The sequence below is a fragment of the Zingiber officinale genome, chromosome 6A, assembly GCF_018446385.1.
Source record: "Zingiber officinale cultivar Zhangliang chromosome 6A, Zo_v1.1, whole genome shotgun sequence".
NCBI classification, from domain to species: Eukaryota; Viridiplantae; Streptophyta; class Magnoliopsida; order Zingiberales; family Zingiberaceae; genus Zingiber; species Zingiber officinale.
The window spans coordinates 46,931,248-47,003,336 of record NC_055997.1 but is presented as its reverse complement, the minus strand read 5'-3'; the positions used below and the strand labels follow the sequence as shown (position 1 = coordinate 47,003,336).

The 72,089-nt window shown below is 38.7% G+C and overlaps 1 protein-coding gene, 1 long non-coding RNA gene and 1 other non-coding gene across 3 annotated transcripts; 2 read left to right on the top strand and 1 right to left on the bottom strand.

Moving 5' to 3' along the window:
- Nucleotides 1–3,596: 3,596 nt before the first annotated feature.
- On the top strand, nucleotides 3,597–3,702 carry LOC121998864. The gene has a single exon (XR_006116654.1). It is a non-coding gene; the product is annotated as a small nucleolar RNA R71 (small nucleolar RNA).
- A 17,152-nt stretch (nucleotides 3,703–20,854) lies between these two features.
- LOC121994784 (F-box/LRR-repeat protein At3g48880-like) lies at nucleotides 20,855–40,717 on the top strand. The gene is made up of 3 exons (XM_042548705.1): nucleotides 20,855–20,945; nucleotides 39,859–40,132; nucleotides 40,216–40,717. The coding sequence occupies exons 1-3, from the start codon at nucleotides 20,855–20,857 to the stop codon at nucleotides 40,715–40,717; spliced, it is 867 nt and encodes a 288-aa protein (XP_042404639.1).
- A 13,741-nt stretch (nucleotides 40,718–54,458) lies between these two features.
- On the bottom strand, nucleotides 54,459–56,944 carry LOC121993916. Its single transcript, XR_006115486.1, has 2 exons — nucleotides 56,351–56,944; nucleotides 54,459–54,849 (listed from the first exon to the last, which is right to left on the bottom strand). It is a non-coding gene; the product is annotated as an uncharacterized LOC121993916 (long non-coding RNA).
- Between the last annotated feature and the right edge of the window lie 15,145 nt (nucleotides 56,945–72,089).

Below are 72,089 nucleotides of genomic sequence, written 5' to 3'. Positions count from 1 at the left end.
CACGTGTAATCACAACAGAGTAGATATCAAGAGTGGACACTGTATATGAATTAAATAGATCATCACAAGGGTCAAGCATAAGTATCATGCAGGAAAAACAACAACCGATTATGATATAAGATAAAGCTGCCTATTTCATCTAATAATAACCATGCACTAAGTACAAGAAAATCTACATAGAGGCCAAGGAAGAAATACCCCCCTTTATCTGTAGATCGAGTCAAACCATCCCATGTCGAGATGCTCGTCCCGAATCCAAGTCCTGCGATCACATAATATATTTAGCTAATTACATAGGTAGCAAATAGCCAAATAAACTCTCCAACCTAATTAGGTAAAACCCTAATCGAAATAGTTTACCTAATTCCTTAATCCAGCTCCTTCTAGATCCAAACATAATCCATAATCTAATAATCCATCCAAAACTCACTAATCAACACATCTTAAATCCAACTCACATAACTCATTATCATCAAACACCAATCTAAACTCATCATAAATCCTTTTAAATCCACTAATCAGTCCAAGATTCAATCCAGATCAATATATCACAGCCGAATTCCAATTCCCTAACCATGAGTCAACCTCACATAATTCTTCCATTTCAACTAATCAAATCCATAATCAATGCAACCAACATCACCCTAATATCCTCAAACATAGACATGTAATTAATCTTCAAAAACTCACCTAAATCTAGATGAATTGCTGTTGACCCACAATTGAAGAGCTGAAGTGGTATCCTGCTGGAAACTCATGGACGAAACCCTAGTAAACCCGCTGCCCCCTTCATTTCAACCTCCTAATCCATGGAGAACACTCCACATTAGAAACCAAGGTTAATTATTGATCAATAATCTTCTTAATCCAGAGATCATACCTTAAATCAAACTCTTGATCTTACTGGAATAGTAGAGGTTCGCACTGTGATACCTGGCTACCGTCGAGCTATACTAGCAAAGAGGCGACGAAATCAGGTGGAGGAATGAGAGATCAGATGGCCGTCGGGTAATACTCACAGTAGGATCAAACCAAGAAGAAGAAAACAACATCGAATTGAAGCTAGGGTTGGTTTCCCTTCTTGACCAAAGCCACCCGCAATGCCCTAGATGCCGAGCAGATGCCGATCATGCATAAGAACGTCCAAGGAGACGACCACTCAACTAGAGACGACCGATTCCCATTGAGATCCGATGACATTTACCCTCCGATGAAGCGACGAAGTCGGGATCGCAGGTGGAGTAGGCTCCCCCGTCGACGATCTAGAGCAGAGACACAAGCGAGAGGAAAGAAGAGGGTGTCGGTAAAGCACGCAGAGGGAAGGACGAGGGGAGGACTGCTGCTGCCGACAATGAGCCCATGTCGATCGGCGTCGGGGAATCTCAAGAAGAAATCGCCGGAGAGGGAAAAAGCGTTTTTGGGGAGAAAGAATAAGAATCGGGAAAGAAATTAGGGAAATCGGATTTAAACCTAGGTTAGACTAATTAAAGTCTAAGTTTATTCCCAAATCAATTCCTACTTATATGGGTATTCCAAACAGGCTGTATCCGAACCCGTCAATTCGTCCCCTCAAAATTCGTTGTAAGAGCTCCGAAAAATTCCCAGAAAATTTCTAAAAATTCCGAAAAATTCCGTTAAGCTTTTTCATCCAATAACATTTATTATTTAATTTTTGCGGTATCTTACATAGGATTTCTGGTTGGAAATCCGAAGTCAGACTCGGGCAGTCCGATGATTGTCGGTCACTTATATTATTATGTTTTATGTGCTAACTTTGTACTGCAGGGTATATTTGGGATTAATGTATCTTACAGGGACCAAACTGCAAAGAATAACCTCGGATGAACAGTACCGAGGCGCCTCCATGGAGCTTGGAGGCGCCTCGAGTGCGAGCCGAAGCCAACTGTCCAGAAGGGTTGGAGGAGCCTTGAAGGAAGCTCAAGGCGCCTTGAACAGGTGGCTTAAGGCGCCTTGGACAGTGATGAAGGCGCCTTGAGATGGATAAAAGGCAGCGGTCAAAGCTTCATCGCAGAGTCATTTCTGGGATAAAACTTAGGGATTCAAGGCGCCTTGGAGCCTGATGGAGGTGCCTTGAACACCTTTTATAAGAGGGTCTCGACCAGCAGCTCTAATCAACGAATTCCAAGCGATCCCTTTGCAACTAGCTACTAACCAGACAACCTAGAAGTGCTGCGACTTGACACCGACAACCTGGAGCTCCAAATCTTCTGATAACTATACTGTTGTCAGTATAACTATCTTTTTTAATTGCACTTATTGTAATACTTGTAAAACCTTATCGAGCTTATAGTTGTTGCCCACGGAAAGCGATCAAGGATCGCGGGCCTTCGAGTAGGAGTCGTCACAGGCTCTGAACGAAGTAATTCCTCGTGTCTCTGTGTTTGTTTGTTCTCTTTATTCTGCTGCGTTTCTACTCGTAGTTTTAAATTGGTGAAAAAGCCATGAGCGCTATTCCCCCCCCCCCCCCCCCCCCCCCGCCTCTAGCGCGTCTCGATCCAACAACTTCAACACAAATTTCTTTGACTTTATCCAAAAATATGCCAAACTCTTCATCCTTCTTTAACATTACTAATCTCTAAGGAAAAGGGATTACTTGACTCTATCGGTTTAGTGGAAGAGTCTCTTCAACCTTAATGGTACTCTCCTCATTTTCTTGAATCTGATTTGGTTCAAGTGCTGGAGGAGAGAGCTCTTCTTCAGCTTTCATCCCTTTTGGAGCAATCACTTGAGGATCCCCCAAGGTTCATCCACTCCAAAGCTCATTCAGATTGCAATGCTCTATTAGATTAACATAAGATTTTCCAGGAAATTGCCCTGGTGCTCTTGAAGATGATGAGGCTAGCTAGGCAATTTGGATATCTTGAATCTTTTGATGCTTTTCAGAATTATCTATTCTCTGAGTTAGCTTCAAAATGTCTTGCTTCATTTCATTTTGATTGGAGATAATTTCCTCAAGCATCTTCTCAATTTTAGAAAATTGATAGCCTTGAGAAGATTGTTGTTGTTGCTGAAAATTCTGTTGCCCGGACTGGAAAATTTGTTTGCCTCCCATGGATGGTCCTTGTTCTTGATTGTTTCTATAAGAGAAATTAGGATGATTCTTCCACCCAGGGTTGTATGTGTTGGAATATGGATTGTTCTGCCTTTGATTAAAACCCATGATAGCGTCACATTGCTCTAATTGATTTATTTGTGTAGAGATAGCTCCCAAAGGACATGAGTCTTGAGAATGATCAGAACTTCCACATGTTTCACAACAGCAAACTATAGCATTTACTGTGTTAGTGCTAATCCCCATATTTTCTAGTTTCTTTGTAAGAGCATCCAGCTTTGCAGTCATTAGAATGACTGCATCTACATCAAATTTTCCTGATACTTTTATTGGGTTTCAATAAGAATAGCCTCCACTTCTCTCTGTTGCCCATTGATGATGATTCTATGCTACACTCTCAATGATTTCTTTGGCTTCATCTAAACTTTTGTTCATAAGTGCCCCTCCAACTGCTAAATCTAGGGACACTTTAGTATGATAGTAAATGCCATTATAAAAAGTGTGCAACACCAACCATTTCTCTAAACCATGATGTGGGCATTGTCTGAGCATATTATTGTATCTATCTCATGCTTCAAATAAAGATTCTGAATCGGATTGTATGAAGCTTGTGATAAGATTTCTCATATGAGCTGTCTTGCTAGGAGGATAAAATTTATCTAAGAATTACTGCTCACATTATTCCCAAGTGGAAATACTATTTGGGGGTAAGGAATTCAACCATTGTTTAGCTTTATCCCTTAAAGAAAACCCAAATAATAATAGTCTAACTACTACTGAAGGAACACCGTTCATTTTCATGGTACCGCAAATTTCATAGAAGACCTCCAAATGCTGATTAGGATCTTCATGCGGTCCACCTCTAAACTAATTTTGCTACACCATATTGATTATTGAAGGCTTGATCTCAAAGTTATTTGCTTCAACAAAGGGTCTTGTAATGCTTGAGCAAAACCCTCTAGCATAAGGCGCTGCATAATTCTTAAGTGGTCTATTAGCCATTGTTGATTGTTCTTGTTCTTCTTGATGTCTTTGCAAGATTTTCCTTCTATGGAATGTTCTATCAATTTCGGGATCAAGAGGAAGTAATTCTCCTGCAAAGTTAGATCTTCACATACAAGAACAAGATCAAAGAATTTGATACAAAGAAAGGAAAAGAATACAAGAATAGAAAGAATGTAGTTTACAAAAAGAATTAAAGAACAATGTAATGAATGAATGAAAGAATGGAATGAATGGAAACAAAGAACGAATGCAAATGGAGGAATACAAAACAAAATTAGAAAACTAATTACAAATCAGATGTAAGAAAAGAAAAGAAACGTTTAGTCTAACTCAATTGATAATCCCTAATGTTATAAGTGTATTCCCCGACAACGGTGCCAAAAACTTGTTACGAACCACAAGTGTACGGTTACGTCGTTAGTGATAATAAAAGATATCGTACCCACAGGAACTGGTTATAATCACTAAAGGTGACTCAAAAGCAAATTATCTAAACAAATTATTAAAAGATCATTTACAACTAAAGATTAAAAGTAAGAGTTAAATGCAGAAATCTAGTTTTATAAAGGTTCTAGGAGTTTTGGTTTCTTTGTGAAATTCATCAATGTAATGCAATCTACCAAACCTTGTCCTTAATTGTAATGTATTCGTAAGAAGTCACCGGTTATCTTCTGCAGAAAACACCGATCAAGGACTCAAATCTAAACCTTAAGTAATAAAAAAGTTATGATCCCTATGAAGTCCGTTAGCGGGGCAGCCCTGTCACGATGCCCCTCGGTCATACGATATAGAAACGCATCACTAATTAATTCACCTTAAGATATAGAATTAAGCATATCAATCCATCCTACTTCTTTGTATGTTATTGCTTTACCCCTAAAGGTGATCCCCTAAAAAGTCTGTTAGCGGGGCAACCCTGTCACGATGCCCCTCAGTCATACAATTCAGCGAATTCCTCAACAAGATTCCACAAGAAATACAAACAACCAATCAAGAATGGTAATTAGGCACAAAACACAACAATCCATACAAGATTGGTTGATACAAAACATAACAATATCCTTGAATCAAGAAGATAAAAAATCCATGAATCTTACATAAAATTACATCACAAATACTCCCTCCTTCCTAGAACGAAGGATCTACTCCATAGAGAATGAAGAAAGAATCAAAGACAAGAAGATCCAGGATATTCCGATCCAAATTAAGAAGAATAGAAAGGAATGTTTATCTCAATACGACAAGTGATCTTCGGAACCAATCCTCCGCTCTTGGAGTAGAATCTTGGACAGAAATCTCCTTTTGAATGTTGGGAATTTGCCCAAGAACAGATCTCCCCAAAGGGAGAGCTTCCCCCTTTCAAAGAGGAAGAAGCTCTATATATAGAGGAGGAAATTTGGGTGCCACACAGCTCAGGACATGGTCGTGTCAGATCCACACGGCCAGGGCATTCCTCCTCTTGGTCAAGGTTATACGACCGTGTGATGCTCACATGGTCGTGCCATGTTCCATTCCTGCCTGCTTGCACGGCCGTGTGAAACCACACGGCCTGGTTAATTCTTGTCTCTGGAAGGGTTGCACAGTCGTGTGGCACACACGACCATGCCATTCTTCGGCTTTGGAAAGGCTACACGGCCATGTAATCATACACGGCTAGGGCAATCTCTGTCACTGGAAAGGCTACATGGCCGTGTAACCATACACGGTCGTGTACTAGCTAGCTGAAGAAGGTGGCACGACCGTGTAACTTCACACGACCAAGGCATTCTCCCTTGTTGTTGATGCTACATGGCGCTGTCATGACCACACGGCCAGGGTCATTCCCCTTTGCAATGTCGTGTGGCACTCATTGCCAAAGTTGTTTCTCCTCCATTTGGTTGTAGAATCAACCACTGACATCAATTCTTCTCCAAATTCGACTCCTGAAAGCATAAAACACACAAAAGCATATCTCCGGACAAAGAAAAGTATTTATGCTAAAGGCAAAGCAAGGAACATGAAAGTGCATAGATAAAGCATGTATAAAACATAAGAATGTGCGTCAAAACATGCTAAACAAGTGTATAAAATCTATGCACATCACTAGCCACGTCTTCCGCTCAACTTCTTATGCTCCTAACCTCCTGCACACATAGACACAAGGGTTAAACCAAACAAGACCTAACTTAACTTGTTTGATCACATCAAAACACCTTGGGGTTCCAACAATCTCCCCTTTTTGATGTGAGCAACCCAAGTTAAGCTAGGGTAAAACAAACATAATGTAAAGATAAATAATTTTGAAATAAGTGCAAATAAGATTTTTCAATGCAAAAATTTTGACAATACCTCCCCCTAGACTTAACATTCTTCTCCCCCTTTGATCACATAAAAATATGGGGTTCTTAACACGTCTAAGGTTTACTTTAAATGTAATAAATTAGAATATTTTATGTGTAAAAAATTCTAGGTGATAAAATTTTCAGGCAGAAAAATTTCTAAGTAAGAAATTTCTAAAAAAAAATTAATTTTCTAAGTTAAAAATTTTAACAAATTTTCAAACTTTTTGTAAACATGAATATTTTTGAAAATTTTCTAAATCAAATTGAATAACCCTTAAAAGCATTAAGTAATTTCAATTCAACACTTTTTCAGTTAGTCAATTAAACCTTTTATTTCAATACTTGGCTTCCAGGCAGTGGCAAGCCACTAGGCCTTCTTGGTTATTGGAGCAACAACCACTTTCTAGATAAAGCCTTATAAAGAAATTGAATGTTTAATTACCTCACTGAAAGTGCTAAGTCTAATTTTACTTTTAAATTAAACAAGTCTTTGGAATCCAATAGAGGTTCTTTCCTACAGGATTAATCAGATATTTTCTAGGTATATAGGCTTTTGATATTTTTCTGAACTGACTTTTATGAAACCTATAGTACTAGTTTAATCCTCTATAATTTCTAAAAGAAGAAATATTTGTACAAGTAGAATTTTTCAAGTTTTCTATTTCTTCTTTTAATATATCATTTTCAAATCTTACTTTATAAAGATCTTCTAACAAACATGATTTTGCTAAAATTATTTTTATTTCTAAGTTTTTATTTTTTTAATTTATTATTTTTACTTTTTAATTTGTACATGGATTTTGCCATAGACTTAATACCATAATAAAGTTGATCAGGAGGTAAGAGGCATACCTCACTTACTATATCAGACTTGAAGCCTGACTCTCCCCTTGCTTCGTTGCTTTCATCTGAAGTCACTCCCCCTTCATCGATGCTGGCTTCTGATCTACTTTTCCCTTCATAGCTCGCCATCAGTGCTAGTCCAGCATATTCTTGTATTTCAGACTGAGATGATGAACTGTCGTCCCAAGTTGCTTTTAGGTTCTTGTGCTTCTTGGGTATCTTGACTTTATCCTTCTTGAGTTCTGGGAAATCTTCTTTTAAGTGTCTTTCCTTTTGACACTAGTAGCAACAAAGCCTTGTTCTATTTCTTGGATTTTTCTTATTCTGCATTTCTTTAAATTTATTAGATCTAAAGAACTTTTTGAAATTTCTTACCATATAAGCTTCTTGATCTTCTTTTGAATCTAACTCGGGTTCATCCTTCTTCGTTGCATTTAGCACCATAATCTGGCTTGACTCTTTTGATGTCCCTACACATCTGGTTGCATGTAATTCAAGGGTAGAAAATAATTCCTCTAAGGTACTGACCTCCAGGTCCTTTGAGATGTAGTAGGCATCGAAGATAGAGGTCCATTCTGAAGTTCTGGGAAATGCGTTGAGTGCGTAGCGTTTCATGTCCCGGTTGGTTATCGTTTCATTGAGGTTCTTGAGTCCGGTAATTAGTTCTTTTACCTTTGTGTGTAGATCAGTTACCTTCTCACCTTTTTCCTGATGGATATTAGTCATCTTATTCCAAAGTATATCTCTTCTAGCGAGCTTGGCTTCAGACGTGCCTTCATGAAGTTCCAAGAATTTTTCCCAGAGTTCTTTGGTCGACGAGTAGCTTGCGATGCGGTTGACTTCTTGAGGTGGTAGCACTCTCAACAAGTGATACTCCGCTCGGTTATTCACTACAGAATCAATTTGCTCCTTCTTCATCCAAAGACTCTCTTCTTTTTCTTCTCCATTTTGATTTGTAGGAGCTATAAAACCATATTTTATTATTAAATGAAGTTCAAAATCGGTTTTCAGAAATACCTCCATATGACATTTCTAGTGTGTGAAGTCTCCCTCGAATTTTGGTGGAACGATGTTTGGTCCGACCATTGGTTGCTTTGCTTCGGTCAGCGGTTAGTCCTTCTGAAGCCTCCTCACTTTGATACCACTTGTTGGTCCTTTAGGAGGCCGGCAAGAGGAGAGGGGTGGATTACCCTGGAAAAAAATAAATCTACCCTTTCTCGGACTATCAACTAAATAAAGAATACTTGTAATTAAAAAGACTGAGACTAAACAAAAGAAAGTAGACACAAATGAGTTACTTGGTTTGCAATCAGAAGATTGCTAATCCAAGGAGAATGTAGCGCACTATCTGAAGATCTCCTTCGAGTAGAGTAGCCTCTTACAATGTTTGTAACAATCCAAAATTCCTCATCACGAGTCCTAATAGTAAGTAAAAATATTTAGAAATGCTTTAGAAATATTCTAGAGATTTTTAGAAATTTTTAGAGTATTTTTATGTAATTTTTGGAGGTCGTTTCATATTTTTACTAAACGAAAGAAATTTCGACAAAAATAATATCCAAGCGGAGATTCAAACCGGAGACCTCCGGCCGAGCCAACTCTTAAGCGAATCCGGCTGACCAAGTTCCCAAGCGGGCGTTGCTGATTAAAGAAGGAGTAAAATCAATTTAAGCAGTAGTTGAGGAATAGGAAATAAATTGAAATAAAAAGGGGCGGCTGAGGAATCGAACCCGCGACCTATGACCCGGTCAAGATTTAGCAAAACGTGGTTAACTAAGTGTCCCAACAATCGTTGCCGATTAAAAAGGGGAATGAAATATATTTAAGTAATAGTTAATAGGGAACAGAAAATAAATGGGAATAAAAGGGGCGGCTGAGGAATCGAACCCGCGACCTCTGACCCCATCAAGATTTAGCAAAGCACGGCTGACCAAGTGTCCCAGCGAGCGTTGCCGATTAAAAAGGGGAATGAAATTTATTTAAGTAATAGTTAATAGGAAAACAGAAAATAAATAGGAATAAAAGGGATGCAGCCGAGATTCGAACCCGCAACCTCCAACCCTACCCGAACCTTAAGCGGATCCGGCTGACCAAGTGTCAAAGCAGGCGATTCTGTTTAGTAAAGATAGAAAAATTTATTTAAGGAGTTAACAGAAATATTGAGTTATAAAAAGGGATGTTCTTCTCCGTCCTAATCCTCTCTTCGAGGGAATCCGAGGCACGAAAAAAAGGGGAGTTGCATGCTCTCCGAAAACCCTAGAAGCTTCTTGTTCGGTTGTGAGTCCAAGAACACCAAGGTAAGTGCTACTCACCTGCGGTAAGGGTAGTTTCGAGCTTTGATTTAGTGTTTATTTTAGTTTTTGGAATATGCTGTAAAGGATTGTGGTTGCTTGGGAATTTAAAGTAGATCCAAGATTTGTTTTCCCCTTGTAATTAGAAATTCGGATTTTTATGTGAGCTTATAGTGTAGATTTTTAATTAAGCCTATTGTGCAGATTTTAATTAAGTTTATAGTGCAGATTTTTATGTAGGCTTATAGTGCAGATTTTAATTAAGCTTATAGTGCAGATTTTAATTAAGCTTATAATGCAGATTTTTATGTAAGCTTATAGTGCAGATTCTAATTAATCTTGTAGTACAGATTTTAATTAAGCATATAATGCAGATTTTTATGTAAGCTTATAGTGCAGATTTTAATTAAGCCTATAGTGCAGATTTTAATTAAACTTATAGTGCAGATTTTTATGTAAGCTTATAGTGCAGATTTTAATTAAGCTTATAGCGTAGATTTTGATTAAGTTTATAGTGCAGATTTTTGGTGGAACTTGTAGTGCAGATTTTTGGTGGAATTTATAGTGCAGATTTTAATTAATCCTATAGTGTAGATTTTAATTAAGCTTATAGTGCAGATTTTTATGTAAGCTTATAGTGCAGATTTTAATTAAGCTTATAGTGCATATTTTAATTAAGTTTATAGTGCAGATTTTTGGTGGAATTTATAGTGTAGGTTTTAATTAAGCTAATAGTGCAGATTTTAATTAAGTTTATAGTACAGATTTTTATGTAAGCTTATAGTGCAGATTTTAATTAAGCTTATAGTGCATATTTTAATTAAGTTTATAGTGCAGATTTTTGGTGGAACTTATAGTGCAGATTTTTGGTGGAATTTATAGTACAGATTTTTGGTGGAACTTGTAGTGCAGATTTTTGGTGGAACTTATAGTGCAGTTTTTTTTTTAAAAAAAAAGATTATAGTGCAGTTTGGTTAAGTATTATAGTGTAGAATTTATGTTTGCATAATATGCAGAAATAGTGTAGCATAGAATGCAGAATCTTGATAAGTATAGTATGCAGAATTTTGATTAGCATAGAATGCAGATTTTTGTTTATGCATTTCAAAGTTAGAATTTGTTTAAACATTTCAGTTTTTAAAGAAGCATTCTTTTATTAGAGGTATTAACAATTATAAGAAGGATAAAGAAAAGAAACAAAAAGGTCAAGGCCTTAAGTAGATCCCAAAGTGAAGACTTTAGGGATTTTGACACACATGGTGCTTATTAAAATGTCAAGACATTTAAAGAAAAAGTAATTAAGATATTTTACTTTGAAGAGGCTAGTACCCGACTTCCGAGGTTGTCGTTAAACAAATCTAGGTGTCCAATTCCGAGGTCTTGGCCCTGGTAGACTGAGGTCTGCTCTTTTAGGTTTGGTGGCTCGCTACCCCAACCTCTTAGGGAACGCGCATAAGATGGTATTACGCCTGGACCCAAGAGAAGTTGATTATTATTTTGAAGTATTAAAGTATAAGTTTTTTTTAAACACAAGAAACAAGCTTCACATAAGTTTAGAATTCAGCAAGTTTAGTTTTCCTATATGCTGACATGTTGTTTAGTATTTCTGTCACGCCCCAGGTAGTCCCTGTCCAAAGAAATTTCGGCAGCATCCCCCCTGTACGGGTGACAATATGAATCCAGAAAACATATTTCTATACATCGGCCCACATGGCCGGAACAATACAATACAAATAAGAAACAAACCACGCAGTTTATATCGACATTCCACACAGTTCAACATATAATCAATCCATGTAGTTTAATAAGGAAGGACGATGTAGAATCATTGAAGATATATGTAAACATCCTACTCCACTACAACGAAGAAAACAAATCCACGAAGTAATGAGAAAATCCACAGCGGAAAACAAAAGTAGCAAACCCGAACGTTCAATGTCCACAATACAAACCCACATCATCAGTATATGCATATAAACAATAACAGAAATCTAAAATAAGAAATCCTCATAACAAAGGGGCTATCGACTGGAATCTCTCCTGACGGCCTCAACCTGAAAAATAGTAACAACGGGGTGAGTTCAAAGAACTCAGAAGGTAATCCAATAGATATGTACAGCAACATATTACTACCAGCGACGATCCTACGGTACAGTATCCTAATAGTATAACATATAGTACAGTCTTCTAAGTATAACAGGTATGCATAACTGAATAAACTGCAGTAACCAATAATAAGCATGTAATACAGTCTACTGCAAGAATAATAAGAAGTGCATAACTGAAATAAACTGTACTCACCTGTGAGGCTTGTGCAACTGACTGTGAACATACACAAATAAAAATAGTCAGAGCAAAAGCATATAACTTGTATGCATGCCAATCATATGCAATCACCAAAATGCATCAATCATAAATAATGCAATCTGTGCATATGATGCAAATGACATGTCCTGGTCACCCCACCCCTACTGCCAGTCAGCCATCTCACACACAATGGTGAGACCGAGTGGGTAGGGCTGTGACAACCGTGCACTCTGCCGTCACTACCCCAGATGAGTGACTGAGTGGACGGGATGCTGTCGGAGTACACCTATCCTCCTACCTCAAACATAGAGAGGGAGCATAACGCTCTCATCTCCCGGTACGCAATGACGGGGAGGGACCTTGGCGTGCTACCACGCTCCTGTCACGCTACCCATGAGCATCCTAGCGGAGCACCACCGGGCAACCTACCATACACACCCTAAGTGTTGTGCCACTACCCATGCAGTGGTCACATGTGCAGAGGTCCATGTAGCCGGCTGACGAGCTCAACAATAATGGAGTCGTCAATCGCCCAGCATGCAATCATGCAATATGGTGCATGCGGCTACAGTATGTCATACCTGAACATATCCTCCTCCATATGGGTAGGTGTCAAAAAGATAAACACATATATAACAACGATAATAAATAACATGAATCCAATATCACATATCCAACATATCTATCAACTAATCCAGTATAGAGGGAAACACAATAAATACCTCTATCTCTATTAACACATATACACATGGCAAAAGATAAAGGCATCCAGTTCTAAAGTAAAGCAACTAACAGAAGAAGCATGTGATAGGTATCAACTAAGACAAGATCAGGGAAGAGATAATCTACCATCTACCACTAGTAATTATATATAAACTACACATATCTTAAGACATTATCAAAAAGATAAGTCAAAGGGTACCCGCCTCAAAAAGAAGATAGACTCAAGCAATCTAAGGTCGAGACGCCCATCTCGAATCAAAGTCCTGCGCCAACAACATATATATATTTTATTTAGCTAAATCCAAATGAATAGTTAAATAAAATCCCTAAAAATAAATTAGGGCAAAACCCTAATCACACAACCTTATCCTATCTAATTAATCTAATGGTTAATTAGGATTAGTTTCCAAATCCCTAATCACCAATTAGATTAGAAATCCAAACTTAGATTAAATCCAATAGTTGACTAGGGTTAATTGTCTTAACCCTAATCATTCCATTAGTTTAATCTAAGCAAACAAATCTAATCACAATCACTCATGTATCAACTCATAATCTATAATTAACATGTATCATCTAATGATATACTAACCATCTAGTAATCCAATTCAACCCTAATATAATACATGAATCTAATTCATCAATACATCCTGTACTAAATTACTCCTACAAATACCTTAATTAAGCTACTGGAAAGATTTCACAATCCCAATTCTTGCTAACACTTTAACAATTTTAGCTCATAGAATATAGAACTCACCTCACTGAAATCAACCGGATCAAGAAGGAGGAAGTGGTGATCGACAACAGCAACTTCCCACAGCAAACAACCTACTATTGAGGCTGGAACCAAGCAAATTTATAGATCCCAACAGAATGGAACAGAATCTCCTCTTTGCTGGATTTCTTCCCTACCATTTGGATCAAGGTGAGATCAAGAACACCATAGAACAACAACCTACTGGCTCAAAGAACACCACAACACCAGAACATCATAGTAACCAAAACTCACCTCACTGATCGGATCAAGAGAAGAGATCAACCAGTGTAGATCACAAATCAAGCAACAATCCTTCTAGCCCCTGTCCGACACCTCAATGATCCCAACATCTCCAATCCGTGACCTAAATTAACCTCAAAGAAAAGGAGGTGCGTCGGTAATCTAGGGCAGAGACAAGAAAGTAAAGAAGAACGGATCGGTCGAGGTTTCTTACCCTCAGAGCCCTAAAGACCCTTCCACGCCGACGATCGGGTGGATCTAGATCGATCCAGTGGCGTCGGATCGGGCAAGAGAGGTCGGCTAGAGGAGATGTGACGCCATGTCTGCGATCCGAAGAGGAACAACGCCACCCGGATCTGTGCTCAACGACCGCCGATGCCGGTAAAGGAAGATCGTCGGAGCTGGAGCCTTGCTCCCATCGCCGTCGCTTGTCCGCGAGAGAGAATAGAGGAGGAGAGGGGAAAAAGAAGAGAGATCGGGAAGGAGGCTCGGGTTTGGGGGGGGGGGGGACGGCGCTTTGGGAAGGGAATAAAAGAAAAAGGTAAAAAAACAATTTATATAATAAACATTTTCTCTCTTAAACAGATATCCTAAACATGCTTTATCCACGCTTGAAATTGATCCCCTCAAAACCCGTCTTACAATATCCGAAAAATTCCCAGAAAATTTCTAACAACTCCGGAAAAATTTTATAAGGCTATTCCTCAAATAACCCTATTTATTTAAATTTTCCGATATCTCATATTCTCCCATACTAATAAAAATTTGGTCCCCAAATTTTGCTATAACCAACAGCAAACACTATAATATAACTAAACAGTATAAATGCTGAAAGAAACTCTAACCCACATACCTCAAGTAAACAGATGAGGGTATCGAGCTCGGATCGTATCCTCTAACTCCCAAGTAGCCTCCTCGTTGGAATGATGCTGCCATCCGACTTTAACCTGTCGGACTGTCTTGTTCCGCAACTAACGCTCTCTATGGAACCTCCTCGTAAGTAACGTCAGGTTGACTGAGAACTGAAATATCTGACAGAACATGTGCCGGATCAGATACGTATCTCCTCAGCATAGATACATGGAATACATCGTGAATGCCAGCTAGAGATGGTGGTAGCGCCAGCCGATAAGCTACTGCTCCAATCCTCTCCAAGATCTGGAATGACCCAATATATCGGGGGAGCTAGCTTACCTCGGAGACCAAATCTCTTCACCCCTTTCGTGGGAGAAACTTTAAGAAATATATGATCACCAATGGAGAACTCCAGGGGTCTCCGTCTCTGATCAGCATAACTCTTCTGACGGTCCTGAGCCTCAGACATCCTCCGTCTAATAGTACGAACCAACTCTGCCTCCTACTGAGCTCTCTGAGGTCCTAACAGTTGGGCCTCCCCAACCTCCTCCCAGAGGATGGGTGTCCGACACGGTCTACCATACAACGCATTAAATGGTGCCATCTGGATAGCCGAATGATAACTGTTGTTGTAGGCGAACTCCACCAAGGGCAGGTGGTCCTCCCAACTGCCTCCGAAATCCATAACACAAGACCTCAGCAAGTCCTCCAAAGTCTGAATGCTCTGCTCTGACTGTCCATCTGTCTGCGGATGGAATGCCGTACTGAAACAAAGCTCTGTGCCCAAGGTCTGCTGCAGACTCTGCCAAAACCGAGACATGAATCGTGGGTCTCTATCTGATATAATACTCAAAGGAACACCATGCAACCTGATAATCTCATGATAGTATAGCTCTGCTAATCGATCCAGAGAATCAGTCTTCCGGATCGCTATAAAATGTGCGGATTTGGTTAATCGGTCAACGATTACCCAAATCGCATCATGGCCTCGTCGAGTCCTAGGCAATCGTACCACAAAATCCATAGTAATATGCTCCCACTTCCACTCTGGAATAGGGATCCTCTTAAGTAAACCAGCAGGTCTCTGATGATCAGCCTTCACCTGCTGACAAACAAGACATCTAGCTACAAAATCTGCAATGTCTTTCTTCATACCGTTCCACCAATAGGAACGCCTCAAATCACGATACATGCGGGTCCCACCTGGGTGGATAACAAATCTAGAATGATGAGCCTCTTGAAGTAACTCCTCCATGACCGGGTGAGACTGAGGTACACATAATCTGCCTCGGAAATAAACAATCCCCTCATCATCTCGTGTAAACTCGGTCTGCTGTCCGGAAGCTATCTAGTTGCCAATGAACTGTAAATGTTGATCTCTGGCCTGGGCCTCTCGAATCCTCATCCTAATCGACGACTGAGCAACCATGGTAACAAGAATACCCTGCTCTGTCCGTCCCTGCTCCTCAAGGCCCAACTCGGAGAATCCCTGAATCAAGTCCGTGACTAAAACTCGGTGACAAGATAAAGTCCGTCTGGACCTCCTGCTAAGTGCATCAACAACCACATTAGCTTTACCCGGATGGTAGCTAATAGTACAATCATAGTCCTTCAGGAACTCCATCCATCTCCTCTATCGGAGATTGAGTTCCTTCTGTGTGAAAATATATTTGGGACTCTTATGATCAGTAAGAATTTCAAAAGTAATACCATAAAGATGATGTCGCCAAATCTTCAAAGCAAAGATAATAGCTGCTAGCTCTAAATCATGTACTAGGTAGTTCTTCTCATGCTCCTTCAACTGACGAGAAGCATAGGAGACTACCCTACCGTGCTGCATCAAAATAGTGCCCAAGCCCTGAAGAGATGCGTCTGTGTAAAGTACGAATCCGTCATCACCAGAAGGTAAAACCAAAACTAGTGCTGATACTAATCTCCGCTTCAGCTCCTAGAAGCTGGTCTCGCAAGCCTCTGACCACGTGAACTTCACGCCTTTCCTAGTCAGACGTGTCAACGACATAGCAATAGTGGAGAAACCCTCAACAAATCGTCTATAATATCCAGCCAATCCCAAGAAACTACAGATCTCCTGGACTGACTTAGGCTGCTCCCAACTAGGGATAGCCTCTATCTTCTGAGGATCTACTGAAATACCTCGGCTTGACACCACGTGTCCCAGAAAACCAACTGAAGATAGCCAAAATGCACACTTGCTGAACTTCGCATACAGATGATATCATCGAGGAGTCTCCAAGAATATGCGAAGATGCTGTGCATGTTCCTCTTCGGAACGCGAATAGATCAATATGTCATCGATAAACACAATAACGAATTGATCTAGATACTCTAGAAAGATACGGTTCATCATATCCATAAATACTACGGGAGCATTGGTAAGCCCAAATGGCATCACCAAAAACTCATAATATCCGTATCTAGTGCGAAATGTTGTCTTCTGAATATCAGAATCTTTGACTCTCAGCTGATGATATCTAGACCACAGATCAATCTTAGAATACACTGATGTATCTCTGAGCTGATCAAATAAATCCTCAATCTCTGGCAAGGAGTACTTATTTCTGATAGTCACTGCATTCAACTGCCTATAATCGATGCACAACCTCAGAGTACCATCCTTTTTCTTGACGAATAGTACAGGAGAACACTAAGGTGGAATACCGTGGGGTTCTCCACAAGGACACCGGAATGCTCCTGCCCGTGCATTCCATATGCAGCTGCTGCAGGGGGAACTGTCCTCTACTGACTATGTGAAGATTGGGCTTTCGGGCCACCTCGCTGAGTCCCGGACTGACCTAACTGTCCTCCCGGAACAGAGACCCCGGAGGCTACATGCTGAGCCTTCAGGGAACAATCTCGGCTCAAGTGCCTAGGCAGTTTGCAATAATAGCAAACTGGCTGTCCTAGGGTGCACGCAGAGGTGATGTGGTCTCGGGATCCGCATCGGGTGCAGTAAGGGTCACCAATGGACTGTTTCCGGTTCTGCTGAGCAGATCGGGAGCATCCATATGAAGATTGTCCTAACTTCTAGTGCCGACCAGATGTCCTAGAAGTACCCTGACCTGTGGTCTGTGGCTGCTGAATCTGTCCGAAAGTCCGATCAGTCTGTTTTCTCTTCTTGTCCGCATTTGCTCTCTGCTGAGCTGACTCAATCATAAGAGCCCTATCCAGTGCCTCTGTGTATGATACTATACCAAGACCGGCAATCTTCACCTGAAGATGTCCGTTCAGTCCCTGAACAAACTGAAGCATACGAGATCTGTCCTCGATAACTAACTCTGGATAGAATCTGGCCAACAGATTAAATTCGGCATTATACTCCATCACTGAGCGGTTATTCTGCCGAAGACTAAGAAAATCCTGCCGACGTGTCATCTGATACGCACGGGGAAAATACTGACTCTCGAATGCCTCCCTAAATCTTGTCCAGGTAATATGCTGCTCGCCTATAATCGAGCGTCGCGTGTCCCACCAGATCTCTGCCTCATCTCGTACCTCAAGTACGCAGTAGTAGGCACGACTGGAGGGGGAGCCAGATATACTGAAGGTGATACCACTAGTGGTACAGTCGAGGTATGTACCTCTGAAGTCGGAACCGTCGGGATATTATAATCTAACGTGCCTATAATATCCTAACGAGTCTGTCCCTAACGGACAAGCTCGACCATAGCAGATCTCTCCGAAGACTCTATCTCCGGAGAATCTATCGCCCTCTTACGTGGACTTCCACGTCTCGGTACCGGAACACGTGTATGTGTCATATCTGTAAATAAAATGTTACCCAAATATTAATATAAGTATGAAAACTATAAAATTACTTATTTTACCTATTTGCCATCTGGCGATGTCCTATCGCTGCTTAGCCCCAAATAGAACCAATAAAACCTCTTCAAAATATCTCGGAATTCCGAAACAAAAAAAAATCGATGGAATTCGTACAAATCCGAAAATATCCAGATACGCTCGCAAGCTCTAGGACACAAAAATCTGAAATCGGAGCCTAGCTCTGATACCAAATAAATTTGTATCAGATAAACTCAAAAATCCAAAATGCCTAGCAAGTATCGTAACCTGCTCTGATACCAATTAAATTGATATCAGATAAACCTCGAAAATCTAAAACGAAGAGCAAGTATCGTGTACGTTACTCTGATACCAAAAATATTGTCACGCCCCAGGTAGTCCCTGTCCGAAGAAATTTCGGCAGCATCTCCCCTGTACGGGTGACAATATGAATCCATAATACATATATCTATACATCGACCCACAAGGCCGAAACAATACAATACAAATAAGAAACAAACCACGCAGTTTATATCAACATTCCACACAGTTCAACATATAATCAATCCACGTAGTTTAATAAGGAAGGACGATGTAGAATCCTCGAAGATATATGTAAACATCCTACTCCACTAAAACGAAGAAAACAAATCCACGAAGTAATGATAAAATCTGCAGCGGAAAACAAAAGTAGCAAACCCGAATGTTCAATATCCACAATACAAACCCACATCATCAGTATATGCATAGAAACAATAACAGAAATCTAAAATAAGAAATCCTCATAACAAAGGGGCTATCAACTGGAATCTCTCCTGACGGCCTCAACCTGAAAAATAGTAACAACGGGGTGAGTTCAAAGAACTCAGCAGGTAATCCAATAGATATGTACAGCAACATATTACTACCAGCAACAATCCAAGAGTACAGTATCCTAACAGTATAACATATAGTACAGTCTCCTAAGTATAACAGGTATGCATAACTGAATAAACTGTAGTAACCAACAATAAGCATGTAATACAGTCTACTGCAAGAATAATAAGAAGTGCATAATTGAAATAAACTATACTCACCTGCGAGGCTTGTGCAACTGACTGTGAACATACACAAATAAAAAAAGTCATAGCAAAAGCATATAACCTGTATGCATGTCAATCATATGCAATCACCAAAATGCATCAATCATAAATAATGCAATATGTGCATATGATGCAAATGACATGTCTGGTCACCCATACAGCCAGTCAGCCATCTCACACACAATGGTGAGACCGAGTGGGTAGGGATGTGACAACCGTGCACTCTGCCATCACTACCCCTGATGAGTGACCGAGTGGACGGGATGCTGTCGGAGTACACCTATCCTCCTACCTCAAACATAGTGAGGGAGCGTAACGCTCTCATCTCCCGGTAAGCAATGATGGGGAGGGACCCTGGCGTGCTACCACGCTCCTGTCATGCTTCCCATGAGCGTCCTAGCGGAGCACCACCGGGCAACCTACCATACACACCCTAAGTGTTGTGCCACTACCCATGCAGTGGTCACTTGTGCAGAGGTCTATGTAGCCGGCCGACGAGCTCAACAATAATGGAGTCGTCAATCGCCCAGCATGCAATCATGCAATATGGTGCATGCGGCTACAGTATGTCATACCTGAACATATCCTCCTCCATATGGGTAGGTGTCAAAAAGATAAACAAATAGATAACAAGGATAATAAACAACATGAATCCAATATCACATATCCAACATATCTATCAACTAATCCAGTATAGAGGGAACACAATAAATATCTCTATCTCTATTAACACATATACACATGGCAAAAGATAAAGGCATCCAATTCTAAAGTAAAACAACTAATAGAAGAAGCATGTGATAGGTGTCAACTAAGCCAAGATCAGGGAAGAGATAATCTACCATCTACCACTAGTAATTATATATAAACTACTCATATCATAAGACATTATCAAAAAGATAAGTCAAAGGGTACCCATCTCAAAAAGAAGGTACACTCAAGCAATCCAAGGTCGAGACGCCTGTCTCGAATCAAAGTCCTGCGTCAAGAACATATATATATATTATTTAGCTAAATCCAAATGAATAGCTAAATAAAATCCCTAAAACTAAATTAGGGCAAAACCCTAATCACACAACCATATCCTATCTAATTAATCTAATGGTTAATTAGGATTAGTTTCCAAATCCCTAATCACCAATTATATTAGAAATCCAAACTTAGATTAAATCAAATAGTTGACTAGGGTTAATTGTCTTAACCCTAATCATTCCATTAGTTTAATATAAGCAAACAAATCTAATCACAATCACTCATGTATCAACTCATAATCTATAATTAACATGTATCATCTAATGATATACTAACCATCTAGTAATCCAATTCAACCCTACTCTAATACATGAATCTAATTCATCAATACATCATGTACTCAATTACTCCTACAAATACCTTAATTAAGCTACTGGAAAGATCTCACAATCCCAATTCTTGCTAACACTTTAACAATTTCAGCTCATAGAAAATAGAACTCACCTCACTGAAATCAATCGGATCAAGAAGGCGGAAGTGGTGATCGACAACAGCAACTTACCACAGCAAACAACCTACTGATGAGGCTGGAACCAAGCAAATCCACAGATCCCAACAGAATGGAACAGAACCTCCTCTCTGCTGGATTTCTTCCCTACCATTCGGATCAAGGTGAGATCACGAACACCACAGAACAACAACCTACTGGCTCAAAGAACACCACAACACCAGAACATCATAGTAACCAAAACTTACCTCACTGATCGGATCAAGAGAAGAGATAAACCAGTGTAGACCACAAATCAAGCAACAATCCTTCTTGCCCCTGTCTGACACCTCAATGATCCCAACATCTCCAATCCGTGACCTAAATCAACCTCAAAGAAAAGGAGGTGCATCGGTAATCTAGGGCAAAGACAAGAAAGTAAAGAAGAAAGGATCGGTCGAGGTTTCTTACCCTAAGTGCCCTAAAGACCCTTCCACGCCGACGATCGGGTGGATCTGGATCGATACAGTGGCGTTGGATCGGGTAAGAAAGGTCGGCTAGAGGAGATGCGACGCCATGTCTGCGATCCAGAGAGGAACAGCGCCGCCCGGATCTGTGCTTAACGGGCGCCGATGCCTGTAAAGGAAGATCGCCGGAGATGGAGCCTTGCTCCCGTCGCCGTCGCTTGTCCGTGAGAGAGAACGGAGGAGGAGAGGGGAAACAGAAGAGAGATCGGGAAGGAGGCTCGGGTTTTTTTTGGGGGGGGGGGGGGAACGACGCTTTGGGAAGGGAATAAAAGTAAAAGGAAAAAAAAATAATTTATATAATAAACATTTTCTCTCTTAAATAGATATCCTAAACATGCTTTATCCGCGCCTGAAATTGATCCCCTCAAAACTCGTCTTACGATCTCCGAAAAATTCCTAGAAAATTTCTAACAACTTCGGAAAAATTTTATAAGGCTATTCCTCAAATAACCCTATTTAATTAAATTTTCCGATATCTCACAATTTCAGTATGCTATGTTTCTTTTGCTATTAGATGAGCATGAGTAGTATTTCTTTCTGAGCATTCAGTGTCACGCCCCAGGTAGTCCCTGTCCGAAGAAATTTCGGCAGCATCTCCCCTGTACGGGTGACAATATGAATCCAGAAAACATATATCTATACCTCGGCCACACACGGCAGGAACAATACAATACAAATAAGAAACAAACCACGCAGTTTATATCAACATTCCACACAATTCAACATATAATCAATCCACGCAGTTTAATAAGGAAGGACGATATAGAATCCTCGAAGATATATGTAAACATCCTACTCCACTACAACGAAGAAAATAAAATCCACGAAGTAGTGAGAAAATCCGCAGCAGAAAACAAAAGTAGTAAACCAGAATGTTCAATGTCCACAATACAACCCCGCAATACAAGTGTATAAGATGCAAAAGTAAAATACTATCCGACAAAGAAAATCCTCGCGATAATGGGGCTAGCGACTGGAATATCTCCCGACAGCCTCAACCAGAAAAATAGTAACAACGGGGTGAGTTCAAAGAACTCAGCAGGTAATCTAATAGATATGTACAGCAACATATAACCACCAGTAACATCCTATGGTACAGTACACTAAATCATAGAGCCTACAGTACAGTTTCCTAACAGTACAACCTATGGTACAGTCTCCTAACAATATAACAGATATGCATAGCTGAAATAAACTGTAATAACCAGCAATAGGCATAAAGTACAGTATATAGCAAGAATAATAAGAAAATGCATAACTGAAATAAACTGTACTCACCTGCGAGGCTTGTGCAACTGACTGTGAACATACACAGATAAAAATAGTCAGAGCAAAAGCATGTATCCTGTATGCATGTCAATCATATGCACTCACCAAAATGCATCAATCATAAAGAATGCAATCCGTGTATATGATGCAATATGACATGGTCACCCCTGACGCCAGTCAGCCGTCTCACACGCGATGGCGAGACTGAGTGGGTATGGTTGTGACACCGTGCACTCTGCCATCACTACCCCTGATGAGTGACCGAGTGGACAGGATGCTGTCGGAGTACACCTATCCTCCTACCTCAGACATAGTGAGGGAGCGCAATGCTCTCATCTCCCGGTACGCGATGACGGGGAGGGATCCCGGCTGCAACCCCGCTGTATCGCGCTACCCATGAGCACCGCGGCGGTGCACCACCGAGCAACCTGCCATACACACCCTGAGTGCTGTGCCACTACCCATGCAGTGGTCACGCTGTGTGCAGGCCCTCATGTAGCCGGCCGACGAGCTCAACAATAATGGAGTAGTCAATCACCCAGCATGCAATCATGCAATATGGTGCGTGCGGCTACAGTATATCATACCTGAACATATCCTCCTCCATATGCGTAGGTGCCAAAAAGGTAAACGCATATATAACAGAGATATAAACAACATAAATCCAACAACATATAACAAGTACCTACAGCAACTAATCCAGTGGAAAGTAACACTAAATGTACCTATCCATCTCCATAAACATATATATACATGGCAAAAGATAAAAGCATCCAGTTCTAAAGTAAAGCAACTAACAGAAGAAGCATGTAATAGGTATCAACTAAGCTAAGACCAGGGAAGAGATAAATCTACCATCTACCACTAGTAATTATATATAAACTATACATATCACAAGACAGTATCAAAAGATAAGTCAAAGGGTACCCGCCTCAAATAGAAGGTATAGTCAATCCAAATCCGAAGTCGAGACGCCCGTCTCGAATCAGAGTCCTGTGTAAACAAATACATTTACTTTTATTTAGCTAGAATACAACCAAATAGCTAAATAAATCCTAAATAGAAATTTAGGGATAAACCCTAAACCATATCCCTCAACTTTTCTAATGGTTAATTAGGGTTAATTACCTTAACCCCAAACAACCCTTTAGATAGAAATCCAAAACCTAAATCCATATAACCTAATTAATCTACACAACCTAATGATGATTAATTATCAATAGGTATCAAGATCATACCTAATCATCTAACACATGATCATCTAACAAATATCGAAATTCGAAACATGATCTACAATATGTTCCAACCAAAATTCAATTCAAACCTAACCCTAAATCAAAACTACACATGTATCAAAAATCTCTACACATACCTCAATTCCCAGCTACTGTTGATTCTGGAACAAGGAGAGCTGAACCAAGAACACCCACGTTACACAATTCTAAATCCACAGAAACAACACTTGTTGGAAAATCCACTCCTCTGTTCAGATCAAATATAAAGGAGATCACGGATTCAACCAAACATTCCAACAAGAACTACTTCAAGAAAATAACCTAGTCGTCTTACCACAACCTGGATAGTTGTTGCCGAAACCTAGAAAGCCACCCAACAACACCCCTCTACCGGATTCCACCATACTTGCCTCTGCAGAAAGCTACAATTGATCCCATCATCTTTAACCTAAACCTAATCAACCACAAGAAGATGAGGATCAAGAATGTGTATCGGTGAAACAAGAAGAGGATTGAGGAATCGCAGAAAATGCTAGGGCACATATCGGAGAAATTCCAGAGAAGAGGAGAAATCCAAGCTAACTTACCCTCGGAGCCCTAATTACCTCTCCCTGCCGACGTGTCATCTGATACGCACGGGGAAAATACTGACTCTTAAATGCCTCCCTAAATCTCGTCCAGGTAATATGCTGCTCGCTTATAATCGAGCGCTGCATGTCCCACCAGATCTCTGCCTCATCTCGTACCTCAAGTACGCAGTAGTAGGCACGACTGGAGGGGGAGCCAGATATACTGAAGGTGATACCACTAGTGGTACAGTCAAGGTATGTACCTCTAAAGTCGGAACCGTCGGGATCTTATAATCTGACGTGCCTATAATATCCTAACGAGTCTGACCCTAACGGACAAGCTCGACCATAGCAGATCTCTCCGAAGACTCTGTCTCAGGATAATCTATCGCCCTCTTACGTGGACTTCCACGTCTCGGTACCGGAACACGTGTATGTGTCATATCTGTAAACAAAATGTTACCCAAATATCACTACAAGTATGAAAACTATAAAATTACTTATTTTACCTATTTGCTGTCTGGAGATGTCCTATCGCTGCTTAGTCCCAAATAGAACCAATAAAACCTCATCAAAATACCTCGGAATTCCGAAACGAAAAAAAATCGATAGAATCCGTACAAATCTGAAAATATCCAAATACGCTCGCAAACTCCAGGACACAAAAATCTGAAATCGGAGCCTAGCTCTGATACCAAATAAATTTGTATCAGATAAACTCAAAAATCCAAAATGCCTAGCAAGTATCGTAACCTGCTCTGATACCAATTAAATTGGTAGAAGATAAACCTCGAAAATCTAAAACGAAGAGCAAGTATCGTGTACGTTACTCTGATACCAAAAATATTGTCACGCCCCAGGTAGTCCCTGTCCGAAGAAATTTCGGCAGTATCTCCCCTGTACGGGTGACAATATGAATCGATAATACATATATCTATACATCGACCCACAAGGCCGAAACAATACAATACAAATAAGAAACAAACCACGCAGTTTATATCAACATTCCACACAGTTCAACATATAATCAATCCACGCAGTTTAATAAGGAAGGACGATGTAGAATCCTCGAAGATATATGTAAACATCCTACTCCACTACAACGAAGAAAACAAATCCACGAAGTAATGAGAAAACCGCAGCGGAAAACAAAAGTAGCAAACCCGAAGGTTCAATGTCCACAATACAAACCCACATCATCAGTATATGCATAGAAACAATAACAGAAATCTAAAATAAGAAATCCTTATAACAAAGGGGCTATCAACTGGAATCTCTCCTGACGGCCTCAACCTGAAAAATAGTAACAACGGGGTGAGTTCAAAGAACTCAGCAGGTAATCCAATAGATATGTACAACAACATATTACTACCAGCAACGATCCTATGGTACAGTATCCTAACAGTATAACATATAATAAAGTCTCCTAAGTATAACAGGTATGCATAACTGAATAAACTGCAGTAACCAACAATAAGCATGTAATACAGTCTACTGCAAGAATAATAAGAAGTGCATAATTGAAATAAACTATACTCGCCTGCGAGGCTTGTGCAACTGACTGTGAACATACACAAATAAAAAAAGTCATAGCAAAAGCATATAACCTGTATGCATGTCAATCATATGCAATCACCAAAATGCATCAATCATAAATAATGCAATCTGTGCATATGATGCAAATGACATGTCCTGGTCACCCATACTGCCAGTCAGCCATCTCACACACAATGGTGAGACCGAGTGGGTAGGGTTGTGACAACCGTGCACTCTGTCGTCACTACCCCTGATGAGTGACCGAGTGGACGGGATGCTGTCAGAGTACACCTATCCTCCTACCTCAAACATAGTGAGGAGCGTAACGCTCTCATCTCCCGGTAAGCAATGATGGGGAGGGACCCCGGCGTGCTACCACGCTCCTGTCATGCTTCCCATGAGCGTCCTAGCGGAGCACCACCGGGCAACCTACCATACACACCCTAAGTGTTGTGCCACTACCCATGCAGTGGTCACTTGTACAGAGGTCCATGTAGCCGGCCGACGAGCTCAACAATAATGGAGTCGTCAATCGCCCAGCATGCAATCATGCAATATGGTGCATGCGGCTACAGTGTGTCATACCTGAACATATCCTCCTCCATATGGGTAGATGTCAAAAAGATAAACACATATATAACAAGGATAATAAACAACATGAATCCAATATCACATATCCAACATATCTATCAACTAATCCAGTATAGAGGGAAACACAATAAATATCTCTATCTCTATTAACACATATACACACGACAAAAGATAAAGGCATCCAGTTCTAAAGTAAAGCAACTAATAGAAGAAGCATGTGATAGGTATCAACTAAGCCAAGACCAGGGAAGAGATAATCTACCATCTACCACTAGTAATTATATATAAACTACACATATCATAAGATATTATCAAAAAGATAAGTCAAAGGGTACCCGCCTCAAAAAGAAGGTACACTCAAGCAATCCAAGGTCGAGACGCCCGTCTCGAATCAAAGTCCTGCGTCAAGAACATATATATATTTTATTTAGCTAAATCCAAATGAATAGCTAAATAAAATCCCTAAAACTAAATTAGGGCAAAACCCTAATCACACAACCTTATCCTATATAATTAATCCAATGGTTAATTAGGATTAGTTTCCAAATCCCTAATCACCAATTAGATTAGAAATCCAAACTTAGATTAAATCCAATAGTTGACTAGGGTTAATTGTCTTAACCCTAATCATTCCATTAGTTTAATCTAAGCAAACAAATCTAATCACAATCACTCATGTATCAACTCATAATCTATAATTAACATGTATCATCTAATGATATACTAACCATCTAGTAATCCAATTCAACCCTACTCTAATACATGAATCTAATTCATCAATACATCATGTACTCAATTACTCCTACAATTACCTTAATTAAGCTACTGGAAAGATCTCATAATCCCAATTCTTGCTAACACTTTAACAATTTCAGGTCATAGAAAATAGAACTCACCTCACTGAAATCAACCGGATCAAGAAGGCGGAGGTGGTGATCGACAACAGCAACTTACCACAGCAAACAACCTACTGTTGAGGCTGGAACCAAGCAAATCCACAGATCCCAACAGAATGGAACAGAACCTCCTCTCTGCTGGATTTCTTCCCTACCATTCGGATCAAGGTGAGATCAAGAACACCACAGAACAACAACCTACTGGCTCAAAGAACACCACAACACCAGAACATCATAGTAACCAAAACTTACCGCACTGATCAGATCAAGAGAAGAGATCAACCAGTGTAGATCACAAATCAAGCAACAATCCTTCTTGCCCCTGTCTGACACCTCAATGATCGCAACATCTCCAATCCGTGACCTAAATCAACCTCAAAGAAAAGGAGGTGCATCGGTAATCTAGGGCAGAGACAAGAAAGTAAAGAAGAAAGGATCGGTCGAGGTTTCTTACCCTCAGAGCCCTAAAGACCCTTCCACGCCGACGATCAGGTGGATCTGGATCGATACAGTGGAATTGGTTCGGGGAAGAAAGGTCGGCTAGAGGAGATGCGACGCCATGTATGCGATCCGGAGAGGAACAGCGCCGCCCGGATCTGTGCTCAACGGGCGTCGATGCTGGTAAAGGAAGATCGCCGGAGCTGGAGCCTTGCTCCCGTCGTCGTCGCTTGTCCGCGAGAGAGAACAGAGGAGGAGAGGGGAAACTGAAGAGAGATCGGGAAGGAGGCTCGGGTTTGGGGGGGGGGGACGACGCTTTGGGAAGGGAATAAAAGAAAAAGGAAAAAAAACAATTTATATAATAAACATTTTCTCTCTTAAATAGATATCCTAAACATGCTTTATCCGCGCCTGAAATTGATCCCCTCAAAACCCATCTTACGAACTCCGAAAAATTCCTAGAAAATTTCTAACAACTTCGGAAAAATTTTATAAGGCTATTCCTCAAATAACCCTATTTAATTATTTTCTGATATCTCACAATTTCAGTATGCTAGGTTTCTTTTGCTATTAGATGAGCATGAGTAGTATTTCTTTCTGAGTATTTAGTTTTTGATTTCTTCCAGCAACATGCATATTCAAGTTTTGTGAGTTAGATAGCGCTTACTAAGTAATTTTGCTTATAGTTGCATTTCCTCTTACTGCAGATAATGGAAATGAAAAGTTATAGCAAAGGAATGCGACAAGGAGGTGCGGATGGATGTGTGATGCCTGGACTATAGAAGCCTTGGGATTTAGCATAAAAATTTATTAAGATTGCCATGTATTTAGAATTCTTTCTTTTAAATAGATGAGTCATTTAGTCTTCCGCTGCTAGTTAATTGCATGTTTTGAGTTTTTGTGAGTTTTAAGTATAGATATTTTCATGCGAACAATTTTAGTTAAAGTATAGTTAGTAGTCCAGTAGCGCTCCGCCCTCACAGACAAGTAGTGAGGAGGGTGGGGTGTTACAAGTTGGTATCAGAGCAGTACCTATTCTCCAGCATCACACATCAGCACCAGCCTTGCCGTCTTCAAGTAAGAAAGTATTTAAATTTTTTTTTTAGTATGCTTTTCCATATTAATTGTAGCATAGAGAAACCCTTATAAATATTTGTTTATAAGTGCTAAAGTGAGATAAAAGTTTTTGAGCGCTGAGCAAAGTAACAGTTAAGGACAAGTACTCTCTTCCCAGAATAGATGATCTATTTGATCATCTAAAAGGGAGCAACAGTGTTCTCTTAAATAGACCTACATTCTGGGAACCATCAGTTGAAAGTGAAAGGAAGAGATACACCCAGAACAGTTCCCAGTGCCAGATATGGACACTACGAGTTTGTAGTCATGCCATTTGGTGTGACTAATGCACCTACAGTCTACAGGGACTTTATAACATGTCTTCCAAGGACCACTAATGAGTACAATGCAATAAAGGTGATAATGGACAGAGAAGTTAAGAGATTAACGAACAAAGAAGTATCACTAGTAAAGGTCATTTGGCATCAGAAGCGCGAGGAAATTACAAGGGAGCGTGAGGACAGCATGAGGCAGAAATGCCCAGTATTATTCTAAGTTCAAGGACAAACTTTTTATAAGATATGGAGAATTGTAATGACCCAAAATTCCTCATTACGAGTCCTAATAGTACGTAAAAATATTTAGAAATGCTTTAGAAATATTCTAGAGATTTTTAGAAATTTTTAGAGTATTTTTATGTAATTTTTGGAGGTCGTTTGGTATTTTTACTAAACGAAAGAAGTTTCGACAAAAATAATATCCAAGCCGAGATTCAAACCGGAGACCTCCGGCCGAGCCAACTCTTAAGCGAATCCGACTGACCAAGTGCCCAAGCGGGCGCTGCTGATTAAAGAAGGAGCAAAATCTATTTAAGCAGTAGTTGAGGAATAGGAAATAAATTGAAATAAAAAGGGGTGGCTGAGGAATCGAACCCGCGACCTCTGACCCGGTCAAGATTTAGCAAAACATGGCTGACCAAGTGTCCCAGCGATCGTTGCCGATTAAAAAGGGGAATGAAATATATTTAAGTAATAGTTAATAGGAAACAGAAAATAAATGGGAATAAAAGGGGCGGTTGAGGAATCGAACCCGCGACCTCTGACCGGGTTAAAATTTAGCAAAGCGTGGCTGCCAAGTGTACCAGAGAGCATTGCTGATTAAAAAGGGGAATGGAATTTATTTAAGTAATAGTTAATAGGAAACCATAAAATAAATAGGAATAAAAGGGATGCAGCCGAGATTCGAACCCGCAACCTCCAACTCGACCTGAACCTTAAGCAGATCCGGCTGACCAAGTGCCCAAGTGGGCGGTTCTGTTTAGTAAAGATAGAAAAATTTATTTAAGGAGTTAACAGAAATATTGAGTTATAAAAAGGGATAAGTTGATGTTCTGTTTTCCCGTGACCTAAACCATTCTCTCCTTCTCTTCTGCGTGCGACGACGGAACTCGGGCAGAAAACAAAAGGGAGTTAGGGCATCGTCTCCGGCGACCGGCCAAGGTCATAGAAGCCCTTCTTGTTGGGTTGTGAGTCTAAGAACACCAAGGTAAGTGCTACTCACCTGCGGTAAGGGTAGTTTCGAGCTTTGATTTGGTGTTTCTTTTAGTTTTCGGAATATGCTATAAAGGATTGTGGTTGCTTGGGAATTTAGAGTAGATCCAAGATTTGTTTTCCCCTTGTAATTAGAAATTCAGATTTTTATGTGAGCTTATAGTGCAGATTTTTAATTAAGCCTATAGTGCAGATTTTAATTAAGTTTATAGTGTAGATTTTTATGTAGGCTTATAGTGCAGATTTTAATTAAGCTTATAATGCAGATTTTTATGTAAGCTTATAGTCCAGATTCTAATTAAGCTTGTAGTGCAGATTTTAATTAATCTTATAATACAGAATTTTATGTAAGCTTATAGTGCAGATTTTAATTAAGCCTATAGTGCAGATTTTAATTAAGCTTATAGTGCAGATTTTTATGTAAGCTTATAGTGCCGATTTTAATTAAGCTTATATTGCAGATTTTGATTAAGTTTATAGTGCAGATTTTTGGTGAAACTTGTAGTGCAGATTTTTAGTGGAATTTATAGTGCAGATTTTAATTAAGCTTATAGTGCAGATTTTTATGTAAGCTTATAGTGCAGATTTTAATTAAGCTTATAGTGAAGATTTTAATTAAGTTTATAGTGTAGTTTTTGGTGTAATTTATAGTCCAGATTTTAATTAAGTCTATAGTGCAGATTTTAATTAAGCTAATAGTATAAATTTTTATGTAAGCTTATAATGCAGATTTTAATTAACTTTATAGTGCAGATTTTAATTAACTTTATAGTGCAGATTTTTGGTGGAACTTGTAGTGCAGATTTTTGGTGGAATTAATAGAGCAGATTTTTGGTGGACCTTGTAATGCAGATTTTTGGTGGAACTTATAGTGCAGTTTTTTAAAAAAAAAAGATTATAGTGCAGTTTGGTTAAGTATTATAGTGCAGAATTTATGTTTGCATAATATGCAGAAATAGTGTAGCATAGAATGTAGAATCTTGATTAGTATATGATATGGGTTAGGTTTCATGGGTCCCCGATAAGAAGGGAAAAGGATATAATCAAACGGAGAAGGTAGGCTAATATCGGCCGGGATATACCTCGAAAGGAGGTAGGTCTATATCGACCGAAATATGCCTCCAAGGAGGAAGAGTCATATCAATTGGCATATACCTTAAAGGAGGTAGGTTAATATTGTTGAATCGAGAACGCGCTAGAGGGGGGGTGAATAGCGCTCGCGGCTATTGTATTCGATTATTGGAATCGTAAAAAAGATTCGTTCAGAAATTAAAGCAGCGGAAATGAAATAATGAAACACAGACACGAAGGATTTTACTTCGTTCGGAGCCTGTAACGACTCCTACTCGAAAGCCCGCGATCCTTGATCGCTTTCGATGGGCAACAACTATAAGCACGATTATTACAAACTAAGTATTACAATAAGTGCGTTAAATAAATCTATACCGACGACCAAAAATGAGATCTCGGAGCTCTGGGTCGTCGAGCACGAGTAGCAGCACTTCGAAACGTCTTTTGGAGCAGCACGTGGCAAGAGAATCACTTGTAATCAGATGAATTGAGGTGCTGCTCGAAACCCCCTTATAAAGGGTGTTCAAGGCGCCTTGGAAGCCTCCGAAGGCGCCTCCATACTGCCGAGTCACCCGCGTGGATCAAGCTTGAACTGGTTGAAGTTCATCTGCTCAAGGCACCTTATGCCCCATTCAAGGCGCCTTCCAAGGCGCCTTATGACTCCTTCAAGGCGCCTCCCAAGGTGCTTCGTAGCCAGCTCCAGCTTTGTACCCGAGGCGCCTCCAAGCTCCATGGAGGCGCCTCGGACACTGTTCATCCGAGGGAAGACTTTATTATTTTGTACCTGCAAGACATGTTAGTCCCAAACAATATCCTGCAACACAAAGTTAGCACATAAAGTCATAAATAAGGTAACAAAATATTATCGATAGTCATCAGACTATCCGGAAATCCTAGGTCGACCCGACGCCTACTGTTCCCTCTACAGGGAACGCGTCCTCACCTACTCCACTCAGGAGATTTACCTGTTGCCAGTGCGATCCTCCAGATCAACTGGACTTTTGCTCAGCACTCAACGCTTCCAGACTTTCTGCTGGACATCCGCTTCCCGGCTAGTCCAGTCTTTCACCTAGTTCGCGACACCAGGACTTTCCACCTAGGGTTACCACCCCTAGGACTTTTACCTAAAGCCATCGACCTGCTAAGACTTTCCGCATAGGGTTACCACCCCCTATGACCTAGGGTTATCACCCCCTAGGGTTTTCCCTTTGCCTAACCACAGCTAGGACTTTGTTCCACCTAGGGTTACCACCCCCTAGGACTTAGGGTTACCACCCATAGGGTTTTCACCTGCCTAACCGCAGTTAGGACTTTCTTGAAACACTCATTCAACATGTTAGATAATAACACACCTTAACTTTGAATCCTTTGCCATTATCAAAACTTAGGTTCGATCGTCGGATGCTTCCCGCACCAACAATCTCCTCCTTTTTGATTATGGCAACCCAAATTCAAAGCTAAGTAAAATAGATGCATTAATATATTAATAGATTTTAAGTGAACAAGCTTAAGTATATAAATTTAAATAAAAGCATAAACTTTTGTGAAGCTCCCCCTCAATACAGAGCTTCCTTTTACTTTTGAATTAGATTTTTATTTTGTTTTACTTTGAATTTCCCTACTCTTCCCCTTTGCCATTTATCAAAAAATAAGCCAGTTTCAAGCAATTTTTAATTTTTCTTAGGAAAAAAATAGATTAGGCTTATGAATGGTAAATTACTTTGGAAAAATTTTTAACTAAGTTTAAAAGGCTAATATTTAGTAGACTATTAAGAACGATTTTAGCCACTTTTGAAACTTAGTTGATTTTTGAAATATACTTAGCTAGATTTTGAAAATCTTAAAGAATATTGAAGTCTCTTTTTACTTAGCAAAAATTATTTTGAAGGCAATGAGTAAGAATTTTGCAAACTATGATTTTTAATACTTTAAGGTAAAAAAAATTAGCTTAGTAAGAATTTATAAAGAGTTAGATTTCAATGGCAATGAGTAAGAATTTTGCAAAACTATGATGTTTAATTTAGTTTATTTAATCAAATTGGTTGGTCCTTAAGTCCAAGCATGAGTCAAGTTAAATAGATTGACTTTAAGAGGTATCAGAGCCCTAAAGATCAAACATGCTTAACCAGAAAACTGAGTATCCTTTACCAACTGTCTAACCTTTAGCTACTTGCTGATTGCCTACAGGGCAACAGCTTTCACATGGTTAGTCAAGTTAAGTTAATTTGGTCCAGTTAGATTTGACTAGAGCTGGAAAACTTGACTTGATTGATGTATATTACGTGTTTAATGCCCAGACTCATATTGATGCACAGATATAAGTATTCTTGAGTCCAGGCTGTACCCTATGCATCTCACACCGTTCTATGTCTTTCAAACACAATCAAGGTATACCTAGGTGTTTGTGAGATGCTCTGGCTTAAGTCTAGGGGAACATGATTTCTAGGGGGTAAACTTAGGCTAAGTCCAATTTTTGAAAAATCTAATAAATTGAAATTTTGAAAATTATTTTTCCTAGAATTAAAAAAAACAAGATAATTAAATAAAACGAGACACCTACTCTACCCAACACATTCTTATTTGCCTTCTAAGTGCACTGAACTCAAGTTCAGGTAAGGGTTTTGTAAAAATGTCAGCTAGGTTTGATTTGGACTCAACATGGTTGAGTGCAATTTCACCCTTAGCTACGTGATCCCTTACAAAATGATGTTTTACCTCTATGTGTTTAGTCCTAGAATGGTGAATAGGATTTTTGGTCAGATTAATTGAGCTGATATTATCAATAAAGATTTTTATATTTTTATATTTTTATATTCTAGTTGATAGTCTTTTAATGTATGCATCATCCACAACATTTGAGATGCACATTCTCCTAGAGCTATGTATTCAACTTCTGTGGTGGATAGAGCAACACAATGTTGCTTTCTGCTTGACCAACTGACTAGGCACTGACCTAGAATTTGGCAGCTACCACTTGTACTTTTTCTGTCTAGTTTGCACCCTGCATAGTCCGAATCAGAAGAGCCATAAAGGTCAAAGGTGCAAGTTCTAGGGTGCCAGAGTCCTACATTTAGAGTTCCTTTAATGTACCTAAGTATTCTTTTAACATATGTTAGGTGTGACTCTTTTGCACAGGATTGGTATCTTGCGCACATTCCTACTACAAACAATATATCGGGTCGGCTTGCAGTTAGGTAGAGTAAGCTACCTATGGCACTCCTATAGTACTTTGGATCTATTGGTTATTCTTCAGGGTCAGAGTCAATGTTAATGTTGGTTGCCATTGGAGTATTTATAATTTTTGAATTTTCCATGCAAAATTTTTTAATTAATTCCTTAGCATATTTAGTTTGATAAATGTAGATTCCATCTTTGGTTTGTTTTATTTGTAAGCCTAAGAAAAAGTTGAGTTCCCTAACCATACTCATTTCAAATTCATTTTCCATTAATTTAACGAATTCTTTTAAAAACTTAGAGTTAGTTGAGCCAAAAATTATATCGTCAACATAGATTTGAGCTATAAAGATATCTTTCTCTATAGTTTTTACAAATAGGGTTGGATCTATTTGTCCTTGGTTAAAGCCTTTGGATATTAAGTAGTTAGATAATCTTTCATATCATGCCCTAGGGGCTTGTTTTAGTCCATATAACGCCTTTTTTAGTTTAAATACATGGTTTGGGTAGTCTAGGTCTTCAAATCCTGGGAGTTGGCTTACATAGACCTCTTCCTTGATGAACCCATTTATAAAGGCTGACTTAACATCCATTTGGTATAACTTAAACCCTTTATTTGCTGCATAGGCTAATAACATTCTAATGGATTCGAGTCTAGCTACCGGTGCATAGGTTTCATCATAGTCTAAGCCTTCAACTTGACTAAACCCTTCGACTACTAGTCTATCTTTGTTTCTTATTATATTACCCTAATCATCCAACTTGTTTCTAAAAACTTATTTGGTGTCTATTATTGATTTATCTATGGGTTTAGGTACAAGGTCCCAGACTTGGTTTCTTTCAAATTGTGCTAATTCTTCCTGCATTGCAATGATCTAGTCTGGGTCAGGTAGGGCTTCTTCTATAGTCTTGGGTTCAATTTTAGAAATAAGGGCAATCTGACTAAGATTTCTATAGGAGGATCTAGTTCTGACTCCTAGGTTTGGGTCACCCAAAATTTGGTCAGGTGGGTGAGAGGTACTTACTCTAGTTGGTCTTATGTGTGGATCAGAAACTGGTTCTTCTGGTTTATTAAGGTTAGGTTGGATTTCATCATCTTCTATAGTTCTTGGATTGATGTCAATATTTTCAATTATATTACATGGGTTGGTTTCTTCATCAAAGATAACATTAGTTGTTTCTTCAACTTTTAAGGTATTTTGATTATATACTCTAAAGGCCCTATTGGTTGAGGAGTATCCCAAGAATATTCCTTGGTTAGACTTGGGTGTAAATTTTCCTAAATAATCTTTAGTATTTAAAATGTGAACTTTACAACCAAATACTTTTAAATAGTTTAGGTTGGGAATTTTATGGTAATAAAGTTCATAGGGTGTTTTATTGTGAGGTTTGTTAATTAAAATTCTGTTTTGAATATAATTTGCAGTATTTATTGCTTCAGCCTAAAATTGATGATTTAAATTATATTCGTTTAACATAGTCCTAGCGGCTTCTTGTAGTGTTCTATTTTTATATTCCACTAGACCATTTTGTTGGGGGGTTCTAGGACATGAAAATTCATGTTGGTATCCATTTATTTTACAAAATTGGGTAAACTTATGATTTTCAAATTCCCCCCCCCCCCCATGATCACTTCTTATTCTTTTAATTTTAGTATCTTTTTCATTTTCCGTTAATTTGAAAAAATTACTAAATGTTTCATAGGTTTCATCTTTTGTTTTTAGGAATTTTACCCATGTGTACCTAGAGAAGTCATCAATTATCACCAAGCAATATTGGTTCTTGCTTAGTGATTTGGCTCCATGTGAATCAAATAGGTCAAGGTGAAGGAGCTCAAGTAGGGAGTTAGTTCTTTCTAGGTTGGTTGACTTGTGGGTTGACTTGGTTTGTTTTCCTTTTTGACATGCATCACGGATTGAGTTTTCAATAAATTTTAATTTGGGCAAACCTCTAACTAGACCATTTTGACTCATTTTTGAAATGAGTCTAGTGTGAGTGTGACCCAGTCTTCTGTGCCACAATTGAGTTTCCTCTTGTTGTGTCAAGAGACACTTTATTGAGGATATTGATAGGTCAATTGTGTAGATGTTATTCTTCCTAAGCCCCTTAAGTCTAATCTCAGGGTTTTCGATGTTTTTAACTAGACACCCAGATTTATCAAAATTGACTAGATATCCACTGTCACACAATTGACTTATACTTAGTAAATTAAAGTTAAAATTTTCAACCAATAAAACATTTCGAATAATGAAATCGGAACTAAGTTCAATATTACCTTTTCCGATTACTTTAAGTTTACCGACGTTGCCGAATGCAACCGATCCTAAATTCTTGTACTTGAGTTTAGTAAACTTCAATTTATCTCCAGTCATGTGTCTAGAGCTTCCACTATCCAACATCCATTGGTCCAATTCCTACACATGAAGTAGTTGAATTGATTTAATGGATTTAAAGATAGCTTAATTGAAGTAGACTCTTTAGTTTTCTATCTCACCCAATCTAAGCAAGCAATTAATCCTATGGTTGTTTTTAATTAACATTTTGAAAAGTTTATGAAAAGGTTTTAAATAAGATTTAAAATAATTTTGAAATTAATTTAAGTTTTAAAATTATTTTGAAATTAAGTTTTAAAATAGTTTTGAAATCATTTTGAAATTAAGTTTTAAAATCATTTTGAAATTAAGTTTTAAAATCAATTTGAAATTAAGTTTTAAAATTATTTTGAAATTAGGTTTTAAAATCATTTTGAAATTAAGTTTTAAAATCATTTGAAATTAAGTTTTAAAATTATTTTGAAATTAAGTTTTAAAATTATTTTGAAATTAAGTTTTAAAATCATTTTGAAATTAAGTTTTAAAAAAATTTTGAAATTAAGTTTTAAAATCATTTTGAAATTAAGTTTTAAAATCATTTTAAAATTAAGTTTTAAAATTATTTTGAAATTATATTTTAAAATTATTTTGAAATTAAGTTTTAAAATCATTTTGAAATTAAGTTTTTAAAATTATTTTGAAATTAAGTTTTAAAATAATTTTGAAATTAAGTTTTAAAATTATTTTGAAATTAAGTTTTAAAATTATTTTGAAATTAAGTTTTAAAATCATTTTGAAATTACATTTTAAAATTATTTTGAAATTATGTTTTAAAATTAGTTTTGAAATTATGTTTTAAAATAGTTTTGAAATTAAGTTTTAAAATTAATTTTAATTGTTTAATTTCTTAATCATCTCACCCGATCTAAATTTTCAATCAGGGAACCCTATAATTGTTGTGAGATGAATTATGGTTGAATTTTAGGGTAAGGTTTAACTTTGTGTTAGATTCAGGTTTAGCTTTGGGTTCAACAAGTAAGCATTCTTTGGATAAACTTCTGGGCTATGGTGAGTCACAAGGAACTCATTAAAGTAACCATGCCTTCAAGGTTTTCCAAATAGTCCTACCCATTGAACTTAATACTAAACCTTGGTCTAACTAGTTAGGATCCATTTAAGGGTAGCTTCGGTCAGTTCCACTTGGCCAAATGCACCAGGTCGAAGTCATATCTTCCTAGACATGCGATGCCCAAGCTTCTCTAACGTACTATCATCCAAAAATTTCACCAGTACTGTGGGTCAAGTTAAACCTAGCCCGTTTTAATCTAACCTTAATTACCCTGCCGGGTAATCTACTCTTGTTTTACCCATTTAGGGTAGATTAAGTTCAGTTACCCTATCGGGTAGTTCAGTTGGGGGTACCAGCTATTCTGGATCCTCCATCTATATTTTATTTGATTTGAATTCGAATTTGATTTTGAATTTTGAATTTATAATTTAATTTCAAATTTTTAATTTGATTTTGATTTTTGAATTTTGAATTTATAATTTAATTTTGAATTTTTAATTTGATTTTGATTTTTGAATTTTGAATTTATAATTTAATTTTTAATTTTGAATTTGAATTTTGAATTTTGAATTTATAATTTAATTTCGAATTTTTAATTTGATTTTGATTTTTGAATTTTGAATTTATAATTTAATTTCGAATTTTTAATTTGATTTTGATTTTTGAATTTATAATTTAATTTTGAATTTTGTTTTATTAAGATCGTTTTTCTTTTAACTCCCCCTGGATCATATCCTCGATATGGTCTATCGAGGTAGTGTATTTGATCCTTCGGGACCCAGTATTGACCAAGTCCAACTTGATTGACCAATTTGGACTTGGGGACCCATGCTTGGACTGATTTACTATTTTGTTTGTTTATTAAGGATAAATAAGATTTATATTTCTTTTTAGTTTTATATCCTAGCCCAGTTCTATTGTAAACGGCTCCTTGTGTCCCAAGAATTAGGTCAAGATTCTTGGAGCCCAAAGAAAACCGTTCTAAGGTATTTTTTAAATCCTTGACCTGATTTTTCAAACTAGAATTTTCTTCCTCAAGTTCTTGAGTTGAATTTCCAGTCTGAACTTGATCAGGTAAGGATTTAGTGTTAGTCACTTCTTTAAGGGCAGCTACTTCCTTTAGAAGTGACTTAATCTTAAGGTTTGACTTAGATAACTTGTGTAATAAGTAATTGACTAAATTATTAAGTCTAGGAATACATACAGTGGAGTCTGGCCCTTTAGAAACGGATGCAGATCCGTGGCTTCACTCAGACTCGGCCTCTGACTCGCTCTCGCTCTCGGATTCGACGATCTGGTCCCGGGCCATCAATGCGAGTAAACTCGTCTGATCGAGTTCGTCGTCGTCGTCCTCCGAAGAAGATTCATCCCACGTCGCCTTTAGGGCCTTCTTTCTTCTTTGCTTTTTGTCTTCCTTTTGGTTGGGCAGTTCACTACAACAAAATCGCTCATAGACATCGGTGGAACAACAACGGTTTTAAGCAAAAACCGATGTCTTTGAGTATTTTACACCGATTTTTCTAAAAACTGATGTCTATGAGCACAGATTTTCGCTCATAGACATCGGTTTTTTAGCTGGTGTCTATGAGCGCCCTTTTTTTTGTTAATAGACACCGATTTTAACAGCGGTTTTTTAAATCCGATGTTAATGAACCAAAAAAAAAATAATTTAATTTTTTCACCGGCCAAAATTTACAACATTTCAAAAAATTCCCTCCAAACCTAAACCATTATCCCTTCTCTCAGCCTAAACCTAAACCTCAGCCTCATCTCCCTCTTCCCCTTCCGCCGCCTCGCCCTCGGAGATCTCGCCGTCGCCGTCCCCTTCGTCTGCAAGTCCTGGTACCGTGCCTCCCTCGACCCTAGCTGCTGGCGCCGCCTCAACTTCCGCTCCCTCGATTTCACACCCTGGAGCCCTTTCTCCCGCGCCTTTGCGCTCCGCTACCGCCTCCTCTCCCCCCTCTCCTTCTCCGCCTTCCTCCGTTTCGCCCTCCACCGCTCATGCTGCGTCGTCGACCAACTCGCCTTCCCCCTTTCCTCTGCCGTCTCCATCCACGACCTTGCCTATGCCTCTGTCAAGTGAGTCTACGCCTCCTTCTGGTTTCGTCGCCCTCATCGCTCACTACCTGTTCGACGAATTTGCTCATCGATTATTAGCGCAGATGCCTGAGATTGAAGGCGCTGGCTTTGCCGGACAACCTGATGCTGGAGGACGACCTTCGAATCCCGGAGCTGGTGTGGCGGTGGAAGGATCTGGAGCATCTGGAGATGGAGACCAAGCCCTCCTCATTCCTGGAGGCGGTCGCCGAGATCGGCCGTAACTGCCCGCGGTTCGTCGGGTTGAAGGTGCGCGGGCTAATCAGGCGCGAGGACGCCAAGGCCCTGGCGCGGTGCCTGCCGGAACTGAAGCACCTGGAGTTGAGCAAGTCCTACTTGACCAAGGACGAGCTGTTGGTGGTCATCGGCGGCTGCCGGAAGCTGGAAACGTTGATCGTAAAGGATTGCCTCGGATTCCAGGCGGACGACGAGATTCTGAAGCTGGTGTCGCGCATCGAGCGGTTCGAGCACGAGGGGTCAACGCTCGTATATTCTTACACCTGTTCGAACATTGGCAGTAGGTCCGCTTTACAGGTCTCTTTCTTTTTATCTACTTTAGATCTGTAATTCGTAGCCAAGGGGTTTGATGAGATTCATACTGTGAACTATAGAATTATCGAGGGTCACAGTTGGAACTGCACTTGAGTTTCTTTCTGTTCCCTCAGTCCCTAAACACGACCCTGTCTTCGCTTTCTCTTTATCTTGCAGTGTGTTTAGAGAAGGAGAAAGAGAGAGAGGATAAGTGAAGTGAAGTGAAGTGAAGGGAGGAGGTCATGGGAGCTACGCCGGACACCTCTTTACTCTCTCCCGGTTATGTGCACCGATCAGCAGGAGGTCATCCACTTCGACTTCGCTTTCTTGTGATATCACGACTATCTTGTTCTTGCGATTGCCAGGGGATGATATAATGGATGATCAATTAATGTCAAATAAAGCACGCATTTAATGGCGTTTAATTGGTTTTGAAGGACATCTATTGCAAATGCTCTTTTCGTGAAAACCTCTTCTTTTTTTTTTCCTGAAACTTGTCTCTTCTTATCGCTTCAAATCTTTATGGTTCTTGATGGTTTCTTGAGATTATCCTGTCGTTTTGCCTTTCTTTCTTTAATTTCAATGACAAAGAGAATAGCCAGTCTGATGACTTGGTATCGTTCTTAGCATCTTTAGAATTGTGACATCGCTGCGTTTCCTCTATAAAGAAATGCCGTTTTGTTTTGTGTAGGATATTCTCGGACGTTGCTGGGGATGTAACTATTTATGTGGATGGCCAATCATTCCTATTGCACAAGGTATACATTCTTAAACTGGCTCTGCAGACATATCTTGATATTGTTTTTCATAACTTCCTTTTCAATTTTTGCATATTGTTGTCCTAAGTTCCCTCTGGTTTCACGAAGTGGAAAAATCTGGAAAATGGTAGTTGAATCCAGGGAGCCAGACCTTATTCCAGTGGTGTCTAACATAGAACCTGCAAATTTAGGAGAATTAACTTGATCGTAATTGTGAAAAAACAAGTGCTCATACAGAGTACATTTTTTACGTACTTAGATAGGAAGAAATATATTCCAAAGAATACCCACAAGGCAAATGTAAGTAGCCAGCAAAAGATGATAGACCTGTCAGATTAGAAAGATAATGTTGGATTTTACATTAAAAATACGAATTGGATTTTTGGAGATCTTTATGATCTCTGTTATTTTACAGTGAGATCTGAACTCTTAACTGACTTGACGACTAGTTAAATTTGCTTACTTACAGAGAAAAAGTCCGGCTAAGTCTTAGTCTCAGAGGCCTCAAGACTGCAACAAGGAAGGAAATAAAACAATTAGATGTAAAATTAATGTGGTAAAAAAATTAATAAAAGATGGTTAACGCAAGATTTACCAACAACTGCAAGAACAACTATAAGATTTGGCACAATGATGAAGATGGTCATCATTTTCCTGCAAAATGGACCATTGCCAATGTTATTAAAGACAACAGTTTGATGTTCATTTCCCTCTTTGTTTAGTGTTCAGTTCTTACAATATGCCAATTGCCCTATCGACCAGGTGCATGCTCTTCTCAGCCTTTTGCTGCATGTTTGCAGCTTCGTCATTAAGAATTTGCGACCTGGAATTCAAATAGCTGGATCCTTCAAGGCTGCCATATTGATATTGTGCTGCAACACTTTCCATGTCGCCTATAGCTTTTGTCACGTTGTTTATGGTTTGGGAAGCCTCTTGTGATGTTTTTACGATGATGTTCTTGATGGATCGCACTCTTGAATGAAACTTAGAGCTTCCACCAAGCACAATACCAGATGCTACTCTGCATATTAACTTTTTTACAACATTTGTTTTTGGATAAACATTCTCATCTCATAATAACAGGCTTACATGGCGAGGCATGCCAAGATGATCCCAAGCACCATTGCCCAGACATGGTGTCTCTTAGAACAAGGGAGTTCTTTCTTTTGCTTCCTTTTGACTTACTGTCCTTTAGAACATGATGTCTATTAGCATTGGAATACTTCTGTTAACTGCTGCTATAATTTACTGTCCTTTTGACTTTATTCCAGTGGTTTCTTGACAAAGCATCAATTTTTAGAAGAGCTGCTGAGGATGACTTTCTCAATATATGGGATTATGAAGATATTTGTTTATCTATAATGAAGGTTTTGGAAAGTCATTTTCCCATATATTTTTTTGAAGCGAGTCTTTAAAGACAATAGAGGACCACACTCGTCTTCTGTCCATGTGATGATGCCATTCATGCTCAACACTAAAGGCATTTTTTTTGGTGAAATAAGCATCACTGCAATCTTCCATCGCCTCTATTGTCGGGGGTTGTTAATTTTAATATAATTTACGTGATGTGTTTGTCTTAATTATTTGGGCTTAACTATATGGATCTTATCTTTCCATTGAACTATATGCAATATTTTATCACTAGGAATATTGAAATTAATTGATATTAGCTCTGAGTGTACAACCTACATTAACTTTTTTGGATTTTTCAGGTTAAATTATTTATATCCTATCAAAAAAAATTATGAGGAGATAAATAAATAAATTTTACATTCCAACTTTTGCCAAAATCTATACTGACAATTTTATTTCCAACAATGGAATTAGGGCAGTATATTTCACTATATGCCCACATCAGGCTACATCAAAAGTTCATAAGTACTTGTTTGTGTTCTTGATTCAATGGGGGTTTCAATGCATTAGTGAATACAATTTTTTTCCATTAGATATTGTCCTTTCTGATACTTTGGCTTTCATATGCCTTCTCTACACCTGTCAACATCCACACTTCCAATCAAAACTTGACACTCTTAATTTGATAGCATGTAAACGTTTACAAAAAGCATTAGATGTTTTGTTTCACAAGAGTGAAAACTAGTTGCTTCTACTTAATATGTACATGGTTTATGCATATGGCTTAGGTGAAAAGGAGAAAAGAACCCACACAAATTGGGACAAATTTAGCTCTGACATAGCATGTACAGTAGCTTAGGGATGACCTTAAGCAATTCACACAACATAAAACACATGAATTAAACAACCCATATTAATTGACCTACATCCCATTAAAGAAAATTTATATGTTGACTTAAGCAATCCTTATGCAACCATTAATGAGTGTAGCATTCTCTCATTTCATAAGCTTATATGGTTGCTTTATTTGCCTAAAATAAGTTACAAACTGGATGCTATGCTTTTGTTACAAACCAGATACTAGTTGGAGACTAAATGATTGCCTAAGAAGAAAGGAATTAGAGATTAGGAGCTGCAGTGAGTAGAGTGGCTGGATAAGCTATCTTAAATGGTAACCTTAGGATTAAAGTATTGATTACATTTTTTTAACCTGCTCAACTTCCTCTAAATATCTAACACATTGATACTCGAATTTAACCTAACCTATTAAGATAAATGGGTAATCAAACCTAAAGGGTACCCATTACCATATTTAGCTATACCAATAAATTTCAAGTTCAACTAGAAGTAAGAGTGAGTGTCAATATGTCTGTGGGCACCTCAAGAATAGGGAACTCTTTGTTTTTATGATTTAACCCCTCTTCATTATTTTACTCACCTCTTTTGTTTTCACCTATATTCATGTTTTTCATTAATCAGATAGAGACCCCTAACTACATTATTTAGGCTACAAGCTCGACCTCTACCATCAAGTATGACCCTACTTTATTAGATGCTATCATGTTTCTTTATTAGAGAAAGTTTTTTTTGTAAGTGTGATATGTTAGGATCTTTATGTTCTTGAATTTGGGATATGTTCTTTATGTTCCAGTTGATCTAGTTTGTTATCTTTCACCCAACTGTCAAATTCAAGAAATATGATCACTGAAAAAGAAAAAGAGGAGGATTAAACTATCTAGTCATGTAGGTAATAGAACAGTGGAAATACTTGTCAAGTATTTGGAGTTCTTCCTGATATCTACGCTGAGAAGTTTCAAAGGAACCCAATGCCAATTCCACTAGATCCCTATCCTTTATGCTATAACGCCTATTTACAGGTTCAAAAAAATCAGGAGCATAATATGCAGAAAGTTGAAGATATCATTATTGCCACACATTATATTGGAATCTTACTCGTATGAAGTTTTGAGAACTTGCAAGTTGCCAAGAGTGAAGTTCTCAATGGTATTTTTATGCTCTAAACGTTCCACATTGGACCAAATCGGAAAATTTAGAGCATAATCCACCTGAACAAAACTCCAAATTTATGAATGTTCAGACATGATTTTTCTTTGCAAGTAATATCCATTTACCTCTTGTAAACGCATCTGGTACTGTTCGTGATTTCGGTTGGTGGTTAATGCTTCTTTCAAAAACATTCTTGACCAGGAGGCTAATTTGTCTAAACCTTGCTCGTAGGGAAATATTTTGATTTGTGATGCCTTGTACAATTCTAATACAGTGTTCACATTCTTCAGATATCCTTGCAATGTATTGTTAAAATAGTGCTCAGACTTGAGTCATGATTTGCTGCAGTTCCACTTAATTAACACTTTCACTGCATATCAACCCACCTTGTGTTTGCCTGCTTCATTGATTGTGTGGTGATGGTGAATTTTATAGCTTTTGCTCCTTATTGTATTATGTCTATTAGCCATGTGTATACAAAGGGCACAGTTGCATTCTTGCTTATGAGATTTGGAAGATGGCATCAGAGGTAGTACAATAAATAGAATATCTCTTCATTTGCTTGTTAACTATGAACATTTTCTTTGTTCTTCTATGCTTCCTTCACTGTTATATTCGTTATCTTCCACAGCAGCCTTTAAAAACTCAGTATTCTATTTTATTTGATACATGCACACATTTGTTTTAGTTATTTGACATATGGTGAATTTATGTATTTTTACAGTTTACAAATCTCAAGTACTCCAGAGTTGAAATTGATAAAGTGCGGTTCGGGCTGAATGCATGCTAGATTACATTTGAGACAGTTGTACCTTGATGTGTTAACAGAATGTTATACTTTGATTTTGATATCTATTAGCTAGCTTTTGATGTAAAAAGAATGTTTGGGTATTTTATGGATATTGTTGTAAGAAGATTATTTATATAATTTGTGAATATTTGTGTATTTTATAGATATTATTGAATGAAGAATATTTGTACAATTTGTGAATATTTGTGTATTTTTTTTTGTTATTGTCGGTTTTAAAATCAAATCTGTGTTGTTAAAAAAAAAATACATATTACATCGGTTTTCCACCGATGTAAAATCGGTGTTATAAAGTAATATTACATCGGTCATTTACCGCTGCCAAAACTGGTGTTATTAACATACAATATTACATCGGTTTTACACCGTGTATGAAACGGTGTCGTTAAGTGATACTACACCGGTAAATAACCGATTCGAAAACCGGTGTCGTTAAGTGATACTACACCGGTTTTAACCCGATGTCTAAAATGGCAGACTTTTAACATCGACTTCATAGACATCGGTCGAAAATCAAATAGACACCGGTGGAAAACCGATGTCTATGAGCGATTTTGTTGTAGTGGTTGGTTTTGATGTGCCCCTTTTGGTTGCATCCGTAGCAGGTTACTTTAAATTTTACCTTCGAACTCGGTTGGGCCTCCTTGGATTGTACCGCCTTCTTCAGGTCTTTCTTGTTGAAGCTCTTCTTCTTCTTGTAGAGCTTCTTTACGAGGTTCACGAGTTCGCTGGTCAGTTCGTCTTCTTCATCTTCTGAGTCGGGTTCAATTTTTCGCCGAACTCTTGGTTCCCGTTTTCGACTAGTACCTGCAACCAAAGCAATACCCTTCTCGGTTGGCTGTGCATTAGTTTGTTCATGAAGTTCAAATTCACTGAATAATTCATCTAATTTTAAACAAGACAAGTCCTTGGAGACTTTGTAGGCATCTACCATTGATGCCCACAATGTACTCCTTGGAAATGAATTAAGAGCGTACCTTATTACGTCCCGATTTTCGACTTTCTGCCTGATCGCATATAGAGAATTGAGAATGTCTTAAATCCGTGCATGGAGCGAACTCGCTGTCTCTCCTTCCTGCATTTTTAAATTGTACAGTTTATTAAATAACAAGTCATGCTTACTTACCTTGGTTTCTAAGGTGCCCTCGTGGAGTTCGATTAGCTTTTCCCAAAGCTCCTTTGCTGATGAGAATGGACCGACTCTGTTGAGCTCTTCTTTGGCCAGTCCACACTGGAGGGTTCATGTAGCTCTGGCGTTGGCTTCCACTTTCTTGATAATGGATGGTTCCTAGTCTTCGCAGGGGGTAGGTTTGCCATCAGTGCCAGTTGGTAGTTGAAATCCAGTTCGAATGATCATCTACATTTCGAACTGGATTTTTAGAAACGTCTCCATCCGTCCCTTCCAGTATCCGAAATCTTCTCCGGAGAAGAGTGGAGGACGGACAGTGCTGAAACCCTCTTGATGGGCCATTAAGAGAATATGCAAAAAAGAAAAAGAGAAATATGTCCCAAGACTACGTCTTGGATTAGTAGTGCGGGATTAAAAAAAAACTAACTCGAGTGGTGTTGCACCAACTTCGAGAGAGATCGATAAGAAAAAAAACTGGAATGTAGTAAGAATACTAATTTCAGTTGACTTCGAAAAATTAAAAACACCGCGAAAAGAATTGCGTGATTGGTGGTTGCACCAGATCAACACTACCCTGCTCTGATACCAATTGTTGGATCGAGAATGGGCTAGAGGGGGGGGGAGTGAATAGCGCTCGCGGCTTTTGTATTCGATTATCGGAATCGTAAAAAAGATTCGTTCAGAAATTAAAGTAGCGGAAATGAAATAATGAAACACAGACACGAAGGATTTTACTTCGTTCGGAGCCTGTGACGACTCCTACTCGAAGGCTCGCGATCCTTGATCGCTTTCGATGGGCAACAACTATAAGCACGATTATTCCAAACTAAGTATTACAATAAGTGCATTAAATAAATCTATACTGACGACAGAAAATGAGATCTCGGAGCTCAGGGTCGTCGGGCACAAGTTGCAGCACTTCGAAACATCTTTTGGAGCAGCACGTGGCAAGAGAATCACTTGTAATCAGATGAATTGAGGTGCTACTCAAAACCCCCTTATAAAGGGTGTTCAAGGAGCCTTGGAAGCCTCTAAAGGCGCCTCCATACTGCCGAGTCACCCGCGTGGATCAAGCTTGAACTGGTCGAAGTTCATCTGCTCAAGGCGCCTTCCAAGGCACCTTATGACTCCTTCAAGGTGCCTCCCAAGGTGCTTCGCAGCTAGCTCCAGCTTTGCACCCGAGGCGCCTCCAAGCTCCATGGAGGCGCCTCGGACACTGTTCATCCGAGGGAAGACTTTATTATTTTGTACCTGCAAGACATGTTAGTCCCAAACAATATCCTGCAACACAAAGTTAGCACATAAAGTCATAAATAAGGTAACAAAATATTATCGATAGTCATCAGACTATCCGAGTCTGACTTCAGATTTCCGTCCGGAAATCCTAGGTCGACCCGACGCCTACTGTTTCCTCTACGGGGAACGCGTCCTCACCTACTCCACTCAGGAGATTTACCTGTTGGTAGTGCGATCCTCCAGATCGACTGGACTTTTGCTTAGCACTCGACGCTTCCGGACTTTCTGCTGGACATCCGCTTCCCGGCTAGTCCAGTCTTTCACTTGGTTCGCGACTTCAGGACTTTCCACCTAGGGTTACCACCCCCTAGGACCTTTTCCTGAAGCCATCGACCTGTCAAGACTTTCCTCATAGGGTTACCACTCCCTATGACCTAGGGTTACCACCCCCTAGGGTTTTCCCTTTGTCTAACCGCGACTAGGACTTTTCTCCACCTAGGGTTACCACCCCCTAGGGTTTTCACCTGCCTAACCGCAGTTAGGACTTTCTTGAAACACTCATTCAACATGTTAGATAATAACACACCTTAACTTTGAATCCTTTGCCATTATCAAAACTTAGGTTCTATCGTCGAATGCTTCCCGCACCAACAAATATCGGCCGCGATATACCTCAAAAGGAGGTAGGTCTATATCGACCGAAATATGCCTCCAGGGAGGTAGACCCATATCAATTGGCATACGCCCCAAAGGGGGTAGGCTAGTATCGGTCGGGATATATCTCAAAAGGAGGTAAGGTCTATATCGACCGAAATATGCCTCCAGGGAGGAAGACCCATATCAATTGGCATACACCCCAAAGGAGGTAGGCTAATATCGGCCGAGACATACCTCAAAAGGAGGTAGGTCTATATCGACCGAAATATGCCTCCAAGGAGAAAGACCCATATCAATTGGCATACGCCCCAAAGGGGGTAGGCCAGTATCGGCCGGGATATACCTCAAAAGGAGGTAAGGTCTATATCGACCAAAATATGCCTCCAGAGAGGAAGACCCATATCAATTGGCATACGCCCCAAAGGGGGTAGGCCAGTATCGGCCGAGATATACCTCAAAAGGAGGTAAGGTCTATATCGACCGAAATATGCCTCCAGGGAGGAAGACCCATATCAATTGGCATACGCCCCAAAGGGGGTAGGCCAGTACCAGCCGGGATAAGCCTCAAAGGAAGTAGGCCAGTATCGGCCGGGATATACTTCCAAGTGAATAGACTAGTATCGACCGAGACATGTCCCCAAGAAGGAAGGTTAATATCAGTCGGGTTGACTAATATCTTGAAAAGATATTTGATAAAATATAGCCCAATGCTAGTTAAAATAATAAATAAAGGAGCTTGGACGAGCACTTCCCCAAGAACCTCGTGAGAGGTAATAATAATTGATAAAACCTAATTGGGCCCAGTTCCGACTGAGACAAGAAACATTAGTAAATTAAGCTATCTTTGATGTAACAGAAATAGGAGGGGTGAATAGGAAGGATAAGAACACTTTGAAAAAGAACTGGTAAGACAGAGGAGAAGTGATATTACGAATAAAGTAGTTCCTAAATATGTTTGCGGTATACGATTGCATAACCAGTGTTATATATTTTAGCAGGAAATGTGTTTTCAGACCATTTTGCATGTGCTAGACGACAAAGAAGGTACATCTGGGGTACGAAGAAGATTCATTAAAAAGTCATTCACCACAAGTACACAGCTGACGTCATCTCATAACAAACTCTAACAAACCTGTAACGACCACCCTTCTTACTACTACTACTACTCTGTAAGAATGACCGTTACTTATCTACTAACTTTACTTAACCGGTACGCTACTTAACTACTAGAAATCTCTACCGAAAAATTTTGATAGAGTCTCCCCTGTACCGGTGACCAATTAATCAATACAAACAAACTATACTCAGCCACAGGCGGCTGGAACATATATCTTCACAACCACGCAGTATAATATCACAAATAAAAGAAGGAAACTACCCTAACAATAGCAAACATCAATATCATTCCATCAATAGAACCCAACTACAAACACGGAATAAACTTAATTACAATATTGACTCATAACAACATTAAAAGAAAACTAAAGAACTCTAAACAGAAAAGTCTTAACAATTCCTTAGCAAACTCTTGATCTCCCTATAGTCCAGCCATCACACACCTTCATCACCACCACCTTGTCGCCTTCCTTGCTAAATCTTTTCCTTTCCTTTATCTGCAATAGGAGGAAGTGCAGTCTATAAGCATAAAGCTTAGTGAGCGCTATCTACTCACAAAAACTCGATATGCATGTATATAAATAAAAACATGCTAAAACTGAATGCTAACATATAAAATTACTCATTCTCATAAATAGCAAAGGAAATCATGCTAACTGAAATGCTAATCATTGTATAGCTAATTATGCCCATAAACCAATAAAAGAAGCATACTAAACATGTAAAGCTACTAAACATGTAAAACTACTAAACATGTAAAACTAAACATGCTGAATAATCTAGTAGCAAGGAAACAATTGAAACTACTACTGCATGATTCAAATAACAAGAAACTAACATTCTAATTCTAGACAAATTTGAAGCTCGTTTCATTTGTTTCAAAAACTTATACTTTAATACTTCAAAATAATAATAAACTTCTTTTGGGCCCGGCATTGTACCAATTTACGCGCATCCTTAATAAGAGTCGAGGTAGCTAATCCCGAAACTACTAAGGTAATTCTAGGCGATCTTGTGCCTAGGGGCGATCTAGGAGCCCACCCAATGGACCTTGTGTCCTGGACCTCGTGTCCGGTACATGCCATTAAAAGTAAAATACTTTCTTTTTAACTATAACTTCTTTATACTTGCCCTTACTTGGCATTTAAGCAAACACCTTATGTGCGCTTTTGATATTCAATCTTCTGGAATTGAAATCAAGTCTAGACCTTTGTCTTTCTTGCTTATAGTTCTCAAAGACAGAAACTCATGCTTATGTAATAGCAAAGAAACTATTAATTGCATGCTCAAGATATTCTAATAGCAAAAGAGACTAGAAAGTATCACCGTGCACATCTAATGGCAAAGGGAACTGATCATGCTTAATTATTAGCAAATGGAAAATTTCTCATGCTTTACTAACAGCAAACGAAACTAAACAGCAAGGAAATAATCTAAACAGCATAGGAAAAACCTAAAATTGAGGTTCATGGCAGCATAACAAGGAAATCTAAATCAGGAAATCTAAATCTGAAATGCTAACTATAAGGGTTGTTCAAATTTAAATCTAACAGTAATAAAGAAAACTAACTACATGCTCAAATTTAATCAAACTATCTTATGTTCATTGCTTATTAAAATAGCAAATGAAACTAAAGATAAATCTACTCATGCTTCAATCAAAACCTGTTCAAAACCAACAGCAGTAACGTTAGCAAGGGAGAAGGAAATCCAATTGAAACTATTCTTAAGCCTGATCAATTGTATAACAACAGTAACCCTCAAAAATGGCACACAAGCTCAAAATCCAGCCACCTCATGCTCACTGTTAGCAACAACCCGAACTGAAACCAAGCATTGACAATGAACCAAACTACATGCTAAAAAAAAATTATCTAATCCATTCTATGTTCATGAATAACTAACTAACAAATTTCTGACAAAAATTCAACAGGAGAGCAAAATGATGCAAAGCTTCGGAATCAATACAGAACCCTAACCAGTAATGGATCTCACGGCAACAACATGAATTCTGTACTACACAATCCGAAAGCAAGGAAAACAAATTGAAGCTCGGAACTACTCCTATTGCAGGTGAGAAGCAACTCACCTCGCTGTTCTTGGACATACAACCGAAAAGGGGGAGCTTCTAATGCTGCTAGGGTTTCGGATAGCTTGGATTTCGGCTCTTCTTCGTGCTCACAAGCTCTCCTCGACGATGGTGGTTGCACATGGGTGAAGACCGGCCGGAAAAAGCCTAGCTCCGTCGCCCTTTTCGCCCGAACAGCGAAGTCGCCGCCGCCGTTCGCGAGAGAGGAGGAGAGGTTCGGGTGACAAAAATTTAGGGTTCGGGAAAAACTTAAACCTCTTCTTATAACTAAGATTTTTATTAATTACTATACCTTAAATATAATCCATTCTTTCCATAATTAACAAAACTCGCTGGCACAGCTGGTCAACCGAGTTTTAACCAAGTCAAAGGTCTCAGCTTCAATCCCTCAGCCGCGCACTTTTTCTCAATTTATTCCATAATCATTAAATATGCTATAAATTTAGTTCTCACCATATAAGGTTAACAAAACGAGCATAGCTCGATTGGTCAGGCCAGTTTTGCTTGGGTCCGAAGTTGTGGGTTCGAACCCCAGCTTCTATAAACTTATTTTTCTTTTATTTTATTTTATTTTTAAAACTTCTTCCTCTGGGTTAAAATACCAAACGAACTCCAAAAATTGCATAAAAATACTCTAAAAATTCCTAAAAATCTCTAGAATATTTTAAAAGCATTTCCAAATATTTTTAAGGATATTTAGAACTCAAAATAGAGAAAATTGGGTCGTTACAATTCCCCATACCTTATAAAAAGTTCGTCCTCGAACTTAGAATAGTTCTGGATATTTCTGTCTCATGTTGTCCTCCCGCTCCCAAGTGACTTCCTCGTGCTTCTGGTTCTGCCAGACGACCTTCACTAGTTGTACTTCTTTATTTCTTAGTCTCTTGACTGCTCTGTCCACTATCTGTGTAGGTCTGCTCTCATAACTAAGATCCTCTTGGATCTGCACTGACTGAGGCTGAATCACTTGGCTCGGGTCATGGAGACACTTCTTTAGCATAGAGACATGAAATACATTGTGTATTGCTGACATGTCTTGTGGTAAATCCAGCTTGTAAGCTACTTCCTCAATCCTTTATGTGATCAGGTAAGGTCCTACATAACGAGGACTTAATTTGCCCTTCTTGTCAAATCTCATCACTCCCTTCATAGGAGCGACCTTGAGAAAAACTGAATCCCCTACTTGGAATTCAAGTGGCCTACGGCGTGTGTCAGCATAACTCTTCTGTCTACTCTGGGTAGTCTCAATTCTCTGTCTGATCTTCTGAATAGCCTGAGTAGTCTCATCTATCAGCTCCGTCTGAATGCCCAGTTCTACTTCCATTTCTTTTCTCTCACCTGCTTCTTGCCAGCAAATGGGTGATCTGCATTTCCTACCATACAACGCCTCATAAGGAGCCATCTTGATGGTGGCCTGATAGTTGTTGTTGTAGGCAAATTCAGCTAAGCACAGGTACTTGCACCAACTTCCCTTGAAATCTAGTGTACAAGCTCTGAGCATATCTTCTAGAATCTGATTTACTCGCTCTGTCTGTCCATCAGTCTGATGATGGAAGGCTGTGCTGAACTTAAGTTTGGTGCCTAGTGCAGTCTGAACACACTCCCAAAAGTGAGAGGTGAAGCGCCCATCTCTATCAGAAACAATAGATTTAGGAACTCCGTGAAGTCTGATCACCTCTTTAACATACAGCTGTGCCAACTGCTCTATAGAGTGAGACACCTTAATGGCTAGAAAATGAGCAGACTTGGTCAATCTGTCCACTATCACCCATATCGCATCATATCCATTCGTGGTTTTTGGGAGACCTGTTATGAAGTGCATGGATATGTCTTCCCACTTCCACTCTGGTATAGGAAGAGGCTGTAGAACTCCTCCTGGTCTCTGGTGTTCTGCTTTGACCCTCTGACATGTCAGGCAGGTACTGACATATTTAGCTACATCTCTTTTGAGTCCAGACCACCAGAATCTCTGTTTCACGTCTTGATACATCTTGGTAGAACCAGGATGCATGGAATAAGGCGTACTATGAGCTTCTTCCAAAATTTTCTTTCTCAGCTCTTCGTCATTGGGAACACAAAGGCGGCTCCCCTGATAGAGAATTCCACTGTCTGATACTCGAAACTCTAAATTTTCTTCTTTCTGTATCCCTTGCTTGATCTTCTGGATATCTCACTACAACAAAAATGGCTTTTCGCAGTGCGCAAATTCACTTTTCACGGCGCGCATTGCGTGCTGCACAATTAAAAGCTGTTGAAAGCTATAAATTATCCGCGGCGTGCTTTGCACGCCGCAGAAAATATTATCCGCAGCGTGCAAAGCACACCGCAAAAAATATTATCCGCGGCGTGCTTTGTGCGCTGTGGATAATATTTTCCGCAGTGCACAAAACACGCCACAGATAATATTTTCCGCGGCGTGCTTTGCGCGCTGCGGATAATATTTTCTACGGCGTACAAATGTACGCTGCTAATGGTCTTAACTATATTAAAAAAATAATTTGATGAAAATAATAAACCAAAATTTTACAACAAATTTAGTTCAAATCAAATCCATACAAAATTAATAAAAGTCATAGTTTTTCATTATACCAAAAAACTCTAAAGATCTAAAACAAAATATGAAATATCTAACAAACTAGTAATTACATAACAACAATTAAACTTACAATTCACACAAATTAGTATAATATGTATCAATCACACAATAATATAAATTTAGATAACCATGCGACCGTACTTCCTATTACATCATCGAGAAACTGCATTTCATCATGCGACCGTGCTTCCACATCCTATCCTTCACTTCTTCATCAATATCATTCCATCCATCTAATGTATATGGCACAAATTCCTTTCCTTCTATGTCTCTCTGGAGTAGTGCAAGTAGTTCAAAGTCCACATTGATTTCTGATTGCTGCATTGGTTCTTCTAACTCTCTTGCATTGGAATACATAAAATAGTCATAACATTAATAGACCACTCGGTTCTCACAAGGTAACATTCATGAGACTAGTCCTACAAGAATCAAATGACATAAATTAGTATTAGATAAGCCTAGGAAAATTGTCAAAGCACGCGATGAACAAATTGTTAGAAAACCCTGGAAGATGAAGAGCAACTTGTTAGAAATAAGTAACCTATTCTTTGTTAGCACCAGATCAGAAATTTTGGCACAAGTTATGGCAAAATTCTAACAATTAGTGAACAAATTGTAGAAAAAAATATAGCAAAATTCTCTAGCTTCAGTACTATAGAACAAGTATCATAATATAACACTAAGAAGCTAATTAAGACTCTTTAACTAGCTTCAGGGAAGAACAAGTACAGAGTTACAAACTAAATCAACATTTCAAGTTTTGATAAGATCAAGAATCATCAATTTTTCTAATAAAATCGTTCCTAATAAAATGTTGCATAGCCGAATAAAATAGTTTATAATAAAATGTTCTTAATAAAATAAGAAATCCACATTGATCCCAAATTTGATTTCATACTTCCAAAATCTACAAGGAGAGAAATTGATTTGCATAGCTATGAACAAGGGTTAGGTATTTATCTAATTCTGTACACTAAGTGCTCATACAAGTGATCCTATTACAGCATGTTTGTGATACAAAATTTTAACTCAATGATTGTGTGGATGAATTGATGGAGAAATTGATAAGGGAAATATACCCGCTTCTATGTATAAACATGTGACTTACATATATCTACTTCCATATAGCCAATTAGAAAAACTTTGCTCAAGAAATTAGAAAGTGGACACCAAAGATGAATTGATATCAGATTCAGAAAATTAAGTTGGTGATTGTGGAAAAAACTATCTTCAATGATTTCCAGCAATAAGAACATGAAGACAAGAAGAATCCATAATTGGTAAAAAAAAATTCACTGCCATCTATGAAGATTAGCTTTTGGCTTATGATTTACATATAGTTATGCAAGTTGTAAGTGACTAAAAACACTACAAAACTACCCAATTCACATACATGCTCTTATTATTCCCCCTAGCAGTTTCACCAGAATGTCCATTTATTTCGGTTCGACATAGCAAGTTCTTTATAAAACCTTGAGTAAAATATGATAAGACAACTAAAATTGACATATACTAACATATTAAAGGAAGGTTGCAAGTTATTTAGATGTGTATTAGTAGACAATCAAAAAACAAGATCTTATTCTCCCCGAACATGAAGTAATATCTAATGTCATCCTCAGAATCAACATTGAGTTAAACAAGAGATAATATAACAGTAATAGGTCGACAGGGTGAGATATAATTGTAGGATCGATAGGGTGAGATATAATTGTAGGATCGATTACATGTGAGAGGTTGCACCAACAATAATTTCATAAGAAAAAACCTTTTGCGATGGTTTAAACAATATATTTTGCACAAATCTATAAAAGAAAAACTTTTATCGAATGTAACAGTTTTTCAACAAAGAGATAATCTTACACCAATCACTAAAACCATTAACTTAGAAATAACTCATGCTTTCATGAAATAACATACCTAGTACTTCTATCTATCCATTCATCATCTGCCTCTGCCTCATCAGTTGAACTTCCACTCAAGAAAAAGTCATCCTGCCTCTGTCCATGAAAAACAAAACTTAATGTTTATACAAATTCTAACTCAATGATTGTGTGGAAAGAATGCTTGATTAGGGAATGTGAGTGAATAATCAAATCATGGCGATCTTGTAGATATGTGCATCAAAACTTCCTAGATTAGCAACGGATTAGGGATCTGTTTGGAGGATCGACTCCTTCCAAGGTGAAGAACAAGAAGAAGAAAAGGGATCATGATACTGGTAGCGGTTGTAGCGGAGATGCTTGAGGAGTACACGACATTGATGGCACAGGTGCTGGAGCAGTTGGTCCAAAGCGCCCTAGCCGCTTCACGTGCGGCAGCAGGCGATGGGGCCTCTGCCTCGCCAGGCTTCCGACAAGCAATCATCACTCGCTGGGCTCCTCCTTGCTTGTTATAGAGAGGGAAGAAGATCTTGTTGAGCTCCCCTTGCTTGCTGCGGGGAGGGAAGAGCTGCGAAGAGGAAAGGAAATTAAAGGAGGCAGAGGTAAGGGGGAGAGGGAAGTTTAGGGTAAAATAAATTAACAGGTTGAGATGACATTTAGAAATTTGTCATGATAAGGTGTCTAATATATGATGTTTTTTATTTTTTAAAATGATTGTTTTTAATAAGTGTCATTAAAGAATATTTATAGTCACATTTTAAATTAGATGTCGGTATAAAAATGTAACAATAGTCGTGATTTCTAGTAGTACACGCGTGAGGAGTTTGGTTCTCGGGAGTGAGGCACTTTGGCGGAAAAATAATTGTGGGAATATTTTCATATAAAAAGTTTTGGTGAAAAATAATTAGGTAGACGAGATGTTTCAACATAAAGTATTAGAAAAGTTTGAAGATTATTAACGACACATATTGCATGCTGTTAAAATTCTATAATATTTATTGGTAGCGTGCATTTTTACACGCCGTCATTTATATATGTATAATAATTATTAACAGCACGCTCTGCGCGCCGTTAATATTAAGTTTTAACAGCACACTTTGCATGCCGTAGAAAAGTTTATTAACAGCGTATTTTTTTTACACGCTGTCATTTGTATAAATATTATACTATCCGCAGCGCACATAATTGGGCGCGTCGTAAAAACTATTATTAACGGCGTGTTTTAACTGCACGCTGTTGATGATGCGCTGCGGAAAGTTACTTTTGTTGTAGTGTCTGGATCTTCACTTTGCTTTCTTTGTATATCCTCAAGCAGGGTTGACACTAAGGTCAATGCAGAGAGTTGCCCTTCAATAATTTCAAGTCCAAAATCTGACAACTCCTGCAGTGGCAGAGCTAATGATGACAAAGACATCAGGGATGCACTAGATTTTCTACTGAGTGCATCTGCTACTTTGTTAGCTTTGCCTGGGTGGTAGAGGATTTCACAGTCGTAATCTTTGACCAACTCCAGCCACCTGCGCTGTCTCATGTTTAAGTCCTTCTGAGTGAAGAAGTACTTAAAACTCTGATGATCTGTGAAGATTCTACACTAAACTCCATACAAATAATGTCGCCAGAGTTTCAGTGCAAAAACCACAGCTGCTAGCTCAAGATCATGAGTGGGGTAGTTCTTCTCGTAGTCTTTGAGTTGCCTGGAAGCATAAGCTATAACTTTTCCTTCTTGCATGAGTACAGCTCCTAGGCCCATCTTGGAAGCATCACTGTAGATGTCAAAACTCTTGTCACTCTCTGGAACTGTCAGAATGGGAGCACTGGTCAGTCTCTTCTTTAGCACTTGGAAACTCTGCTCACATTTATCTGACCATTCAAACTTCTTGTTCTTCCTGGTTAGGGCTGTAAGTGGAGAGGCTATTCTGGAAAAGTCTTCCACGAATTTCCTATAGTACCCAGCTAAACCAAGGAAGCTTCTGATCTCCCTGGCATTCTTGGGTCTCTTCCACTTGCTGACCGCTTCTACTTTGGCTGGATCCACTTGAATGCCTTCTCTAGAAACGATGTCACCTAGAAACGCCACCTGCTCCAACCAGAATTCGCACTTTGAGAATTTAGCATAAAGCTGCTTTTGCTGAAGGGTTTGCAATACTATTCTCAAGTGCGTGTCATGCTCCTCTGGGGTTCTGGAAAAGATTAGAATGTCGTCAATGAACACAATGACAAATTTGTCAAGGTATTCTATGAACACTCTGTTCATCAGGTCCATGAAAATTGCAGGTGCATTAGTCACACCAAAAGGCATGACTACAAATTCGTAGTGTCTGTATCTGGTCCTGAAAGTCGTTCTGGGTATGTCTCTTTCTTTCACTTTTAGCTGATGGTACCCAGAGCGCAGGTCTATCTTGGAGAACACTGTTGCCCCTCTCAATTGATCAAATAAGTCATCGATTCTGGGCAGTGGATACTTGTTCTTAATTGTCACTTGATTCAGAGCCCTATAATCTATGCACATCCGCATAGATCCATCCTTCTTCTTGACAAACAACACAGGAGCTCCCCAAGGTGAGTGACTAGGGCGGATGAAGCCTTTGTCAAGTAGCTCCTGAAGTTGCTCTTGTAACTCTTTTAGCTCTGCTGGAGACATGCGATATGGAGCTTTTGAAATTGGACCGGTACCAGGAACCAGTTCAATCTCAAACTCCAATTCTCTGTTGGGAGGTAGTCCAGGTAGCTCTTCTGGGAATACCTCTGGATACTCACAGACTACCCCAACATCTTCCTGCTTGGGTCTTTCTTGTTATCTTTGTCCTTCCAATTTTGATTACTTGACTGGGTTCTCTGTTTTCCCGCTGTCTTGTCTTCTATCTTGACTGGCTTGTGTTGCGTTTGTTGAGCCTTGTTGCTGTTCAGATAGTGCTCACTAATGCCCTGCTAACCAGCTCTTCGCCAATCTATGGTCTGTGAGTTTCACTACTCACATTAGGTGTTATTTCTGGTCTCAGCATTAGGAGCATCAGTCTGACTCATTCTTTCACTGTACTTACTAACTCTAGGCAAAGGTGAGCTAGCCTGTTAAATCTTTTAACCGCTTCTTCTACTGGTAGGTCACCTTGTCTAAATTCTATAAACTCCTCATAATGTTTATTGGTGATCCGTTGGCGGAAGAACTCTTAGTAAAACTCTATCTCAAAGTCAACCCAGCTCATCTGGTTGACTTCTCTCTTACTCTTAACTCACTCCCACTACATACAAGCATCTCTAGATAGCCAGAAAGAGGCACACTTAATGGTATCAACCTTCTCGACTTCTGGTCAATCAAGAAGCTCCATTGTGCTCTCAAATGTCTTGAACCAAGCCTGGGCATCCCAGGGCTCAGTCGTGCCTGAGAATCTTTCTGGTTTCAGCTTCAGCCACTGGATGAGGTATGCTTCTTGTCTTCTAGGTGTTGTGGCGACTTCTAGGACAACCGATAGGACTTCAGTTACTACTGGGGTCTCCACATTAATGGTTGGGGGAGTGGGAGGTGCTGGCTTCTGATTGGCCATCAAGTTGGCAATTACTTGCTGCTGCTCGCTACTTGTCTCTGAAGTTGGGCAACAACTTCAGAGAGAATAGGCCCAGGGGTTCTGGGCTCTTCGTTCTCCTGAACTCGGTCCTCAGTACGAACGGTACAGGGACGTCCTCTTTTTGACATCTAATTATGCAGAGGAAAAAGACTAAATAGCTTCTCTAACCCTTCTAATCATATATATATATATATATATATATATATATATATATATATATATGAATAAAGAAAAGAGAAACAAAATCTTCTATCTTACTTAAGCATTCAAAAACAAATACTCTATACTGCAGTTACTAATAAGGAAAGCAGAATAAAGAAAGAATTTAAATACTTTCTTACTTGGAGACGGCAAGGATGATGCTGATGTGTGTGTGATGCAGGAGAATGGAACACTGCTCTGATACCAACTATAATGATCACCCTTCTTACTACTACTACTACTACTCTGTAAGAGTGACCGTTACTTATCTACTAACTCTACTTAACCGGTACGCTACTTAACTACGAGAAATCTCTACCGAAAAATTTCGACAGAGTCTCCCCTGTACCGGTGACCAAATCATAAATACAAACAAACTATACTCAGCCACAGGCGGCTAGAACATATATCTTCACAACCACGCAGTATAATATCACAAATAAAAGAAGGAAACTACCCTAACAATAGCAAACATCAATATCACTCCATCAATAGAACCCAACTACAAACGTGGAATAAACTTAATTACACTATTGACTCATAACAACATTAAAAGAAAACTAAAGAACTCTAAACAGAAAAGTCTTAACAATTCCTTAGCAAACTCTTGATCTCCCCATAGTCCAGCCATCACACACCTTCATCACCACCACCTTGTCGCCTTCCTTGCTAAATCTTTTCCTTTCCTTTATCTGCAATAGGAGGAAGTGCAGTCTATAAGCATAAAGCTTAGTGAGCGCTATCTACTCACAAAAACTCGATATGCATGTATATAAATAAAAACATGCTAAAACTGAATGCTAACATATAAAATTACTCATGCTCATAAATAGCAAAGGAAATCATGCTAACTGAAATGCTAATCATTGTATAGCTAATTATGCTCATAAACCAATAAAAGAAGCATACTAAAAATGTAAAGCTACTAAACATGTAAAGCTACTAAACATGTAAAACTACTAAACATGTAAAACTAAACATGCTGAATAATCTAGTAGCAAGGAAACAATTGAAACTACTACTGCATGCTTCAAATAACAAGAAACTAACTTTCTAATTCTAGATAAATTTGAAGCTCGTTTCATTTGTTTCAAAAACTTATACTTTAATACTTCAAAATAATAATAAACTTCTTTTGGGCCCGGTATTGTACCAATTTGCGCGCATCCTTAATAAGAGTCGAGGTAGCTAATCCCGAAACTACTAAGGTAATTCTAGGCGATCTTGTGCCTAGGGGCGATCTAGGAGCCCACCCAATGGACCTTGTGTCCTGGACCTCGTGTCCGGTACATGCCATTAAAAGTAAAATACTTTCTTTTTAACTATAACTTCTTTATACTTGCCCTTACTTGGCATTTAAGCAAACACCTTATGTGCGCTTTTGATATTCAATCTTCTGGAATTGAAATCAAGTCTAGACCTTAGTCTTTCTTGCTTATAGTTCTCAAAGATAGAAACTCATGCTAATGTAATAGCAAAGAAACTAATAATTGCATGCTCAAGATATTCTAATAGCAAAAGAGACTAGAAAGTATCACCGTGCACATCTAATGGCAAAGGGAACTGATCATGCTTAATTATTAGCAAATGGAAAATTTCTCATGCTTTACTAACAGCAAACGAAACTAAACAGCAAGGAAATAATCTAAACAGCATAGGAAAAACCTAAAATTGAGGTTCATGGCAGCATAACAAGGAAATCTAAATCAGGAAATCTAAATCTGAAATGCTAACTATAAGGGCTGTTCAAACTTAAATCTAACAGTAATAAAGAAAACTAACTACATGCTCAAATTTAATCAAACTATCTTATGTTCATTGCTTATTAAAATAGCAAATGAAACTAAAGATAAATCTACTCATGCTTCAATCAAAACCTGTTCAAAACCAACAGCAATAACGTTAGCAAGGGAGAAGGAAATCCAATTGAAACTATTCTTAAGCCTGATCAATTGTATAACAACAGTAACCCTCAAAAATGGCACACAAGCTCAAAATTCAGCCACCTCATGCTCACTGTTAGCAACAACCCGAACTGAAACCAAGCATTGACAATGAACCAAACTACATGCTAAAAAAAAATTATCTAATCCATTCTATGTTCATGAATAACTAACTAACAAATTTCTGACAAAAATTCAACAGGAGAGCAAAATGATGCAAAGCTTCGGAATCAATACAAAACCCTAACCAGTAATGGATCTCACGGCAACAACATGAATTCTGTACTACACAATCCAAAAGCAAGGAAAATAAATTGAAGCTCGGAACTACTCCTATTGCAGGTGAGAAGCAACTCACCTCGTTGTTCTTGGACTTACAACCGAAAAGGGGGAGCTTCTAATGCTGCTAGGGTTTCGGATAGCTTGGATTTCGGCTCTTCTTCGTGCTCACAAGCTCTCCTCGACGATGGTGGTCGCACACGGGTGAAGACCGGACGGAAAAAGCCTAGCTCCGTCGCCCTTTTCGCCCGAACAGCGAAGTCGCCGCCGCCGTTCGCGAGAGAGGAGGAGAGGTTCGGGTGAGAAAAATTTAGGGTTCGGGAAAAACTTAAACCTCTTCTTATAACTAAGATTTTTATTAATTACTATACCTTAAATATAATCCATTATTTCCTTAATTAACAAAACTCGCTGGCACAGCTGGTCAACCGAGTTTTAACCAAGTCAAAGGTCTCGGCTTCAATCCCTCAGCCGCGCACTTTTTCTCAATTTATTCCCTAATCATTAACTATGCTATAAACTTAGTTCTCACCATATAAGGTTAACAAAACGAGCGTAGCTCGATTGGTCGGGCTGGTTTTGCTTGGGTCCGAAGTTGTGGGTTCGAACCCCAGCTTCTACAAACTTATTTTTCTTTTATTTTATTTTATTTTTAAAACTTCTTCCTCTGGGTAAAAATATCAAACGAACTCCAAAAATTGCATAAAAATACTCTAAAAATTCCTAAAAATCTCTAGAATATTTTAAAAGCATTTCCAAATATTTTTAAGGATATTTAGAACTCAAAATAGGGAAAATTGGGTCGTTACAAAAATGGGGTCCACTTCATGACTACGGAGGTTATATGAAGTGGTATAAAAAGGGGAATCCTCTCCGTTGGCTAGGTAAGTTCACATCACTGCGTACATTCATAACCCTAATTTTCGACTGCTGTTCATCTTCTTCCTCCTTCTTTCACACGGATAGAGATCACTGACTTGAGCGTCGAAGGGCCTAGCCAGAGATTCCCACCCCGATCTTAGGTCGCTGACGGTAGTGTTGGTCGGTCTCTTGTGCGCAGGAAGCTTTGGGAGCTCCGAGTTTAGGTGTTCTTCGATCGGATATCTTCATCGCCATTGGCATCTTGCATCGAGGGGGTACTCTTGTAGCTTCATCTTCTTGGATCCGCTTTGGGTTTCTCGGATCGGCGTTCCACAGGTATTATTTTCCATCAGCAGTGGGTTTTTTCTCCCGGCTCTCCGTTTTGTCCAGCTTCTCAGCCAGGATAAGTATAGTATCCGGAATTTTGATTAGCATAGTATGCAGATTTTTGTTTATGCATTTCAAAGTTAGAATTTGTTTAAACATTTCAATTTTTAAAGAAGTGTTCATTTATTAGAGGTATTAACAAGTATAATAAAGATAAAGAAAAGAAAGAAAAAGGCCAAGGCCTTAAGTAGATCCCAAATTCAAGACTTTAAGGATTTTGGCACACATGGTGCTTATTAAAATGTCAAGACATTTAAAGAAGTAATTAAGATATTTTACTTTGAAGAGGCTAGTACCCGACTTCCGAGGTTGTCGTTGTAACGACCCAATTTTTCCTATTTTGAGTTCCAAATGTCCATAAAAATATTTAGAAATGCTTTTAAAATATTCTAGAGATTTATAAAAAATTTTAGAGTATTTTTGCGTAATTTTTGGATGTCGTTTAGCATTTTTACAAAACCAAAGAAGTTTAGGCAAAAAGCGTTGGAAGCGAGGTTTGAACCCGAGACCTCGGGTCAGACTGACCCAAGCCAAAACCGGCCTGACCAACTAAGCTAGGAGATTTATGTTAACCCTATATAGAAAGAATTAAGGATATAGTATAGTTTGGAATAAAACCCTTATATATAAAAGGGAATTAGGTTTTGGATTTTCCAAAAACCCAACATTTTCTCCCGAAATCTTTCTTCTCCTTCTCCCTCGCGACGGCGCCCTCTCCCTCGGCGGAAACAAAGAAGAAGCTAGGTTTTTGGGTCTTCGGCGCCGGCGAAGCTTTCTTCCGGCCATCCCTCACCCGTGGGTGGTCATCCCGACAGAGAAGAGCTCGCGGGCACAAGAAGAAGCCGGAAAATCTGCAAACCCGAGCCCTCCGAAAACCCTAAGAGCCTTCTCCTTTCTCTTCTCGGTTGTAAGTCCAAGAATGCTCGGTAAGTACTACTCACCTGCGGTAGGAGTTGCTCCGAGCTTCGATTTGCTTTCTTTGCTTTCGAATGGTTGTGTACAGCATGCGTTTTTGGTTGTCTTCTTCCTAAGTGCTGTTGTAACAAGATCTTAGATCCTGTTGTGCTGTAAAGTATAAGTATTGTAGTGTATTTTAGCTTGTTCTCGAATTTTCTGTGAAGATTTGTTGGTAGTGCTTGCTGCCGTGAGTTCTTATAGGAAGATTGAGAAGGAGTTTTAATGGATAGTTTGTTCTAGAAGTGTTCGGATCTCGGTTTTGATCCATTGGGTTGTGCCGTGTAGATAAATTTCAGAATATCCTTTTTCTGAGCATGAAGAGTAATTGTTGTGGCAAATGGTTTTTTTTCCTTCTTCACTGCCGTAGTACATGATATGAGGAATAATTGTTGTAGCAATTGGTTTCTTTTCTGTCTTCTGGCTGTGGTACTGAACATGGAAAAGATTTAGTTTTAGTTTAAGCTTATGGTTTAAAATTCCAGTGTAGATCATATTGAAGCATGCTGCCAATAGATCAGGCATGTAGTTTAAATTTTGTTACTACCTTAATATGCTGCTTTAGATCTTCTTGGTAGTATTTTCAGGGTGCATTCTTGCAAATCAAAGTGTGTAAACAGTCTCATTAATTAGTATGCAGTTTTTGGTTTTGCTTTGCTACCTCCATGAACATGAACAGTCCTGTTATCCTAGCATACAGTTTAGATTTCTTAGTTGTATGTTTCTTGTGTAGTTGAACAAGCATGAACAACCACTTAAAATGAGTAAGCAGTATCAGAATTTGATTGACATTCAACGAGCATGAAATGGGTTGCATAATGAGCTTGAAGTGGTTCATATTTTGAGTATACTGTTAGTCTTCTTGCTATAGTCTTAGCTGTACGGTTTGATTTAAACTACGTTCCCGTTTAGTGCATGATCAATTCTGAGATTAAGCATTTAGTTTTGGATTTCTTGAGTTTCAATGAACATGAACAACCATTAACTTGAGCCCTGCACGGTTAGTTTCCCTTGCCACTAAATGAGCATGCACAACTTAGTATACTAGTAAGTTTGGATAGATTATTTGTTACTGTTTTAAGGGCAAGAATAACCTTATTAGATCAGTTCAGAGTTCGTTTATTTTGCCCTACTTTACACCATGTATGGAAAGCTTAAAGTCACTTTCTTTTGCTCCATTTTGTAGCATGATTAGTAAGATTAGTTAGCTATCTTTTGCCCTATTTTACAGCATGTTTAGAAAGTCCAAGTTAGCTTTCTTTTGCTCTATTTTACAGCATGTTTAGAAAGTCCAAATTAGCTCTCTTTTGCTCTATTTTATAGCATGATTAGCAAGTTTGAATTAGCTTTCCTTTGCTCTATTTTATAGCATGATTAGTAAGTTCAGATTTGCTTTCCTTTGCTTTATTTAATAACATGCTTAGGGAGTTCAGATCTTCTTCTCTTGTGTATTTTCATATAGCATGCTTGGTTAGTTGTAATCTTATACTTGTTAGAAATATTTACAGGATTCTAATAAGTTCTAATAAAGGAGTATGAGAAGTATGAGCAAAGAAAAGACTAGAGTCTAGTTAAAAAGAGATAACTAGTAAATTAAAGTAAGAGGCTAGTACCCGACTTCCGAGGTTGTCGTTAAACAAATCCAGGTGACCAATTCTGAGGTCTTGGCCCTGGTAAGACCGAGGTCTTTATCCTCATAGGGCTGGAGGCTCGCTACCCCCGTCACTATTAGAGAGCGCGCAAAACAAAGATGGTACTAAGCCTGGGCCCAAAGAAGAAAAGAAAAAAAAAGAAAAAAAAAGAAGAACAAGAAGATGAAAGTGAAAGAGAAATTAAAAGATTAATTTCTAGTATAAGTAAAGCAAGAAGAAAAGAAGAAGAAGGTAAAAGAGAAATTAAAAGATTAATTTCTGGTATAAAGATATAAGAAAATGAAACAAGTTTTATGCTTAGAATCAATAAAAGTTTAGTTCTTTAATTCTAAGCTTATAGTAGTTGTTTCATTACTTTCCTGTCAGTTAGTGAGCATGTTTAGTATTCAGTTTTATTTCTGTATACCATGAGTACATGCAGCTTTGCTTTTAGCATTTCAGTTTTAGTATTGTTGCATTCTTTTTATGCACTTCGATGTTTTTGTGAGATAGATTAGTACTTACTAAGCGTTTTCTCTTATAGATCTTTTGTTTTTTCCTCCTACCGTAGATAAAGGAAAAGCTAAGATATGAAAGGAAGGCGACAGGATGGTGGTGGTGATGAAGGTGTGTGATGTCTGGACTGTGGAGAGATCCAGAAGTAGCTGGCAAAATTGTCTAGACTTTCTTTTAGTCCTCTGTTAATGTTGTATTACATTTGGGATTATAGTTGAGTTTATTTCCGCATGTCTAGCTAGTCTCTTTTATTATTTGTGGAGTGCTGTAGTCATTGCTATTGCTAGAGTAGTTTCTTTGTTTTTATTGTGATTTTTATTACTGTGTGGTTGTGGAAAATATGTTCCAGCCGTCTGTGGCTGCGTATACTATGTTTGTATTATAGATTTGGTCACCGGTACAGGGGAGACTCTGTCGAAATTTTTCGGTAGGATTTCCATGTGATATTTAATCATACCGGTTAAGTAGAGTTAGTAGTTAAGTAACGGTCATCTTTAGAGAGTAGTAGTAGTAAGAAGGGTGGTCGTTACAGTCGTTAAACAAATCCAGGTGTCTAATTCCGAGGTCTTGGCCCTGGTAGACCGAGGTTTGCTCTTTTAGGATTGGTGGCTCGCTACCCTAACCTATTAGGGAACGTGCATAAGATGGTACTACGCCTGGGCCCAAGAGAAGTTGATTATTATTTTGAAGTATTAAAGTATAAGTTTTTTTTAAACAAAAGAGCTTCACATAAGTTTAGAATTCAGCAAATTTAGTTTTCCTATATGCTGACATGTTGTTTAGATTTGGTTACATGTTTAGTATTTCAGTATGCTATGTTTCTTTTGCTATTAGATGAGCATGAGTAGTATTTATTTCTGAGCATTCAGTTTTAGATTTCTTCCAGCAACATGCATATTCGAGTTTTTTAAGTTAGATAGCGCTTACTAAGTAATTTTGCTTATAGTTGCATTTCCTCTTACTGCAGATAAAGGAAAGGAAAAGTTATAGCAAAGGAAGGCGACAAGGAGGTGCGGATGGATGTGTGATGCCTGGACTATAGAAGCCTTGGGATTTAGCATAAGAATTTATTAAGATTGCCATGTATTTAGAATTCTTTCATTTAAATAGATGAGTCATTTAGTCTTCCGCTGCTAGTTAATTGCATGTTTTGAGTTTTTGTGAGTTTTAAGTATAGATATTTTCATGCGAACAATTTTAGTTAAAGTATAGTTAGTAGTCCAGTAGCGCTCTGCCCTCACAGACCAGTAGTGAGGAGGGTGGTGTGTTACAATGTTAACAGCACAAAAGAAAAGTATACCACAGAGAAATGAATTACAAGTGAATTGCTCTAACAGTTGAAATCAGTGTTATATTTATAGCATTGTTCCGACGCCTGGAAGGGTTCCGGGCACCTGGGACGGGATAAAACTTGATCCCCGATGTTTCAGTAAGTATCCTCATTATCGCTTATAGAATTTAGGTTCCAGGCGCCCGGACCAAATTAAAGGCTCCGCGAGCTCGGAATGGTTCCGGGCGCCCAGACCACATAAGTCAATCGAGTTGACTTTTTACGGTCCGGTTCCTCTGCTCCGGTTTAGCTTGTCCTGGTCCAGGCCTTCCGCTCCGGCTCCATTAGCTTGAGTGATTTCGGCCATCCGGAATAGGGCTCACCCGAACCCAAGTTCCGGCCTTCTCCTTGAGCAGCCTTCCTCCCCTGTTTCTTGTCCCTCGAACGTCACGTACGTTCTTCTCGTCCACCGGTGTACTCTTCCGCGACACCTTGTCTCTCTGACGCACCAAGCCTCTCGGCTCTCTTCCCGTGCCGTCCTTCTCGCTAGCCACGTCTTCCGCTCGACTTCTTGTGCTCCTAAACTCCTGCACACTTAGACACAAGGGTTGAACCAAACATGACCTAACTTAACTTGTTTGATCACATCAAAACACCTTGGGGTTCCAACAATCTCCCCTTTTTTGATGTGAGCAACCCAAGTTAAGCTAGGGTAAAACAAACATAATGTAAAGACAAATAATTTTGAAAATAAGTGCAAATAAGATTTGTCAATAAAAAAAAGTTTGATTATACCTCCCCCTAAACTTAACATTCTTCTTCCCCTTTGATCACATAAAAATATGGGGTTCTTAACACATCTAAGATTTACTTTAAATGCAATAAATTAGAATATTTTAAGTGTAAAAAATTCTAAGTGACAAAATTTTCAAGCAGAAAAATTTCTAAGAAAATTTCTAAAAAAAAATTATTTTCTAAGTTAAAAATTTTTGTGCAACGGAATAAATAACCTTAAAAAATATTTAATTTTCTAAGTTTTTGTAAACATGAATATTTTTGAAAATTCTCTAAAACAAATTGAATAACCCTTAAAAGCATTAAGTAATTTCAATTCAATGCTTTTTCAATTAGTTAATTAAACTTTTTATTTCAATACTTGGCTTCCAAGCAGTGGCGAGGCACTAGACCCTCTTGGTTATTGGAGCAACAACCACTTTCTTGACAAAGCCTCATAAAGAAATTAAATGTTTAATTTCCTCACTAAAAGTACTAAGTCTAATTTTACTTTAAAATTAAACAAGTTTTTGGACCCCAATAGAGGTTCCTTCCAACAGGTTTAATCAGATATTTTCTAGGTATATAGGCTCTTGATATTTTTCTAATATGACTTTTGTGAAACCTATAGTACCAGTTTAATCCTCTATAATTTCTAAAAGCAGAAATAATTGAACAATTAGAATTTTTCAAGTTTTCTTTTTCTTCTTTTAATTTTTCATTTTCAAGTCTTACTTTATCAAAATCTTCTAACAAACATGGTTTTTCTAAAATTCTTTTTATTTCTAAGTTTTCATTTTTAATTTATTATTTTTAATTTGTATATGAATTTTGCCATAGACTTAATACCATAATAAAGCTGATTAGGAGTAAGAGGCATACCTCACTTACCATATCACACTTGAAGCTTGACTCTCCCCCTGCTTCGCTACTTTCATCTGAAGTCGCTCCCCCTTCATCAATGTTGGCTTCTGATGTACTTTTCCCTTCATAGCTCACCATCAGCGCTAGTCCGACATATTCTTGTATTTTAGACTCAGATGATGAACTGTCGTCCCAAGTTGCTTTTGGGTTATTGTGCTTCTTGGGTAACTTGACGTTATCCTTCTTGAGTTTTGGGATTTTTTTTTTTAAGTGTCCTTCCTTTTGACACTAAGCAACAAATCTATTTCTTAGATTTTTCTTATTCTGCATTTCTTTAAATTTATTAGATCTAAAGAACTTTTTAAAATTTCTTACCATATAAGCTTCTTGATCTTCTTCTGAATCTGACTCGGGTTCATCCTTCTTCGTTGCATTTAGCACCATAGTCTGGCTTGAGTCTTTTGATGTCCCTGCACATCTGGTTTCATGTAATTCAAGAGTAGAAAATAATTCCTCTAAGGTACTTACCTCCAGGTCCTTTGAGATGTAGGAGGCATCGATGATTGAGGTCCATTCTGGAGTTCTAGCAAAAGAGTTGAGTGCGTAGCGTATCATGTCTCGGTTGGTTACCGTTTCATCGAGGTTCTCGAGTCTAGTAATTAATGTTGGTTGGTCCTAGGAAGATCGTACCGGTTCCACTGTACAAAAATTTTGTATAAGTGTCGAACTATTCCTAAACAACCTATTGTGTTCTTTAGAAGTTAAATTAGGAATCACAAACGAAACTTAACATTATTGATTCCAAATTTAACTTATCTGTTCATAATGGTTTAGATTTGGATCGCAAGCGAAACTTAACACTATTGATCCAAATCAACCTATGTGTAACGACCTGCCTTCTACTGGCTAGGCAGTAAGGCCGGACCGTCACATTATGCTGTGCTAAGATATATCTATGAACATTACTAAGTTTTAGGTGCGGAAAACTATACCAATTTAAAACCTTGCTAAGCTAAAACAAGTTCTTGGTACTACATGTGCTAAGGGATGCAATCTAAGGTATACATGGCATACCCTACATACCATATGGTCAAGAAGCTGAATTACAAGGTCTCTTGGTCGAAACCCAGCTTCTCAATCGATCCAGGTTGAACTCGATCGATTGCAAGCTGTTGGATCGATCCATGGATCGATTCAGATCGCTACTGTGCTCGGGGTAATAATCTGGATCAATCGGCTGATCGATCCATCTATGACTAATCAATCCAGTGATCGATTCCGGAGCTCTCTGTTCGCGGGAACGATTTCCCGATCGATCGAACGATCGATCCCGGAACTTTCTGTTTGCCACAGAATGCGACTAGATCGATCGGCTGATCGATCCAGAAGCTTACTGTTCGCGGAACTAGGCTCCCAATCGATCCGCTAATCGATTGAGGGCCCCCAATCGATCCGCTGATCGATCGGGGTTTCTGATTTCGCAGTAAAACTCTGATTTCAGCACTATTTCGTGCCGAACTCACCTACAAGAGTTCTATAATAGCTGGGAACATACTAATAACACATAACTAGGGTTATGAGCATAAGTACTAACAATCTAACAAGTCCTTCATGATTCAAGGCATTAAAATAACTAGAAATGCGGAAATAACATTATATAAAATCTAAAGTCTTAGTTTGCTAATTTCTCCAAGATCTTCAATCCAGGTTCCTTCCACACACATCTTCATCGCATTAACCTCCAGCCTCCGCTAATCCATCTTTTCTTTACCTTTATCTGTAGTATAAGGAAAGAAGTATCTGTAAACTTTACGCTTAGTAAGAAACCATCTACCTCACAAAACATGCATACGATGCAATTTATGCTTTGAAAACATGCTATTTGAAATATATGCTGAACAGGTGAGAGCATGGCATGGTATCACACAAACATGGAAGCCAAAACTAATCATAGAACTATCACGTGTATCGATAATGAAAACTAAGCTGAAGCATGAACTGAGCTAAAACTGAAACTAAGCTAGAATTAAATTCAACTGTATACCCAACTGATTTGTGAGTTTTTGAAAACTATTTATCATAGATAGATGAAAATAATAATCATGCTGCTGTTTGGGCCTGACAACTGTACTTGCTATGCGCGCATCCGTAACTAGACCCGGGTTTACAAGTCCCGAATTTAGTAGGGTTTACTAGGTTATCTAAACCTAGGGACGAGTGTGGGAGCCCAGCCCAATGGACATCTAGTCCAGTACAGTGCCACTGCTGAAAATAAAATACTGCTTATAACTGAATTCTTTTCTTATCTTGCTATTTCTAGGTTATCTGAACCTAGAGCTAGGTTGTCTGAACCTAGAGCTAGGTTGTCTGAACCTAAAGGCGACTGTGGGAGCCTACCCATTGGACCGTAGTCCCATATAAGCTGTAATAAACTGCATACACTAAATAAATGCCTTTATTGCATTTAGCTAAGCTATTAAAGCGTCTAAGTTGCTCTTTTTCCTGCGCTGAACATATTCTCGAACACTTGGTG

Bases quoted from the DNA above. Each gene is read 5' to 3' on its own strand.
- LOC121994784 (XM_042548705.1), top strand. From the start codon at position 20,855: ATGAGGCTGGAACCAAGCAAATCCACAGATCCCAACAGAATGGAACAG. The intron at 20,946-39,858 runs GTGAGATCACGA...TCGCCCTCGGAG, and splicing joins TCCCTACCATTCGGATCAAG to ATCTCGCCGTCGCCGTCCCC. The intron at 40,133-40,215 runs GTGAGTCTACGC...TTATTAGCGCAG, and splicing joins CTTGCCTATGCCTCTGTCAA to ATGCCTGAGATTGAAGGCGC.